This window comes from Brassica napus, chromosome A1, assembly GCF_020379485.1.
Source record: "Brassica napus cultivar Da-Ae chromosome A1, Da-Ae, whole genome shotgun sequence".
NCBI classification, from domain to species: domain Eukaryota; kingdom Viridiplantae; phylum Streptophyta; class Magnoliopsida; order Brassicales; family Brassicaceae; genus Brassica; species Brassica napus.
The window spans coordinates 28397885-28466168 of NC_063434.1; the positions used below are offsets into that span (position 1 = coordinate 28397885).

The 68284-nt window shown below is 32.9% G+C and overlaps 13 protein-coding genes across 15 annotated transcripts in view; 8 read left to right on the forward strand and 5 right to left on the reverse strand.

The window, feature by feature from the left end:
- The first annotated feature begins 11901 nt into the window (after window positions 1-11901).
- LOC125586016 (cytosolic sulfotransferase 11-like) lies at window positions 11902-14580 on the forward strand. Its single transcript, XM_048755799.1, has one exon. The coding sequence runs from the start codon at window positions 12271-12273 to the stop codon at window positions 13258-13260; it is 990 nt and encodes a 329-aa protein (XP_048611756.1). The 5' UTR covers window positions 11902-12270; the 3' UTR covers window positions 13261-14580.
- A 2385-nt stretch (window positions 14581-16965) lies between these two features.
- LOC125586058 (cytosolic sulfotransferase 11-like) lies at window positions 16966-19190 on the forward strand. The gene has a single exon (XM_048755864.1). It carries the CDS (start codon window positions 17770-17772, stop codon window positions 18823-18825), a length of 1056 nt encoding a protein of 351 aa, XP_048611821.1. The 5' UTR covers window positions 16966-17769; the 3' UTR covers window positions 18826-19190.
- Window positions 19191-19319: 129 nt separating this feature from the next.
- Window positions 19320-21808, reverse strand: LOC125586039 (oxysterol-binding protein-related protein 3B-like). Its single transcript, XM_048755830.1, has 9 exons — window positions 21492-21808; window positions 21085-21295; window positions 20941-21013; window positions 20749-20867; window positions 20549-20670; window positions 20285-20461; window positions 20052-20196; window positions 19797-19975; window positions 19320-19717 (listed from the first exon to the last, which is right to left on the reverse strand). Exons 1-9 carry the CDS (start codon window positions 21602-21604, stop codon window positions 19480-19482), a joined length of 1377 nt encoding a protein of 458 aa, XP_048611787.1. The 5' UTR covers window positions 21605-21808; the 3' UTR covers window positions 19320-19479.
- Window positions 21809-22512: 704 nt separating this feature from the next.
- LOC125586084 (transcriptional regulator TAC1-like) lies at window positions 22513-25825 on the reverse strand. The gene has a single exon (XM_048755902.1). The coding sequence runs from the start codon at window positions 23219-23221 to the stop codon at window positions 22700-22702; it is 522 nt and encodes a 173-aa protein (XP_048611859.1). The 5' UTR covers window positions 23222-25825; the 3' UTR covers window positions 22513-22699.
- A 4494-nt stretch (window positions 25826-30319) lies between these two features.
- On the reverse strand, window positions 30320-34768 carry LOC106427890 (DNA replication ATP-dependent helicase/nuclease dna2-like). Of its 2 annotated transcripts, XM_048755938.1 has the most exons (5): window positions 34361-34768; window positions 33656-34285; window positions 31820-32920; window positions 31360-31684; window positions 30320-31155 (listed from the first exon to the last, which is right to left on the reverse strand). In XM_048755938.1, the coding sequence occupies exons 2-5, from the start codon at window positions 34262-34264 to the stop codon at window positions 30665-30667; spliced, it is 2526 nt and encodes an 841-aa protein (XP_048611895.1). In that variant the 5' UTR covers window positions 34265-34285; window positions 34361-34768; the 3' UTR covers window positions 30320-30664. The 2 variants fall into 2 exon arrangements, with proteins under 2 accessions (XP_048611895.1, XP_048611923.1); XM_048755966.1 differs by having other exon boundaries at window positions 33656-34768.
- A 7900-nt stretch (window positions 34769-42668) lies between these two features.
- On the forward strand, window positions 42669-44064 carry LOC125586238 (glutathione S-transferase U8-like). The gene is made up of 2 exons (XM_048756108.1): window positions 42669-43076; window positions 43469-44064. The coding sequence occupies exons 1-2, from the start codon at window positions 42753-42755 to the stop codon at window positions 43823-43825; spliced, it is 681 nt and encodes a 226-aa protein (XP_048612065.1). The 5' UTR covers window positions 42669-42752; the 3' UTR covers window positions 43826-44064.
- Window positions 44065-47296: 3232 nt separating this feature from the next.
- LOC106427892 (beta-glucosidase 23) lies at window positions 47297-50606 on the forward strand. Its single transcript, XM_013868609.3, has 13 exons — window positions 47297-47527; window positions 47982-48051; window positions 48131-48186; window positions 48302-48377; window positions 48490-48567; window positions 48678-48765; window positions 48850-49105; window positions 49197-49312; window positions 49397-49614; window positions 49721-49755; window positions 49843-49945; window positions 50090-50198; window positions 50282-50606. The coding sequence occupies exons 1-13, from the start codon at window positions 47366-47368 to the stop codon at window positions 50487-50489; spliced, it is 1575 nt and encodes a 524-aa protein (XP_013724063.2). The 5' UTR covers window positions 47297-47365; the 3' UTR covers window positions 50490-50606.
- A 796-nt stretch (window positions 50607-51402) lies between these two features.
- Window positions 51403-52942, reverse strand: LOC125586196. Of its 2 annotated transcripts, none has more exons than XM_048756046.1 (3): window positions 52806-52942; window positions 52439-52580; window positions 51403-52189 (listed from the first exon to the last, which is right to left on the reverse strand). In XM_048756046.1, the coding sequence occupies exons 1-3, from the start codon at window positions 52821-52823 to the stop codon at window positions 51633-51635; spliced, it is 717 nt and encodes a 238-aa protein (XP_048612003.1). In that variant the 5' UTR covers window positions 52824-52942; the 3' UTR covers window positions 51403-51632. The 2 variants fall into 2 exon arrangements, with proteins under 2 accessions (XP_048612003.1, XP_048612035.1); XM_048756078.1 differs by having other exon boundaries at window positions 51403-52186; window positions 52806-52941.
- Window positions 52943-55881: 2939 nt separating this feature from the next.
- LOC106404335 (serine/threonine-protein kinase BSK6-like) lies at window positions 55882-60169 on the forward strand. Its single transcript, XM_048756199.1, has 10 exons — window positions 55882-57220; window positions 57309-57529; window positions 57919-58054; window positions 58149-58282; window positions 58361-58466; window positions 58535-58620; window positions 58759-58980; window positions 59066-59212; window positions 59495-59608; window positions 59699-60169. The coding sequence occupies exons 1-10, from the start codon at window positions 57145-57147 to the stop codon at window positions 59927-59929; spliced, it is 1473 nt and encodes a 490-aa protein (XP_048612156.1). The 5' UTR covers window positions 55882-57144; the 3' UTR covers window positions 59930-60169.
- Window positions 60170-60221: 52 nt separating this feature from the next.
- LOC106427870 (transcription factor MYB1) lies at window positions 60222-62603 on the reverse strand. Its single transcript, XM_013868588.3, has 2 exons — window positions 62191-62603; window positions 60222-61222 (listed from the first exon to the last, which is right to left on the reverse strand). The coding sequence occupies exons 1-2, from the start codon at window positions 62501-62503 to the stop codon at window positions 60372-60374; spliced, it is 1164 nt and encodes a 387-aa protein (XP_013724042.2). The 5' UTR covers window positions 62504-62603; the 3' UTR covers window positions 60222-60371.
- Window positions 62604-62877: 274 nt separating this feature from the next.
- LOC125586304 lies at window positions 62878-64227 on the forward strand. The gene is made up of 4 exons (XM_048756265.1): window positions 62878-63312; window positions 63390-63568; window positions 63644-63998; window positions 64082-64227. Exons 1-4 carry the CDS (start codon window positions 62935-62937, stop codon window positions 64163-64165), a joined length of 996 nt encoding a protein of 331 aa, XP_048612222.1. The 5' UTR covers window positions 62878-62934; the 3' UTR covers window positions 64166-64227.
- Window positions 64228-64462: 235 nt separating this feature from the next.
- On the forward strand, window positions 64463-66723 carry LOC106427969 (60S acidic ribosomal protein P0-2). The gene is made up of 5 exons (XM_048756313.1): window positions 64463-64826; window positions 64915-64983; window positions 65807-65905; window positions 65979-66371; window positions 66462-66723. The coding sequence occupies exons 1-5, from the start codon at window positions 64572-64574 to the stop codon at window positions 66615-66617; spliced, it is 972 nt and encodes a 323-aa protein (XP_048612270.1). The 5' UTR covers window positions 64463-64571; the 3' UTR covers window positions 66618-66723.
- Window positions 66724-66980: 257 nt separating this feature from the next.
- The window catches only part of LOC106427958 (protein DEFECTIVE IN EXINE FORMATION 1), a 4672-nt gene continuing 3368 nt past the window's right edge, over window positions 66981-68284 (forward strand). Inside the window, exons 1-5 of the mRNA XM_013868680.3 lie at window positions 66981-67232; window positions 67317-67427; window positions 67711-67793; window positions 67908-68025; window positions 68114-68280. Of these exons, the coding sequence (XP_013724134.2) occupies window positions 67105-67232; window positions 67317-67427; window positions 67711-67793; window positions 67908-68025; window positions 68114-68280 (607 nt within the window). The 5' untranslated portion in view covers window positions 66981-67104. The remainder of the gene's footprint in view (window positions 67233-67316; window positions 67428-67710; window positions 67794-67907; window positions 68026-68113; window positions 68281-68284) is intronic.

A 68284-nucleotide genomic window follows, 5' to 3' on the forward strand; every position in this document is an offset into this window, starting at 1 on the left:
ATAGATTAATAAAAATGTAGAATGTGGTTAGAAATTTTAAAACAACACTAAAGATTATAGGCTTCAGTATATAAATTACTTACGAAAAACTAAATATTTTCGTAGGGGTTAGCGCATAGATTTTGAGAAAATTTCAAAAAATACGACAATATTGTTTTAACGCATAGTTGCATCCTGCACTTACATATAATGATGTTCAAAGTTGTTTGGAGCCTTAGTTTTCTCTATTTTTCAAGAAAATAGTGATTTTATAGTGGTTATTCTATCGATTTAGGGAGTATTATGAAGTTTTGATAAGTTAATTGATAAATAAATTATAATGATTCCCATATATCATGAAAAGAGCTTAAAATACATTAACACAAATATAGAATATGGTTAGAAATTTTAAAACAACACTAAAGATTATAGGCTTCAGTATATAAAGTATTTACAAAAAACTCAATATTTTCGTAGGAGGTAGGACATAGATTTTGAGAAAATTTCAAAAAATACTACAATATTGCATAGTTGCATCCTACACTAACATATGATGATGTTCAAAGAGGTCTGGAGTCTTAATTGTCTATATTTTTCAAAACAATAGTGATTTTATAGTGGTTATTCCATCGATTTAGAGAGTATTATGAAGTTTTACTAAATTAATTGATTAAAACAATTGAACGATGCTCATTTACCATGAAAAATAGTTTAACATACATTAATACAAATGTAGAATATGGTTAGAAATTTTAAAACAACACTAACGATTATAGGCTTCAGTATATAAAGTATTTACCAAAAACACAATATTTTCGTAGGGGTTAACACATAGATTTTGAGAAAATTTCAAAAATTTCAAAAATACGACAATATTTTTTCATGCCTAGTTGCATCCTGCTCTAACATATGATGATGTTCAAAGAGGTTTGGAGCCATTGTTGTCTCCGTTTTTCAAGAAAATAAGGATTTTATAGTTGTTTTCCCAACGATTTAGGGAGTATTATGAAGTTTTAATAAATTAATTGATAAAACAAAATACCGATTCCCATATACCATGAAAAAGAGCTTAAAATACATTAATACAAATGTAGAATGTGGTTAGAAATTTTAAAACAATACTAAAGACTATAGGCTTCAGTATATAAATTACTTACCAAAACTCAATATTTTCGTAGGGAGCGCATAGATTTTGAGAAAATTTCAAAAAATAGGACAATATTGTTTTAACGCATAGTTACATCCTGCACTAATATATGATGATGTTCAAAGATGTTTGGAGTCTTAGTTCTCTATATTTTTCAAGAAAATATTTATTTTATAGTGGTTATTCCATCGATTTAGGGAGTATTATGAAGTTTTATTAAATTAATTGATAAAAACAATTGAACTATGCTCATTTACCATGAAAAAGATTTAACATACATTAATACAAATGTAGAATATGGTTAGAAATTTTAAAACAACACTAAAGATTATAGGCTTCAGTATATAAATTACTTACCAAAAACTCAATATTTTCGTAGGGGTTAACACATAGATTTTGAGAAAATTTCAAAAAGTACGACAATATTGTTTTAATGCCTAGTTGAATCCTGTAGTAACATATGATGATCTTCAAAGAGGTTTGGAGCCTTTGTTGTCTCTATTTTTCAAGAAAATAGTGATTTTATAGTGGTTATTCCCTCGATTTAGGGAGTATTATGAAGTTTTGATAAGTTAATTGATAAATAAATTATAATGACTCCCATATATCATGAAAAGAGCTTAAAAATACATTAATACAAATATAAAATATGGTTAGAAATTTTAAAACAACACAAAAGATTATAGGCTTCAGTATATAAATTATTTACAAAAAGCTCAATATTTTCGTAGGGGTTAGTACATAGATTTTGAGAAAATTTCAAAAAAGACGACAATATTGTTTTAATGCATAGTTGCATCCTACACTAACATATGATGATGTTCAAAGAGGTCTGGAGTCTTAATTGTCTATATTTTTCAAAAAAAAATAGTGATTTTATAGTGGTTATTCCATCGATTTAGAGAGTATTATGAAGTTTTACTAAATTAATTGATAAAAACAATTGAACGATGCTCATTTGCCATGAAAAATAGTTTAACATACATTAATACAAATGTAGAATATGGTTAGAAATTTTAAAACAACACTAAAGATTATAGGCTTCAGTATATAAAGTATTTACCAAAAACACAATATTTTCGTAGAGGTTAACACATAGATTTTGAGAAAATTTCAAAAAATACGATAATATTTTTTTAATGCCTAGTTGCATCCTGCTCTAACATATGATGATGTTCAAAGAGGTTCGGACCCTTTGTTGTCTCCGTTTTTCAAGAAAATAAGGATTTTATAGTGGTTTTCCCAACGATTTAGGGAGTATTATGAAGTTTTAATAAATTAATTGATAAAAAAAATATAACGATTCCCATATACCATGAAAAATAGCTTAAATAGATTAATACAAATGTAGAATGTGGTTAGAAATTTTAAAACAACACTAAAGATTATAGGCTTCAGCATATAAAATACTTACGAAAAACTAAATATTTTCGTAAGGGTTAGCGTATAGATTTTGAGAAAATTTCAAAAAATACGACAATATTGTTTTAACGCATAGTTGCATCCTGCACTTACATATGATGATGTTCAAAGTTGTTTGGAGCCTTAGTTATCTCTATTTTTCAAGAAAATAGTGATTTTATAGTGGTTATTCTATCGATTTAGGGAGTATTATGAAGTTTTGATAAGTTAATTGATAAATAAATTATAATGATTCCCATATATCATGAAAAGAGCTTAAAATACATTAACACAAATATAGAATATGGTTAGAAATTTTAAAACAACACTAAAGATTATAGGCTTCAGTATATAAAGTATTTACAAAAAACTCAATATTTTCGTAGGGGGTAGGACATAGATTTTGAGAAAATTTCAAAAAAATACGACAATATTGTTTTAATGCATAGTTGCATCCTACACTAGCATATGATGATGTTTAAAGAGGTCTGGAGTCTTAATTGTCTATATTTTTCAAAAAATAGTGATTTTATAGTGGTTATTCCATCGATTTAGAGAGTATTATGAAGTTTTACTAAATTAATTGATTAAAACAATTGAACGATGCTCATTTACCATGAAAAATAGTTTAACATACATTAATACAAATGTAGAATATGGTTAGAAATTTTAAAACAACACTAAAGATTATAGGCTTCAGTATATAAAGTATTTACCAAAAACACAATATTTTCGTAGGGGTTAACACATAGATTTTGAGAAAATTTCAAAAAATACGACAATTTTTTTTTAATGCCTAGTTGCATCCTGCTCTAACATATGATGATGTTCAAAGAGGTTTGGAGCCTTTGTTGTCTCCGTTTTTGAAGAAAATTAATATTTTATAGTGGTTTTCCCAACGATTTAGGGAGTATTATGAAGTTTTAATAAATTAATTGATAAAAAAAAAATACCGATTCCCATATACCATGAAAAGAGCTTAAAATACATTAATACAAATGTAGAATGTGGTTAGAAATTTTAAAACAACACTAAAGATTATAGGCCTCAGTATATAAATTACTTACCAAAAACTCAATATTTTCGTAGGGGTTAGCGCATAGATTTTGAGAAAATTTCAAAAAATAGGACAATATTGTTTTAACGCATAGTTGCATCCTGCACTAACATATGATGATGTTCAAAGATGTTTGGAGCCTTAGTTCTCTCTTTTTTCAAGAAAATAGTGATTCTATAGTGGTTATTCCATCGATTTAGAGAGTATTATGAAGTTTTACTAAATTAATTGATAAAAACAATTGAACTATGCTCATTTACCATGAAAAAGATTTAACATACATTAATACAAATGTAGAATATGGTTAGAAATTTTAAAACAACACTGAGGATTATAGGCTTCAGTATATAAATTACTTACCAAAAACTCAATATTTTCGTAGGGGTTAACACATAGATTTTGAGAAAATTTCAAAAAGTACAAAAATATTGTTTTAATTCCTAGTTGCATCCTGTAGTAACATATGATGATCTTCAAAGAGGTTTGGAGTCTTAGTTGTCTCTATTTTTCAAGAAAATAGTGATTTTATAGTGGTTATTCCATCGATTTAGGGAGTATTATGAAGTTTTAATAAATTAATTGATAAAGGCAATTGAATGATGCTCATTTACCATGAAAAAGCGTTTAACATACATTAATAGAAATGTAGAATATGGTTAGAAATTTTAAAACAACACTAAAGATTATAGGCTTCAATATATAAAATATTTACAAAAAAATCAATATTTTCGTAGGGGTTAACATATAGATTTTGAGAAAATTTAAAAAAATACGAAAAATATTGTTTTAATGCATAGTTGCATCCTACACTAACATATGATGATATTCAAAGAGGTTTGGAGTCTTACTTGTCTCTATTTTTCAAGAAAATAGTGATTTTATATTGGTTATTCCATCGATTTAGGGAGTATCATGAAGTTTTACTAAATTAATGGATAAAAACAATTGAACTATGCTCATTTACCATGAAAAAGATTTAACATACATTAATAAAAATGTAGAATATGGTTAGAAATTTTAAAACAACACTAAAGATTATAGGCTTCAGTATATAAAGTATTTACCAAAAACTCAATATTTTCGTAGAGGTTAGGACATAGATTTTGACACAATTTCAAAAAATATGATAATATTGTTTTAATGCATAGTTGCATTCTGCACTAACATATGATGATGTTCAAAGAGGTTTGGAGTCTTACTTGTCTCTATTTTTCAAGAAAATAGTGATTTTATAGTGGTTATTCCATCGATTTAAGGAGTATTATGAAGTTTTACTAAATTAATTGATAAAAACAATTGAACGATGCTCATTTACCATGAAAAATAGTTTAACATACATTAATAGAAATGTAGAATATGGTTAGAAATTTTAAAACAACACTAAAGATTATAAGCTTCCGTATATAAAGTATTTACCAAAAACTCAATATTTTCTTAGGGGTTAACACATAGATTTTGAAAAAATTTCAAAAAATACGACAATATTTTTTTAATGCCTAGTTGCATCCTGATCTAACATATGATGATGTTCAAAGAGGTTTGGAGCCTTTGTTGTCTCCGTTTTTCAAGAAAATAAGGATTTTATAGTGGTTTTCCCAACGATTAGGGAGTATTATGAAGTTTTAATATATTAATTGATAAACAAAATATAACGATTCCCATATACCATGAAAAAGAGCTTAAAATACATTAATACAAATGTAGAATGTGGTTAGAAATTTTAAAACAACACTAAAGATTATAGGCTTCAGTATATAAATTACTTACCAAAAACTCAATATTTTCGTAGGGGTTAGCGCATAGATTTTGAGAAAATTTCAAAAAATACGACAATATTGTTTTAATGCACAGTTGCATCATGCACTAACATATGATGATGTTCAAAGAGGTTTGGAGTCTTAGTTGTCTCTATTTTTCAAGAAAATAGTGATTTTATAGTGGTTATTCCATCGATTTAGGGAGTATTATGAAGTTTTACTAAATTAATTGATAAAAACAATTGAACGATGCTCATTTACCATGAAAAATAGTTTAACATACATTAATACAAATGTAGAATATGGTTAGAAATTTTAAAACAACACTAAAGATTATAGACTTCAGCATATAAAGTATTTACAAAAAACTCAATATTTTCGTAGGGTTAACACATAGATTTTGAAAAAAATTCAAAAAATACGACAATATTTTTTAATTCCTAGTTGCATCATGCAATAACATATGATGATGTTCAAAGAGGTTTGGAGCATTTGTTGTCTCCGTTTTGTTTTTTTATATAGATATTTTATAGTTGTTATTCCATCGATTTAGGGAGTATTATGAAGTTTTACTAAATTAATTGAAAAAAAATTATAATGATTCCCGTATATCATGAAAAAGAGCTTAAAATACATTAATACAAATATAGAATGTGGTTAGAAATTTTAAAACAACACTAAAGATTATATGCTTCAGTATATAAATTACTTACCAAAAACTCAATATTTTCGTAGAGGGAGTTAGCGCATAGATTTTGAGAAAATTTCAAAAAATACGACAATATTGTTTTAATGCATAGTTGCATCCTGCACTAACATATGATGATGTTCAAAGAGGTTTGGAGTCTTAGTTGTCTCTATTTTTCAAGAATATAGTGATTTTATACTGGTTATTCCATCGATTTAGAGAGTATTATGAAGTTTTAATAAATTAAATGATAAAAACAATTGAACGATGCTCATTTACCATGAAAAAGCGTTTAACATACATTAATACAAATGTATAATATGGTTAGAAATTTTAAAACAACGCTAAAGATTATACGCTTCAGTATATAAAGTATTTACAAAAAAATCAATATTTTCGTAGGGACACATAGATTTTGAGAAAATTTCAAAAAATACGAAAATTTTGTTTTAATGCATAGTTGCATCCTACACTAACATATGATGATATTCAAAGAGGTTTGGAGTCTTACTTGTCTCTATTTTTCAAGAAAATAGTGATTTTATAGTGGTTATTCCATCGATTTAGGGAGTATCATGAAGTTTTACTAAATTAATTGATAAAAACAATTGAACTATGCTCATTTACCATGAAAAATATTTAACATACATTAATAAAAATGTAAAATACGGTTAGAAATTTTAAAACAACACAAAATATTATAGGCTTCAGTATATAAAGTATTTACCAAAAACTCAATATTTTCGTAGGGGTTTGGACATAGATTTTGAGACAATTTCAAAAAATATGACAATATTGTTTTAATGCATAGTTGCATCATGCACTAACATATGATGATGTTCAAAGAGGTTTAGAGTCTTAGTTGTCTCTATTTTTCAAGAAAATAGTGATTTTATAGTGGTTATTCCATCAATTTAGGGAGTATTATGAAGTTTTACTAAATTAATTGATAAAAACAATTGAACGATGCTTATTTACCATGAAAAATAGTTTAACATACATTAATAGAAATGTAGAATATGGTTAGAAATTTTAAAACAACACTAAAGATTATAGGCTTCCGTATATAAAGTATTTACGAAAAACTCAATATTTTCTTAGGGTTAACATATAGATTTTGAGAAAATTTTAAAAAATACGACCATATTTTTTTAATGCCTAGTTGCATCCTGCTCAAAACATATGATGATGTTCAAAGAGGTTTGGAGCCTTTGTTGTCTCCATTATTCAAGAAAATAAGGATTTTATTGTGGTTTTCCCAACGATTTAGGGAGTATTATGAAGTTTTAATAAATTAATTGATAAAAAAAATATAACGATTCTCATATACCATGAAAAAGAGCTTAAAATACATTAATACAAATGTAGAATGTGGTTAGAAATTTTAAAACAACACTAAAGATTATAGCGCATAGATTTTGAGAAAATTTCAAAAAATACGACAATATTGTTTTAACGCATAGTTGCATCCTGCACTAACATATGATGATGTTCAAAGATGTTTGGAGCCTTAGTTCTCTCTATTTTTCAAGAAAATAGTGATTTTATAGTGGTTATTCCATCGATTTAGGGAGTATTATGAAGTTTTACTAAATTAATTGATAAAAACAATTGAACTATGCTCATTTACCATGAAAAAGATTTAACATACATTAATACAAATTTAGAATATGGTTAGAAATTTTAAAACAACACTAAAGATTATAGGCTTCAGTATATAAATTACTTACCAAAAACTCAATATTTTCAAAGGGGTTAACACATAGATTTTGAGAAAATTTCAAAAAGTACGACAATATTGTTTTAATGCCTAGTTGCATCCTGTAGTAACATTTGATGATCTTCAAAGAGGTTTGGAGCTTTTGTTGTCTCTATTTTTCAAGAAAATAGTGATTTTATAGTGGTTATTTCATCAATTTATGGAGTATTATGAAGTTTTGATAAGTTAATTGATAAATAAATTATAATGATTCTTATATATCTTGAAAAGAGCTTAAAATACATTAATACAAATATAGAATATGGTTAGAAATTTTAAAACAACACTAAAGATTATAGGCTTCAGTATATAAAGTATTTACAAAAAACTCAATATTTTCCTAGGGGTTAGGACATAGATTTTGAGAAGATTACAAAAAATACGACAATATTTTTTTAATGCATAGTTGCATCCTACACTAACATATGATGATGTTCAAAGAGGTTTGGAGTCTTAGTTGTCTCTACTTTTCAAGAAAATAGTGATTTTATAGTGGTTATTCCATCGATTTAGAGAGTATTATGAAGTTTTACTAAATTAATTGATAAAAACAATTGAACGATGCTCATTTACCATGAAAAATAGTTTAACATACATTAATATAAATGTAGAATATGGTTAGAAATTTTAAAACAACACTAAAGATTATAGGCTTCAGAATATAAATTACTTACCAAAAACTCAATATTTTCGTAGGGGGGTTAGCGCATAGATTTTGAGAAAATATCAAAAAATACGACAATATTGTTTTAATGCATAGTTGCATCCTACACTAAGATATGATGATATTCAAAGAGGTTTGGAGTCTTACTTGTCTCTATTTTTCAAGAAAATAGTGATTTTATAATGGTTATTCCATCGATTTAGGGAGTATCATGAAGTTTTACTAAATTAATTGATAAAAACAATTGAACTATGCTCATTTACCATGAAAAAGATTTAACATACATTAATAAAAATGTAGAATATGGTTAGAAATTTTAAAACAACACTAAAGATTATAGGTTTCAGTATATAAAGTATTTACAAAAAACTCAATATTTTAGTAGGGGTTAGGACATAGATTTTGAGACAATTTCAAAAAAATATGACAATATTGTTTTAATGCATAGTTGCATCATGCACTAACATATGATGATGTTCAAAGAGGTTTGGAGTCTTAGTTGTCACTATTTTTCAAGAAAATAGTGATTTTATAGTGGTTATTCCATCGATTTAAGGAGTATTATGAAGTTTTACTAAATTAATTGATAAAAACAATTGAACGATGCTCATTTACCATGAAAAATAGTTTAACATACATTAATAGAAATGTAGAATATGGTTAGAAATTTTAAAACAACACTAAAGATTATAGGCTTCCGTATATAAAATATTTACCAAAAATTCAATATTTTCTTAGGGGGTTAACACATAGATTTTGAGAAAATTTCAAAAAATACGACAATATTTTTTTAATGCCTAGTTGCATCATGCTCTAACATATGATGATGTTCAAAGAGGTTTGGAGCCTTTGTTGTCTCCGTTTTTCAAGAAAATAAGGATTTTATAGTGGTTTTCCCAACGATTTAGGGAGTATTATGAAGTTTTAATAAATTAATTGATAAAAAAATTATAACGATTCTCATATACCATGAAAAAGAGCTTAAAATACATTAATACAAATGTAGAATGTGGTTTGAAATTTTAAAACAACACTAAAGATTATAGGCTTCAGTATATAAATTAGTTACCAAAAACTCAATATTTTCGTAGGGGTTAGTTAGCACATAGATTTTGAGAAAATTTCAAAAAATACGACAATTTTGTTTTAATGCATAGTTGCATCGTGCACTAACATATGATGATGTTCAAAGAGGTTTGGAGCCTTAGTTGCTCTATTTTTCAAGAAAATAGTGATTTTATAGTGCTTATTCCATCGATTTAGAGAGTATTATGATGTTTTACTAAATTAATTGATAAAAACAATTGAACGATGCTCATTTACCATGAAAAAGAGTTTAACATACATTAATACAAATGTAGAATATGGTTATTAATTTTAAAACAACACAAAAGATTATGGGCTTCAGTATATAAAGTATTTAGCAAAAACTCAATATTTTCGTAGGGGTTGTTAACACATAGATTTTGAGAAAATTTCAAAAATTACGACAATACTTTTTTAATGCCTAGTTGCTTCCTGCACTAACATATGATGATGTTCAAAGAGGTTTGGAGCCTTTGTTGTCTCCGTTTTTCAAAAAAATAAGGATTTTATAGTGGTTTTCCCAACGATTTAGGGAGTATTATGAAGTTTTACTAAATTAATTGATAAAAAATTATAAAAATTCCCATATACCATGAAAAAGAGCTTAAATACATTAATACAAATGTAGAATGTGGTTAGAAATTTTAAAACAACACTAATGATTATAGGCTTTAGTATATAAATTACTTACCAAAAACTCAATATTTTCGTAGGGGTTAGTTAGCACATAGATTTTGAGAAAATTTCAAAAAATACGACAATATTGTTTTAATGCATAGTTGCATCCTGCACTAACATATGATGATGTTCAAAGAGGTTTGGTGCCTTAGTTGTCTCTATTTTTCAAGAAAATAGTGATTTTATAATGGTTATTCCATCGATTTAGGGAGTATTATGAAGTTTTACTAAATTAATTGATAAAAAATTATAACGATGCTCATTTACCATAAAAATAATTTAAAATACATTAATACAAATGTAGATAATGGTTAGAAATTTTAAAACAACAATAAAGATTATAGGCTTCAGTATATAAAGTATTTAGCAAAAACTCAATATTTTCGTAGTGGGGTTAACACATAGATTTTGAGAAAATTTCAAAAAATACGATAATATTCTTTTAATGCATAGTTGCATCTTTCACTAACATATGATGATGTTCAAAGAAGTTTGGACTAGCCACTAGCCAAATCTTCTACCCCAAATTGGTAAAAAAGGTGGATACAGAACTCAATAGGTGATTAGGCTTATATATGCATACCAATTAACAGGTGGAAAGACATCAAACAGTTCTCAGTATAAGTGTTTACATGAAGAGTTATATTGTCCGTAAAGATTTTGATAGCAGATCAGACAATTAAGATCAATCCCTTTAACAATATCAACACCAATCATTTCGAGTATTCATTTGTTCAGAATCTGAAAGAAAAGACATCTGGTAGAGTTAATCTCTTTGTCAATATATATACATAATTCCAAAACTATTTGATTTTCAATTTAAGAAAGCCAAGAAGAAGAATACGGTGCACAAAACGTTGGACCATCCACATCTTAGCACTTTTACATGCATCCTACGATCCCAATAATGTGGACTGGTCTCACCAACTCTCCATTAATAATAGATGTCAAGTTAATATATGGGGAATTTTATAGTTTGTAATGATTTTTTGAGACCAGATCAGACAAAGAAGATCAGAGAGGAAGATGATCAAGCTCTTTACCAACGTCAACACCAATTATTTCAAGTATTCCTTTGTTCAGAATCTGAAAGAAAAGATATCTGTTAGAGTTGATCTCTTTGTCAATTTATATGCATAAGTACTTCCAAAACTATTTGAATTCACCAGCTCATACAATGAAGGTTCCAATGAGACCAATCATACAAGCTCTCGTGTTCCATATCTCAGCCGTGTATGCGAATACCAGAAACGCTGCTTCAAACTTGGGTTCACATTTGTCACTATAATCTTTCCAACAAAATAAAAATACAGAAAACGAGGAATGTGGGAAAAAAGAAGATACATGAGAGTCCTTTATCTGTCTAGAGTTTTTGAAATAATGAAAGCAAATTATTTCGCTAAATTATGATACTTTGTTTATTTCGCTAAATTTTTATCATCTAAAATAAAAACCGAATTAAAAACTGGCGGTATCCAAAACTGCGAGACAGAAAACCAAAAGAGGAAACATAGTTCTAAAAGATGGAGAGACCAACCAAACCTGATGTATGCGATACATTAACACACAAGAAAACCATTACACATAAACAAAGCCTTATAAAACATCAAGAATAATTGAAACGCTAATCTGATTTTTTTCAGTCTAATTTGATGCTCTCCTTTTTTTGTTAAAACGAGTAAATTATAGTCTAGTTTAAAATGATAATGAAAATAAGTATATAATAGCTAGACAGCTGGTTGCAGTATGTATTATAAATCCTCTCTTTCTAACGAACACGTTGAACCATCAACATCTTACACTTTATTTATTCATCTCACTACCCAATAATGTCTGCTCGTCTCACCAAATCTCCATTTCTCTGATTAATTAACAGTTGATGTGAGATGTCTTTATTTTTTATTTATTTTATCTTGTTTTCCTTTAATGTGTGCATTCGTCTGATCCCAAACTAATGTTTACAGGTCTCACCAACTCTCTATAACTCCAACAAATTAATAATACATGTGAAATGTGCTATTGAATTATTATACTTTCTTACCGTTTCTCCTATAATGGATGATGCTTCACAAAATCTTCGAACACCCGCAAATTTCATGAAGGACGATGATGTGAGCCAAGAATGTAAGAATCTGATCTCTTCTTTACCTTCAGAGAAAGATTTCACGGGAAGAAAACTCTACAGCTACCAAGGATCTTGGTACTATCCCAACACACTCCAAGCAATCCTAAACTTCCAAACACATTTCCAAGCGCGAGACAGCGATATCATCCTAGCTTCTTTACCCAAATCAGGAACCACCTGGCTCAAGGCTCTTGCATTCGCCGTCGTCCATAGAAACAAGTATGCTCCTAATCTTGAATCCCATCCTCTCCTCTCCGACAATCCTCACAACCTCGTCCGGTTTCTTGAACTTGATTTATATGTCAAGAATCAATGTCCTGGCCTAGAAGAGCTTCCTTCGCCTCGGATTTTTGCAACCCACATGCCTTTTCAAACCCTTCATGAATCTCTAAGAGATTCTCCTTGCAAGGTTGTTTACGTGTGCAGGGACATAAAAGATGTGTTGGTCTCTCGTTGGCATTTCAGGAGCAAGCTTGTTAGTAACTACTCGCTTGAAGATATAGTTGAGGAGTATATTAAAGGGGTTTGCTTCTTCGGGCCGTTTCAGGAACAAGTATTAAGTTATTGGAAAGAGAGCTTGGTGAATTCGAATCATGTTCTCTTCATGAGGTATGAAGAAATGATAGAGAAGCCTGAGGCTCAAGTTATAAGAGTCGCTGATTTCTTAGGTTGTCCGTTCACTGAAGAAGAAAAGCAAAGTGGAATAGTAGAGAATATCTTGGAGCTGTGTAGTTTTGGTAACTTGAGTAACTTGGAGGCTAACAAGACTGGGACATCTACTTGTGGAATTCCTCACCATGGGTTTTTTGGTAAAGGAGGAGTTGGTGGCTGGAATAATCATCTCACTGATGATATGGCAAGAAAACTCGATGAGATGGTTGAAAAGAAACTAGAAGGTTCAGGGTTGAAGTTTGAGTGATCCAAGTTCATAATAATTTTTATATGTTTGATATTCAATAAGAAAATCGTGTTATGATATATAAAGATTATATGAAAGCTAAGCTCAGTTATCGTTTGCATATCTTTTGGTGTGTTGTTTTAAAAATGTATATATTGGAAAATATGTGTGTTTTCTTTTGTTTTTCTTTGTCATGTACACAATACACCTAAACCGGCTAAAGATGGAGAACTTCTATATGGAGTAGCCACTAGCCAAATCTTTGTAACCCAAAAGTGGTCAAAAAGGTGAAGGAAGTTATGTTGTGGATACAGAACTCAAAAGGTGATTATGCTTATACGTACCAGTTAAAAGATGAGAAGAAATCTTTGTAAGATAACTGAAGGCTCTTATCAGAATAAAGTAGTTTTTTTTTTCTTGAAACTCTGATATAATTAAATAGTTGTCAGCATGAGTTTTTTATACTGAGAGTTCTATAGTTCGTAAGCAGGCTCTTTGTTTCTTGGATTTCATAAGAAAAAAAAAGTTTGTAAAGATTTTTGAAACCAAATTGGACAAAGAAAGCCAGAGAGAAAGATGAAGAGCCCTTTCCAACATGAAAACCAACTATTTAAAGTATTTGTTTGTTCAGAATTTGAAAGAAAAGACACCTGTTAGAGTATTTTTTTATAAAACAAGAGAATGGTTTTTTTTTCTCACCCACAATACATAAATAAATTCATAGTTTATGATTTTTTGTTTCTTAGGCTAATTTTTTATCATCTAAATAAAAATCGGAACTAAAACCGACGGTTCCCAAAACTGCAAAGATACAAAACCAAAAGAGATTTTTTTTTTTAACAAAACAAAAGAGGAAACATATTCTAAAAGATGGAGAGACTAACTATAGGCAATTTCAATGTATTTTACTATTTTTCTTTTAAAACAAATGAGCTCTATAATAAAGAGCAAAATAGAGAAGAATATTAGTTTTCCAAAATAATCATCTCTAAATATATATAACAAATTATAGAAGAATGTTATTTTTTTTTTATAAATAAAAGAAATATAACAATATCTATTTTACAGGAAAAACAGAGTAGAGTTAAATACTATTAAACCTGGTGTATTATGAGCTACAATAACACACAATAAAACCAACAGAAAACTTCGAGAGTAATTGAAATTCTATCGACGAAACTCAAATTTGATCATTTTCAATCTAATTTGATCATTTTTTTCTTGAAAAAACGATTAAATTAGACTCTAGTTTAAAATAAATTTGAAAGGCTTATGAAAATTAGTATAACTAGCTAGACAGGTTATAGTATGTATTATGATCCTCTCTTTTTAAAGACCACTAGGGCTTAATAAAATATCAGTAAATTTTGATTTGATTCGTTTCATTATTCATGTTTATTCGAACAAATATTAGATATATATAACTCCATGAATCAAAGCAAAGATAATATGTAATATTCGTAAAAAAAAATCATAAATACTAATATATTTTTGAACTGATATCTATTCTGTTATATGCATGTACATACATATATTTAAATAATTTTATATATAAGTTATATGTATATATATAGATTTATTTTATTTAAGTTTTACACTATTTTTATTTACTAAATTTATTATATTAGTTATTAGAATTTTAAAAAGTGAATAATTTTATTTTTTATTAATACATTACTATTTTATATTATTTTGATTTTTATTTGTATGTTCAAATTAGATATCTAGTTTTAAAAAATTAAAATATTATATATCCGGAACATCAAATATCTGGATGCCAAGGATACCAAATATGTAGATGCCTAAAAATTAAATCGGATCAAATAATTGATTATCCGAGTGAAATAGATCTGTTCACAAATACTTTATCCGTCCACCCCTAAAGACCATGTTGAACCATCGACATCTTGCGCTTTATTTATTCACTAGGTGATAATCCGCACCATGTGCGGAATAAATTTATTAAAAAAAATTATATTTAGTGATTATAAACTCTACTACACATTTTGTTATACATCTTAATAATAGTTAACAAATGTATAAATACTGAATAAAAACCATTTATCCACATCTTGTGTGTGATGGACCTTGTATATACAAATTATTTTATGTATTATTATTTATTTTACATTTTTATATTGTATAATAACAAATAGGAAATATATAATTAATAATTGAGGAAAATTAATTATTAGCAATATAATTAAATTGGTAGACAAATCATTCTTGTTTATTTACTATCATTTTATGGTAAGTAAATATAAATATCACATTTATCTATTTTGTATATAATTAAATTAAATTGGTAGGCAAAAAATTGACATTACTTTTCTAAACAGCTAAAGGGATTTCATTGACTCATAAGATATACACTGACACATAGACACATTGAATGTTAGACGCTTCTCCAAGTAATCTTAACAATAACAAAAATATTTTAGATGTCGCATATTTATACATAATAAACGACATATACAATTTGTAACACATAAAAAATGACTCCATGAAATGTAATTGAACACGAGTTGTCTTACGGAACTCATATGTTCTTTAACACCAGTTTAAACTTAGACAAATACAGACAGATCTTTTGTTTATTATGACTAAGACAAATCCGAAGTGAGTTTCAGCTGTGTTGTTTATAATAAAGAACATGATGTTCAATACGAACTGAATAACCTTGAACGATTATATTTAGAAAAATATAGACAAAGTATTGTTTACCATGACCAAGACAAACCCGAGTGAGTTTCAGCTATGTAAAATCATAGTTGACAACCTAAGGTTCATTACTAACTGAATAATAATGAGAAATGACAAATTTGATATGGTTCACTACTCTAGGAATAACAACCTGATGGATGTTTCTTAACGATGCATCTTAAATAGCAAACTGAAACATATTTTAAAAAGATACATTTCAAATTTTGACGAATAACTCATCAATCGAGCAGACAAAAATAACTCATCAATAATATGTGTATAGTTAGAAAGGATTACACATCTTGTTTCTTGTGATTTTGAATAATAGTTCTGGCAGATTTAGGTTCATTACTAACTGAATAACAATGAAAATGACAAATATACCACGTTCAAAATAACAATTTGATAATTGATAGTAAGATCAGTCACTTTACCATTAAGAACCTAAGCTATGTTACTACTTACTGTTGCATAGTCTATATGGATGGTTCATGGAGTAAATTACAGTATTCAATTCTGAAAGATGAAGGGAAGACTTATTTACATCAATTTTTTCCATGCAGATTACGTTAAGATATGAAACATGAAGAAGTAACACACAGACTTAACTTCCCTTATATATTATAAGAGAGAATCCGATATGGTGGTTTCTGTCGCTATTCTTCTGGCCATCTATTTTCCAGTAGAGCTTTATTCTACATGTTTCTGTCGCTATTCTTCTGACCATCTATTTGTCAATAATATCATGCATAGCCATTCCAAAAATTAAGACTTTCCAATCATGCATGGCTATCTCTCGATCTCTTAGATGTGCTATGCCAGCTGGCAAAGGGAGGTCATACTGTTCTAGTTAGTTCGCTGCTCCATTATCCACTCACACGATGTCCTAAAACCCCGCCTCTTGGAATGGCACACATCAAAGTAGTTCGCCATGAGTGTCTGATGATGTATTCTCTTAACTTTCAATATTTTTTCGGCTAAGTATGTTCTTCCTATTGTTGCAGACTGTTAATCTCATGCAATGCGAAGTGCTATATGTTATTCTTCCACTCTACACTTTATGAAGTATAGCCTCGTGAAATATCAAAGGAAGGAAACCAACCATGCATGTTTCAGTAGGAGAAGCTTCTTTCGATGTGCTATTTCATCGAGTTCAGCTTGCTTACATACTACTCGTGACAGCACATCGAAGGAGAACAACCATGCTGGTTTCGGTTGGAGAAGCTTATTTCGATTTTTTGTTTCATCAAGTTCATCTCGCTTATATACAGCTCGTGAAAGCTCGAAGGAAGGAGAATAACCATACCGGTTACAAAAAGCTCAACAAATATTCTTCAACTTAGTCAACCAATTCTTCTCACGTTTTTAATCAATGAAAATATTAAAGTTGGAGTTTTAATCGCAAGATAACAGTCATATACCAAAACTATTTTTATGTAGGGACACATGAGATGCAAACTTGGAAACATATTTTGCTAATTAGGCAATTTTAAGCATAATAAAATTGAAATGATTATGAGCATGACATGTGTCAATATAAGTGTGAACACATTTATTGACAATGTTTCTCTTTTAATATATAAGGGATCTCACTACCCAAATGATTCCTCCTCTCACCAACTCTCCATGTCTCTGATTAATTAATAGTGGATGTTAGGTGTGTTCGTTTTATGTGTCCATTTGTCTATCCGCAAATAATGTTTACTGGTCTCACCAACTCTCTGTGACTCCAAGTCTCCAGCAAATTAATAAAACATGTGAAATGTACTTTCAAATTATTTTTAGTATCATGTTACCGTTTTATATGATCGTTCCTCTTATCACCCCATGATTATACAAAGTCAAATTCTTCTTTACTTTCCTACCGTTTCTCCTATTATGGAAGCTTCACAAAATCTTCTTCAAACACCTGCAAATTTCATGAAGGTCGATAGTTTGAGCCAAGAATGTGAAAATCTGATCTCTTCTTTACCTTCAGAGAAAGATTTCATGGGAAAAAACCTCTATAGCTATCAAGGATCTTGGTACTATCCCAGCACACTCCAAGCAATCCTAAACTTCCAAAAACATTTCCGAGCACGAGACAGCGATATCATCCTAGCTTCTTTCCCCAAATCAGGAACCACCTGGCTCAAGGCTCTTGTATTTGCCGTCGTCCATAGAAACAAGTACGCTCCTAATCTTGTATCCCATCCCCTCCTCTCCGACAATCCCCACAACCTCGTTCGGTTTATTGAACTTGATTTATATGTTAAGAACCAACGTCCTGACCTAGAAGAGCTTCCTTCCCCTAGGCTTTTTGCAACCCACATGCCGTTTCAAACGCTTCATGATTCTCTAAGAGATTCTCCATGCAAAGTCGTTTACATGTGCAGGAACATAAAAGATGTGTTGGTCTCTCGTTGGCATTTCAGGAGCAATGTTGTTAGAAAAGAGTTATACAGTAACTATTCACTTGAAGATATGGTTGACGATTTTATCAAAGGGGTTTACTCGTTGGGACCGTTTGATGATCAAGTCTTACGTTATTGGAAAGAGAGCTTGGTGAACTCGAATCCGGTACTCTTCATGAGGTATGAAGAAATGATAGAGAAGCCTGAGGTTCAAGTTATGAGGCTCGCAGATTTCTTGGGTTGTTCGTTTACTGAAGAAGAAAAGCAAAGTGGAACGGTGGAGAAGATCTTGGAACTGTGTAGTTTTGGTAACTTGAGTAACTTGGAGACCAACAAGACTGGGACATCTGTTTGCGGAGTTGCTCCCCATGCGTTTTTTCGTAGAGGAGGAGTTGGTGACTGGAAGAATCATCTCACTCATGAAATGGCAAGAAAACTCGATGAGATGGTTGAGAAGAAATTAGGAGGTTCAGGGTTGAAGTTTGAATGATCCAAGTTCGCTTGATGTTTGATATTCAATAAAAGAAATATTTTATTATAAAAAGATTGTATGAAAGCTAAGGTAGCTTATTAACAGTTTGTGGTTATCTTTTGGTGTGTTGTTTTTTCTTAAAGATAATGGAGAAGATGTGCATTTTGTTGTGTTGTCTCTTAGTCGAATCTTGTACGCCAAAGTGGTCAAGAGGATTGGGACTTTGGAGAATTTCTTTGAACTAGGAGTCATTAGCCTCGAGCTCATATGACTTTTTCTTGGCAAACTATGTTTAAGCTCTTTAAGATATTCTGGCCCATTATGGTGGCCCAATAGGCTAACGGTCACTCTAAACGATGTCGTCTTCCATTCCATGCATAGGTAGTGGAGAGAAAAAGAGTTTTGCTTTAGTACTTGAAGCTTTTAGGCCCCAATGTGCTAATGCTCGATCTCCAAGATGGTTTGGTGAGACTGAGATTAAAGCCTCAAGGAGGAAAACATAACTATGGCAATGAGGTTGAAAGATTGATTTGAATAAAATGAAAAAGAACAATAGAAGTTGTAAACTATAACTAGAGAAAGCAAGAGTTTGTTGAAACTACTAGAGAATTAAGTATTACAACACATGATACCAAAAGTTTTGATCTTCTTTTGTCTTTTGGAGCAGTTCACTTAAGTCGACATGTCTGGGAACTGCCATGGGTTGAATGGGATTGACTTAGGGTCGGTGTTATCTTCAGATTTATCAGCAGCTTCCCGGTGTTCCAAGTACTTTCCGTTGAACTGGTAAACTTCGAGATCGCCCCATGGTGTTGGAGTGACTTCTTCAGTAATATCAAACCACTTGGGGGTAAAGCTTTGGCCTTTCTCTTCGCGGGTTCTCTTTTCAGCTCTCTGTCTCTCTTCCATGCTGTGTAACAAGACGAGAAGGATGAGCGTTAGCTTTACTTTAACTTCAGATCCTAAAGGACAAGTTTTTGTAACCATACCTGCTCTTCTCATAGCCGGATTTGGACATGTCGCCCATCTCTAGTGCGTATCTATCAGGGCGTAACCGTGAATCAGACGGCAAGAGCTTCTTTGGGGCAGTGTCGAAGCTATTGATCTTGTGAGCAAAGTGTGTGTATTGGTACTTGTCATCCTTTGGAGCATCAGCGAGTTTCCAGACCTATGAACACATAAGATAGCATTAGAAATGTCATCAAAGAGAATTAGAGTTAATGACAAAGAGAGAAGTCACCAACCTCCTTTAGTTCAGTACCCGGGAGAGGTTCACCTTCACCATCACACTGCTGATAACTCATGGACTCGTTCCATTTACCGGTCATGAGTATCTTGGGCTCCTCATTGGCGTTATAGACATATCCATCCACTTCATATCGACCAGATCTGTTCAGATCGTGAATGCACATGTCTTAAACTTACTACGGAAATATAAAAATACAGGAAGATGAGGTTGCATTGAAGGTTAACTGACCCGAACCAACCACATGGTTGGAAGTAAAGCACGACTTTGTCACCAGTGGTCATGTTGGTCATGATCATTTCCCCAGGAGAATCAACCCAAGTTCGTCCAAAGATAAGGTTGTGAACTTTGGTTAGAGGAGGTACCAAGTCAAGAACCACTCCATCTCTTTTAAGTGTCACACGTGTCCTGCACCAAAGAATCATCACATTTAAGGTCCAGGATAAAGAATGTTAATTCAGCAGCCCATGCTGTGGTTTTGTTTTGAAGAGTTACCTTCCTACTGGGTAAACGTCAATGGAATTGCCGAGAAACTTTGTTTTCAGTTTCGAAGTACAATCATAAGTGAAATGCTCGTTTTCAGCATGGCCTGCACTCATCGGCGGGTGATGGCTGACCTGAGAAACAAGACTATTGGTGTCAACAATCTGGAAGCTAAAGCGCTAATGTGAGTTCTAAAAAGAAATGGCTGTGACCTGTTCGGATATGAAGTTGACACCATTGTAATTAGCCATCTCATAAGTCTCACCAAGGATTGGATTAAACGGCTTCCAGGTACGTTGGAAAGCAAAGTACACAGATATAGCCCATGAAGCTGTTAAAGGTTACACTATTCAGCCACACATGGACACATAAACTCCAAGAAGGAAGGGAAGAGAAGTGCTTACAAGCATACACCATGCGCATATAAGGATCCTCTGTTTCATCTGCCATGTCTAGTAGATGCGAGTACTCCATCAACTGTCAGAAACAAAGCACATATCATCATCAAACAGAACAAAACATGAGATGTTGTTGTAATGAACACAAACCTCAGCCATTTTCTGGAGCATTGTCATTGGTTCAAAGATAATAACGGGAAGGGTCACCATCGATGTGACATCAGACCCTATGTACTTCTGCATCATCTTCCAATAACCATCTCTATCCTCTTGCTTCCATCTTCCTCTGTTAGCTTCCTCAGCTGCATCCTCTGTACTTCCCTCAGGGTTAATAACTTCAAGTCCCTCATAGCCAACCAAACTGAGAAACCAAAATCAAAACGCTTATTCCGACAAAGATTCAAACTTTAAGCAAACCCAATATGTGAATTGAGCCTCTCATCTAAAAATCAATTCCATTACAAAAATAAAGTTATCGACTTTATACGAAGATCTGAAACAGAGGATACACCAAATCACAACGTTTGTATATAAAAGGGGGATCTCAAAAGCCTTACCCGTTAACTGATTTGGTCATGGCCGATCCCAAACTTGAGATCGAGGAAGCGAGAGAAGCGAAGAAACCGCTCCCTCCGCCGCCGCCGCCGTTTTTGGGATCGTTAGGAGCCATCTCTCCGCCGCGGACCACGAGCTCCGGCGATGAACAAATCGAGAGAGAGAGAGAGAGAGGCGTTGGTGGGAATCTAAAGGGTGTGTGTGTTTATTAAGGAAAAGAGATTCGTCAATAATGGAAGAACAGCGATGGAGACGATGCAGAGGATTTTTTTTGGGATCGTGTGCTGGACCTGCGTTGGCACTTTCTCAATTTTTAACATGATCAAACCGGCTCCGAATCGAAATTAACGTCAAATATAAACCGAACCGGTTCGATTAAAGCCGTCTTTTCGTTGGTTAAGCATAAACGGAGCATATATTTCTATAAACCGGAAATCAAACCGGAAGGTGTTTAAGGGGTAATCGTCATTGATGGCGACACCTACATGCATGCTTCTTCAAATTGAAACACTCTCTATGGTCTCTGCTCGTATATATACATGTTTTTGTATATGTTCCATTGGACTTTTCACAAATCAAAGTCATCACCATCGCATATTAAGCATATAGTTATGTTTATCAAATTATTATCATCATGATCAGCGGAAAGGACCTTTTAGTTTACATAGTATCATGCAGGTTTTGAAATCTTAAGGGTTCAAATGACTTTACCAACTTACGTTTCATATAGTTTTGGCTTTGTGTTAGGTTTTATTTTCTTTTCGGTTATACCGAAACGTAAATTTTGTTTAGTTCCTAACTTCATATAGATGTAATACGATTCAAAAACGTTTTCGGTATGATATCTACCATTGATGTATGGATCAATAATTTTAAATCAAGCTAAAGTTATCCATTTTCCGATAACAATCATCAAGCAAGCACTAAATCTATATTTGTCTACATGTTACATGTATATGTTTGTTTGGACTTTGTATATCATTTACAGAAGTTGGTGAAATAAATCAAAGCAGGGAAAACACACAACAACAATGATAATGGTAATATTTTAGCAAAAAAAAACAATGATAATGGTAGCAACAATAGATATACACATGCATACCTTCAATACATTCCACGAATCCATTTGTAATAGACGGATTCAAGAGTTTGATGTTTCAAGGACTTTGTTCCTTTTCATACAAAGAAACATATGATGATCATTGAGCGATTATGTTGTCTTCTTCTCCCCGGCGCTTTGGCCTAACCGGAGCTCAAGATCCAATCCTTCAATCTCACCATGATGACTCGAACTCGAACCATCTATGCCAACCTCCGTGACTTTTTCATCATCATTAGTAGTATCAATCTTGCTTTCTTGAACCCAAAACCCTAATTTCTTACCAGGACTTATATCTTTTTCCACATCTTGATTTTGATCATCATCTTCACATGTAAAGGCGTCTTGTTGTTGTTGTTTTTCATTAAGGTCTAGAGAGATACCTTCTGATGGATGATCACTCTCCGCTACAACATCATCCTTGTGATCTTCCATAAGCCTTTGTCTGAGATTAGCTCTGTCTCTTCTGTGGATGTTCATATGTCCTCCTAGTGCTTGAGCATTCGAGAAGCCCCTTACGCAGAAACTGCATAAGTAAGATCTTGACAGAGAGTTATCAACGCTTTGATGACTGTTTCTTGAAATGCGATCGGAATCATCATCCACGTTTTTAGGGTTTTTGATGTTTGCCATAGAATATGGGTGTCTTCCGTAGAATAAAGAAAAAATTGTGAAAATTTAGCATTGAGAGAAAGAAAGAACATACAAGAAGAGTGTATGTGTGATTTAACCAGGAAATGAATTCGTCAACTCAAATTATTCGTTTTTTTTTAATTGGTGGAACAATTAAGTAATCAGGGCTTCTAATCAAAATTTACCGTTCCAAGACGACAAAGCAAGAAAAGTGAAACCAACTAGTTTCTGTGTCATTACGTGAATAATTAATTATCAAATTGGGATAGAATAAAATAGAGACACTTCTGGGAAAACATTATCTCAACTAACACTCCGAAAAGAAAATGTTTTAATCTAACAATTTTTGGTATCTTATGACTAAGAATACTTAATTTGGTTTCTACAATTATTTTTCGTTAATACTTTTAGAAGAAATATTTATGCAAGCAAATACGTTTACTACTTTTTATTCAAGCAAATACGTTTACTACTTGTTAGTGTGGTTGTTAAAGAGTGTTTTTGTAGACATGTATATATACAATGTACATGTATTCTATAGGCTTTTCTCTTTCTCGCTGAAACAGTCCAAACGGCTTACAGCTTTCCCAGTATGATTTCATGTATGCTTGTTTCTAAGATGTGATCGACGTGATTAGTTGTATATGGTCGCTAAAGTAAAATGTACAATGCATAGTCAAAATATATATATTACTCAACGTTAACCACTTGTATCATTTCAAGACCACCGGCCTTCAAATATAGCAAAACGACACAAAATTTTACTGCTTACATGTTTTTGATCATTTCAAATTTTTAATGTAGCGAAAGCTTGATTATTGTTGTTTTGTTTTGTTTTGTTTACTCTCTATTAGTTTTGTAATAAATTACAGATACACAGTTGACAAAACAAATGGTCCAACCAAGCAGTTTGGCCTTTTCTTCTTGTCATTGAACAATTAGTAGTTTATACGTTTATACACAACACTAGCGTTGTTTTGTTATATATAAGCATTATTTTAACATGTGCTTTTCCTGAAATAAACAACAATTATCCCAGCAGTATTGGACATCTATATTTGAAGAGTGAAATTAATAAACAGATAGTACTAAAATCCTTCTATTACAAAAGCTACAGTAAAACAAAACAAACAAAAGCTACAGTTTGAGAGAGAAAAAAATACAAGGATTTTACTACAGAAGCACATAATTTTTAGATGAAATACGTTCATTAATTTAGTACTAACGTTTTTATCTCATCCTCCGTTGAATAAATTTTATAATAGAATATTATGGTTAACCTTTTCACAAGAACAGTATATAGTGTTTTGATGGGTATTGATCGTAAATTTTATGTTCTTTTTGTAATGAGTCACCTCGCTAAAAAATAATAAACAGATAGTTTAATCAAATACATAGTCGAACCAAAATGCCAAATCACAACTCCAAATACATATATTTGTTAAAGGAAGTGAATGGCCCCTCGCCTTGAGCAATAGATAAATCTATGCCGTGATTATATAGGTTCACTACTTGTAATTGCATACACTTATAGTTATAGATGAACCTAAATATATTGGTTAAAAGAGTTACAGGTTGATGCATAAATATATAAACTTCATCTCACTATTTCAAAGAGGGACAAGAGTCGTGTCATAGACTCAATTGATTAGACAACTCTACAGTTAATTGTAATCAACTAACCGTTGCCATCAAGCATTCGTGCATTGAGTCACTAATTGAAAATTTCCCACTTAAAAATTAGTTTTTTTTATTATGACACAAGTCACCCTTTTGTTTCAACTAGTACATCATGTGTTAGTTATAATTAAAGGAGTTTTTTTAGCTCAACTTTTATGTCATTCTGAGTTTTCCCGAGTAAGTTTATGATACATAAAAGCTGTATTTGTTGGGTTTAGCCATGATTAACTCTGGTATTTTAATTGAGATTCTTAACTTCGGCTAACAGACGGCTCTTAGCTTTTAACTAACTAAGAAAAACTAAAAACCGTCTTTTAAATAAAAGATATAAGAGACATTTCTTAACCGAAAAATATATAAAAAGTGTTAAATCATGAGTTAATAACCTCAAATAAGAGACTGGAGTTAATCCTGCTCTTAGTTTATATTTAGCATTTTAGTTTTTAAGGTCAAGGAGTTTCAAAAAAAAAAAGTGAGTTTCAATAAAAAAATAATAAAAAAAAGCTTTTGAGGTCAGATTTATTGGGAACACGCCATATACAACCCCAAAATCACATAACTGCTATAATACTTAGGATTGATCTAACGGTATTTCACAGGTTAACTACTAAACAAAGACGTGTAAGAAGCTTCAATTTTTTTTGATATTAGTGATCTAATTCCACAAGAAGAATTTCAGTTTACGAAAGCTGATCTTGTTTTGAATTATAAGAATCTATGTACAGCAATAGTTATGTAAGTACATTCATTGATACGTCATGTATATGCTACGGACAAAATCTATAGTGTTTACTTAAAATATTATGCTAGTTGTTGGTCGGCAATTAAATATTCGACTGTGAATATTTGTTCTATATGATTTTTTTTTTGAACATAAATATTTTTTTCTATATGATTAACATGGAGAAATAACTAGTGTCTCCACCATGTTAATGACTCTTGTCATCTCGTCTCGTGCATGAATCCGGGGTCATAAATAACTAGTGCCAGAAAAATAGTTGTGTTATTTTTGTTTGACATGAAGGTAAGTCATCTATTAGAAGAAACGAAAACAAAGATGAATGAAACTGAATCAAAGCAAAAAAAGCTTGAATCCAGTTGAATCAAAGCGGAAGAACCAAGATCAGATTGGCTCTGATACCATATTAGAGGAATTGAAGTTTAATGGTGAACAGAAACAAAGTTCTAGTGAGGAAGATGAACGAGAGAATCTGAAAATTATAATTGTTTCTGTTAATTGTAAATGACGATGTACAGGAAATTTATATACAAAAGTAAACCATCCGGTACAAACCGGTTCTAGCTAACAAAACCAATATACATACTCTAATGTCATATTAGCGTTCAATGTTCATGAGTAATATGTTGTTCTAATTACGAAAAATAAACTTATTTGTTAAAAGTTTTTTAGTTATATTCGTAAATTGTTATTAGACAAAAAGATTGGGAGTGTAAGTGTGTAACATGTACGTAGTAGTATATAATAATGCATCCATATGCACGTACGTACACATTGAATTTACATATACTTACGGATAAACATGGATACTACCAAGACGTCTTGTCTATCTGACTATATGGAGTATTCGTCTTCAATATCTAGTAGCGATGTTAAGAAGAAAAAAGAAACAACCTCTCATTAACCGTGTAACCGTGTACGTATTGTAAGGAAGAGGTAATCCGCATCCTGAGGTCTAAAAGCTATACTAACACACACAAATATATGCGTACGCATATTTTTGCGTGTACTTAAACCTTAAACCCCAGGATGCAGATTACCCGGTCCTCACCAATACTCGTCATCTGTAGATGCTCCTTGGCTTCTTATCTTGTAAGATCTCGTTTAGTTTAGGAGTTTTATGGTTTGTGGTTTGTTCTTGTTGTTTTTGTAGTAGTTATTGATAAGTTACTAGGAAGATGTGAGAATTTATAGGCCTCGTGAGGCTAAATAGTAACGAGAAGATGCTTATTCGAAAGGTTTAATGCTATGAGAACATATGCTCTAATGGAAAACAAAATCGTTTTGTTCAAGTTTTATTGTGCATTTGTATGTCTTAGTCTTAGCTTTGTTTCACTAAAGGTTACTATGCCCATGGATCAATGTAGATTCGGTACACTAAGCTTTATTTATAAAGAGTATATTTATATTTGATTGCTACGCGAGTTTCTAGATATACTCACAGTTATTTTGAGGCATGCTTTACATTGTGAAGGTGGTGTCCAATTTAGTTACGGAACGTAAACATGAAAGATTGTGTAATGCATTCCTGTGGACTGGTGCTTCAAAAAAACACTTGCATTAGTCTTTAGACTGGCAACTTTTTATGTGTATATAATGTATTTTTTTAAAAATCGTTTTTGATGTCGACCAATCTTACGAAACCACAAATTAGTAAAATACAACCACTTCATTCTCATAGAGTGTTTTCTGCGTAAGCACTATTCATATAAAGCGTGAGAGTAAAGGAGGGAGTGTGAGACATCATATCATTAGAGAAATATTTTTGGTTCTCTATCAGCCAATGATGGGAACTTAGTATTATGCGTTTTATAGACAGAAGATATTCGACTTCTTTTGACTACATTTTCTTGCTTATTTTCATTGTGCTTTGCATACCAAAGAGATCTTCCCTCGAATCATTATTTGAACCTATTCTCTTCACAATCATTGATTTATTAAGTTTATATATATAGAGAGCACCTTTTGGGGTTTAGGGTCAATTATTAGCTCCGAGATGTAGGATAGTGTATTGTTTGTTAATTTTTTTATATAACTCAGGTAATCCGATTCAATGGACTCCCTTCAACCACACTCGAGCTACTAGCATCGGGTCAGCTGGAGAACGGTCCAGAGATCCGACCAACCAAAGGAACAATATAAAACCCCTGTTTCCACACTGTAGTTTTGAAGGAAGTTTGAACTCAAAACGATCCTTGACTACCACTCGACCACGTCCATGTGGGCTATATTTTTTGTTAATGTTTCGCGCTATGTGCCCAACTTCCCTAGTAGTTCAATTTCATTATCAGCTTAATCAAAATTGCTTATCGTAGTTTTGTTTTTTTTTTTTTTTTTTGCTTATCGTAGTTTAGTCTGAGGTTTTGGGCCTCTAAGAGATTTTTAAGTTGTTGGGCGTAGAAATGATGATGGCCTTTTCTAAAAATATCCAGTTGTAAACTTGCTTACGTAATCAATAAGAACGAGTCAGAATGTAAAAATAACTTGATATGAAAGTATTGAATCCGTCAAAAGCTGAAGTCTTGTTGTTTGTATGTTGTCTGTGATTTGTGTTTATTTACGTGTCTTATTATTATATTTTGGTAAACTATTTATGTGTCTTATTTGTTAGAAGTTTCTATTAATTTAGTTGATTTTATTTTAAATGAAATTGTTTTGTAGTATCTAAACCTACAAAAATGCTATTACTTAGTTTCTAATTTTTATAAATTATTTGAGTATTTTAGTCAATTATTTGATTTCACAAATAATTTATTTTAAAAAAATTTATTAAAAGGCCGGATCTAATATTTTATTATGGGACTATAGAGAATGTTAGTGGCTGACCAAAAAAAAAAAAGAGAATGTTTAGTGTGTGGGTGTCAATTTCTGAAGCATATTAAAACGTCAGGAGAAAAGAAACCAGCTGCTCTGTGCAGTCTTTCAAACTTCTTTTTCTATATGAATTTACCCTCCAAATTGTCTATAGAAAATCCAGAGCAATACAACTGAATACTGATTAATACCGGTGATAAATAATTCGGTAATAGGAACCTACTGAACCGGAAGAGAATTTCAACTGAAGTAAGAAATTTTTTCTGACTGAAGCATTCTAGTAAGCATTACAATCTACATTATCTGGTGTTAAACAAACCAAACCAACAACCAGTTAGATCATTAAAATAAGCTTCTGTGATTCTCTTACACAAGCTTTACAATCAAGAAGAATTTAATAAAAATGGTAAAATCCAGCAGTACATATACTGCTTCTTCACTGATTTGCGTCGTGCCTACAAAACTTAATAGCCATCCATATATAGTACCACTTTGATCGCAAGGACCTAAACAAAATCAACACTGTTATATATAGTTTCAATGCAATTGTTCTGCGTCCATGTTTGGAGTTTCAGCCTCTGTTGGCTCACATTGCTTGTTTGACGCATTTTCAGATTCTTGTTCCACATCCATAGGCTTATCGTCTAAATGAATCCGAAGTTGATCAGCATCACAGGTGTCTAAACATGAGTCTCCATCCTGGTTGGTAGATTTAGGCTCAGAGAATTTGCTCTCTGGCGACGCATCAGTGACTTCCTTTAGACTTGGTTTAGTTACTTGAGATGGTTCTTCTGTAGGAGCTGGAACTCTGATTGGCTCGGATGAAGCTGGTTCACCTGATAGAGACGATGGAGGCAACGGAGGATTGCCTTGAGAGCTGCTTTCTGCGACATTGTGGCTGCTACTAGCAATGTCTGTAGTCATTTGACTTGATGGACGTGATTTACGTTTCTTTTACTTTCGCAGACTGTGGTGTCTTGGATCTCTGGGAACATGAGTTGGCGGCTCTGGTATCACAAACGGTGGAATGGTAGTAGAATCTTTACCGTATAAAACTCGTACTGATTGAGCTATAGCTGACACGGTTGGAGGCAAAGTGGGTGGTTCTGGTGACTTTGCAGCGGGAACAGTAACAGCATCCCGTAACCAATGAGGTAACTTGTTCTCTGAGGAGCTACTACATCCCCCCATCTGATTGTGGAGATTCAACACTCGGTTCGGATCAACGAGAGATGGGTTGGTTGATCTTCCCAAGAACAACACATTGTTGCTTGAATCAAGCATTGGAGGTAACTGCATATCTAGATAGTATATTTAGATAGAAGATATCTTTGAAGAAGCTGATCATTGGTTTATGATTAAGGAGATATATCTTCAGGAAAAATCAATAGATTTGGCAAGGAGAAAAAGATAGTATATTTAGATAGAAGATATCCTTTCGGATATTTAACCAATTTCAGTTCAGATTCAGTACTATTTTTTGAATCAGATTCAGTTCAGTTCTTCGGACCATCTCTAATAATTTTTCATTTTGAAGGAAAACTTAGAGAAAACTTTATTCAATTGAGCAACATTTTTTGGAAGAAAAAAAAGTTTATGAATAAACTATTCACATACTCATTTTAGTAATAAGATTTTTTATTATTAAATGAGTCCTTGAATTTTTTTATAATTTTATTTTATATCTAAAACAAAAGAAAAGACATTTATATATATGTGTCTATGTTAAGAGAATATTTTATGAACTTCAAAACCTTGAAGTTGAATTTAAATATTATGAGAATATTAATCTTGTTAGCAAGAAATTATTCTAAATTTCAATTTAATATATGAACTGAAATTAAAAGGACAATATCTGATTTACTTTCTGTTAGAGAATAAAACTATATTTAAGTCAAATTCATTTCTTATGTTACATCATTCTCATTATATGGCTATCTGATACCTATGTAATAATATGTTTAAGAAAATGTGTTTGTTTATTTATTTTTTGTAACTTAAATGTGCTTATTGATGATGTATTTTTAATTTGCTATTAATGAGATCATTTGTCAAAAAATAACACCATTTTAAAAACACCTAGAAGTAGTAAAATAACCACACATAAATAACCAAGTTCACAATCACATAATTATTTTTTTGGACAAAGCACATAAATTTTATTGAGAAAATAATAAATAAACATGGATATGTAAAATGAGTTTACACAACTACCATGCATTTCTTCTACCTTTCCGGATAGAAAGAGATTGAAAACTCGAAAACACATCAGACATGTCGACCTCAAGCAGAGCATCATTCATGACTTCTCTTAGGTTCTTGTCATTAGCAGCATCATGGAAACATCCACGCCTCTTCGAGTCCCTTATCAGCTTTGTCCAAATCGAATCACTCAACGCCAAAGTTGTCTCATTCCCAATCACCCATAAACAGTGCCTTGCACGAGTGAGTGCTACGTTGGCTCTTTGACGGTTACTGAGAAACCCTACTTTTCCGTTATCGTTACTTCTGACGGTGGATATGATAATGACATCTTCCTCTCCTCCTTGAAACCCATCAACCGACCGAACATTCAAAGTAAAAAGCTCATCACCAAATAGAGGAGTGTACTCATCTCCAACTCTCTCTTGGATTGCTCTTATTTGACCTTTATAAGGTGAAATAACCCCAACGCTCATCTTCGTCTTTGTCTCACATGACACTGTTTCAAATAATATGCAAATTACAAAAGAATATAAAACATAGCATCTCTGTACAAATGCGTTTTCATAATATATATATATATATATAAACATAGTATTTCTATACATAGTATCTCACCTAATACATGCAATGCATATTTTTTTGAAAAAAAACACACATACTATGTTATTCTTAATATATTTAATATGATATAGTAAAATACCTTTGAAAAGTTTGGATATGATATCAGAAATAACAGCAACTTCAACTATGTTCTTGGGACTATGTCCATCACCAAACTCCTCCTTCCCAAGTCCCACGTTGATAAACGAGAAAGAACCAAACATGCTTCCTTCAAGAAACCTCTTTTGATAGTTGCTTTCTTTGACATTCGCAGCATCAGAGATCTTCCCATCATAAAACTCTATGTTGGGGAAAACACTTATAGAGGGATGCATACGGTATTGAACGTCAAGCAAATGTTTGTTATGGCCAAGCAAAACCAATCTCTCAAACAGGCTTCTCCCAAATTTGGTCTTCTCACATATCTGCATGGGTAACACAAGACTATCAAACGCTATTTCAACATTTGCATTCTAAAAAAAACATAAAAAATATTTAAAAGTTTCACAGAAACTATATTTAAAATAACAAATATAAACAGTACAAAACAAAAGAGATACCTCGCTTTGCACCATTGCTGGTAGTTGAAGCTCATCTCCTATTAGAACAGCATGGTGCAGGCCTTGAAGTTGCAATGCAGCAGCTGATTCACATTCCTTAAGTTGAGCTGCCTCATCAACTACTAGCAGCTCTACGGATCCTGTCCTCTCCGCGGTCATCTCGGCAGCGCCAGAGGCAGTACAGAAGATGATGTGTGCATTTGTCAGGCAAAATTTCCTTATATCCTCATCTTCCAACAAGGCTTGAACCCCAAAACAGCTGGGAAGCAAACGTAGAGGCTGAAGGAAATCAACACCGACGATTTTGTTGAAGCTATCAAATAAAGAGCTGCCAATCTTAAAATCATCTTTAGAAGAATTCTCCTCCAAGAATTGTTTGACACCAAGAAGAGCATCGCAGCCTTCGACCATTTTCTTCACATGCTCAGACTTAGGCAGATGTGTGTACAAATCCACCATATTAGCCTTCAATTTTTCACTTAACCTTTCAAAAATCTTCTTTATATACTCTCCAAAACTTAAAAAAAAATTTTTTCCCTTTTTGCCTCTTTCCTTCGCCTGTTCTTCACGTTTCAAGAGACATTTCTTGTAAAGAGACTCCGGGTCTTCAAGAAACTCTATGAAAAGCTCCAAACTCTGTTTCCATCCAGTAAGTGGCGATAAAAGTTCCTTCAGTTTACTGATGCGATGGTCAAGAAACACATCAAGGAGATCTTCATTCTTGCTGTCTATCCCCATCCTGCCTCGGTTCCCGGCTAAGACAATATTCCCCAGACCGTAAGTAGAATGTTCAGATGAAGAAGATCCCTTAAACAACACCAAGAGCCTAGATGCAACTTCCGCCACAGCAGTGTTTGTAGGAGCGCACACAACTGTTTTGCAACCTAGGTTGAGAAGGGCGAAGAGAAGAGTAGCAACCGTCTTTGTTTTGCCAGTACCAGGTGGTCCCCATATTAGTTTCACACAAGTCTTGTCACGTAGATTCCTTGTCTCAAGGCAACTTGAAACTGCAGATTCCTGACTAGAGTTCAAGTTGGCTGAACGTATCATATCCAAAACATCTTTTCCCCAATCCCTAGAAGGAACAGAGTTCTCTGTTTCCTGAAAATAGAAGAATAACCACAATCATTCCCCATTAGCCGCATGTTTTGTCTTTAGAGCATGTATTGCATAGTTTCTTAATTTTGGGGCTTTCACAACAAACAAACAAAAATGTATTTAAATGAATGGGGATCTCAAAAGTTGAGATATTCAACTCAATCTCAACATTAAAAACCTATGCAATAAGCTTGTTCTTATAAAATTTAGTTGGCTCAAGAAAAATAGCATAAAATACATATTATACAAATATAACAAAAACAAAAATTTACAATAAAAAAAAAATTATAATCATATATGTTCTTTTTATTTACTTACATAGCCTCATGTTTTGTCTAGAGATTTAGAGAATATTCTATTGCATATTTCTTAATTTTGGGGTTTTCACAATAAACAAAAAAAAATATTTAAATGAATGGGGATCTCAAAAGTTGAGATATTCAACTCAAAGTATTAACATTAATAACCTATGCAATAAGCTTGTTCTTATAAAATACTATAGTTATAGGCTCAAGAAAAATAGCATAAAAATACATATTATACGAATATAACAAACACAAAAACATAGAATTAAAAAAAATAAATTATAATCATATATGTTCCTTAATATACTATAAGCTTGTTCTTATAAAATACTATAGTTCTAGGCTCAAGAATAAAAAGCAAAAAAAAATACATATTATACGAATATAACAAACACAACAATTTATGATAAAAATAATATTTTTATTAACTTACCGCAGTATTAGCCTGAAGGACACTGTTGATGAGACTCAAATTGCCACATCCGTGCAAAGCGTTCCAGATACGAGTGTTTGTGGTTAAAGTCATTAGATAGACACAAGAACTAAATGGAAATCCCTCATCGATGGATATGGATGTAGACGTAGACAAATGAACAGAGAAACCTAGTTCATCTTCAACAGAGAATACATATGCAAGAACCAGAGGGTCCAAGTCGTAGACGCGTCTTGGCCCTGATATATTCGTAAGAGCAATGAGATCACCACATTTCGGCTCGTACGTTGTTCTGCTTCCCTCTGCATTAAATTTCATCAGTGATACAAGGAAACTGTTTGATGTTTTACTCGGAAATTCTATTTTCGTTGGCTGGGCAGAGCTTATGCGAGAGACAGGAGATTTTGACAGAGATCCCAAGCTTGAGGACAACTCTGTCCGTGTTTCCTCTAGTAGATGAGGAACAAAGCACTTAAGGTACTCATCAACGGACCTAAACGTGTCTGGTATCGTCCTTATATTGGTTTTGAAGATGTCTTTGTTGAGAATATCTTCAATTGACCAAGAGAAGACTTTGTTAACCAGACTAGTCTTCTCTTCCCAATTCATGTTACTAGAAATTTCTGCAACCTAATAACAGAGAAAAATGTTAGTACTGTTCGTACTTAATTAATTAGTAGAACATAGCTACATAGCTTGTCTTACAAGGCAAAGCAAAACGAATGGTACCAAGAAAGCAACTCCACAGAAGCACGGATACAGAAGATGAAAAGCCAAACGAAGATGAAGAGGCAAGAATAATTTTTCTACTCAGTTTGATCTACTTATAAGGAGGATGAAGCCGAAAGGTCAAACATAATTGGGAAGTGATGTGTAGTTTCAACAATTTCCAAGAAATATCCTGTTTTTTTTTTAACAATTTCCAAAAAAAATGTCTTAATATTTCGATTTTTCTTTTATTTTTTTTAGTGATTACGAAGCGAGAATAGCACTTTGCATGCATAAATAATTTTTGGTTTTTTATGTTTTGGTTTACGATAAATTAATTCACAAAACGAAGAAGAAAGGTCGGGAACATGTAGAACAAAGCATTCATGGTGGACACAGGACACCATTTGCCTACTATCAATTTATCTAGGTTCCCCAAAAAAACAAGGGGTTTTTGCCAAAACTAACCCACAACTTGATTTTAATTCCAAACCTATACCCAAACTTGAATCAAATGTAAAACTAACCTAAAAGCCTAGTGAAATTACAGCTCAGCCCCTTGTGACCAAACAAAAAAACAGAAGCTATTTTTACGAATATAGCCCCAGTAAATCGTCTGAGTCGTCTGAGATGTTGGAAGTCGTCTGGACGACTGAAGTGTAAGTCGTCTGGACGACTGAAGTGTAAGTCGTCTGGACGACTGAAGTGTAAGTCGTCTGGACGACTGAAGTGTAAGTCGTCTGGTACCAGTTTATTTTAAAAATAATTTATAAATCTTGTAAAAAAATATTTTGATGCGTAAAAAATAAAAATCAAGTAATTATAAACAGTTTTAACTGATATAAATTAAGATATGATAAAATTGATTTGTTTTGAAGATATATGAGTGGAAGTAGTGAATCATGAAATACATTGGTTTAGGAGTTTGGCAAACATATGTTGTAGTATTGTATGTATTGTTAGGGTTAGATTTTGGAAAACTAAAATGTTTTTTTCAAAAATTAGTTTTCACCTATATGTGTTTATTTCTGTGTATAGTAAACACTTTTCAAGTTTGATTTGGTTTTATGAAGTGTTTAATTAGATAATTAAGTTTAGGGGTTATGTTTAGGGTGTGGACGACTTATATTTCAGTCGTCTGTTAAATAATTTACCCGGACGACGTATATTTCAGTCGTCCAGACGACTTACTTGTAAGTCGTCTGGAAAGTCTTCTATTTTAGTTTCCCGCTAAAAATATTTAATTTCCCGCTAAAAATATTAAACTCTTCTGGACGACTTACATGTAAGTCGTCTGTTTTAATTTCTTCACCAGACGACTGAAATGTAAGTCGTCCAGGAAGTCGTCTGAGTCAAAAATATTTAATCTAATTGAATTTTTGTCTCCCTATATAAAGAAAAATTTACACATTCTCTCTCCTCCTCTCAAATGGCTGCAACAAAAATGTAATGTTCATCATTCTAAAACTCTCCAACCTCTCTCTAATCTCTTTGACTTGAAAACACCAAACTTTATATGAATTTTTCAGTTTTGTCTCATGTATTTCTTACTAATCTATCTCTTTTGCAGATTTTTAATCAAATGGTACTCATCTTCCACTAATTTAGAGGTAGATCTATTAATTTTAGATATGTATTTTTGTGTGTTCTATAAATGTAGATTTATCTAATCTTCCACTCATTTTCTCTATTTTTAAGTCATTTGAACGTTTTTGAATATGCAGGTTTTTCAGATCTGGTTGATGTGCAGGTTTTTCAGATCTGGAAGACTTCTGGGACGACTTACCTGTTAGTCGTCTGGAAGTCGTCTGGAAGTCGTCTGGAAGTCTTCTGACAAAATCGTCTGGACTTCCAGGAAGTCGTCTGGACTTCCTGGAAGTCGTCTGGACTTCTAGGAAGTCGTCTGGACTTCCAGGAAGTCGTCTGGACTTCCAGGAAGTCGTCTGGACTTCTAGGAAGTCGTCTGGATTTTTCTGAGCGATTTGGTAAGTTCTTATGTCTGATTTTTCTTCATTTGGTAACTTCTTGTTGTATAAAGTTCTTACTTTTTTCCCAAACTAAAACTCTCCAAACCCACTCTAATCTCTTTGACTTGAAAACACCAAACTTTATATGAATTTTTCAATTTTGTCTCATGTCTTTGTTACTAATCTATTTTTTTTTTGCAGGTTTTTAATTATTTGGTACTCATCTTCCACTAATTTAAAGGTAGATCTATTATTTTTAGATATGTATTTTTGTGTGTTCTGTAAAGGTAGATTTATATAATCTTCCACTCATTTTTTCTGTTTTTAAGCCATTTGAACGTTTTTGAATATGCAGGTTTTTCAGATCTGGATTTAATATGCAGGTTTTTCAGATCTGGAAAACTTCTGGGACGACTTACTTGTTAGTCGTCTGGAAGTCATCTGGAAGTCGTCTGGAAGTCGTCTGGACTTCCTAAAAGTCGTCTGGACTTCCTGTAAAGTCGTCTGGACTTCCTGTAAAGTCGTCTGGAAGTCGTCTGAACTTCCTAAAAGTCTTCTGGCAAAGTCGTCTGAACTTCCTGGAAGTCGTCTGGACTTCTTAGAAGTCGTCTGAACTTCTTAAAAGTTGTCTGGTCTTGTCTACTCAAGTGGAATCCAAGCTTGTCTTTGTAGATGAATGATCTATAATAGTTTTGTTTGTGATCTGTTTTATGAATTGCATGTATACTCTTTTAGTTGTGAATTTTTTGTAAAATCAGTAATAATGTTTTCCAAGATGTATTAAATGTGCTAACAATGTGTTTACACATTTACAAATCAATGAAATAATAGACTTCAGTAGCCTTTTTCTTATCTTTGGATCTCTCATATGCAATAATAAACTCCAATGGCCTTTTTCTCATCTTAATAAACAAGAATGTTGGTAAGAGATGGAAACAAACAATAGTAACTAGTCAAAGCATATCATATTTTTTATAAGTTTGCATTGAAAAACTTAGTCAAATTTAGTAAAACTAAGGGAGAGAACATATTTTGTAAATATGAGTTTTACATATCTTGAAGTTACTTATCACTCTTAAAAATACAAGTTATTCAAAAACTAACGTAGAAGACTTAAAAACTAGTGGAGAAGACGCGGACGACTTCAATCTAAGTTGTCTAGACGACTAAACTATATGTCGTCTGGTCAACGCAGAGGTTATTTTTGCAATTGACTTTGAAATCTGTTATTTCGGACGACTGAAAGTTAAGTCATCTACTATTGTTTGGTTAAAAAAAAAACTCCAAAAAAGCTAGACGACTTACATTTCAGTCGTCAGAGGTTAGTTTTGCATTTGACTGGATTATTTCAGAAGTTTGACTTTTTGGACGACTTACGTTTCAGTCGTCTAGTGAAAATTAAAATAATAATATTTTTTTAAAAGTAGACGACTTAAAGTTAAGTCGTCATAGGTTAGTTTTGCAATTGAAAAAAAAAACTTCAAGATTTAATTATATACAGACGACTTATAATTCAGTCGTCCACGAGACGACTGAAATGTAAGTCGTCCAGGATTTACGAGGTTTGACCAGAATCTCGGAAAAAAATCCTGGACGACTTACAATTAAGTCGTCTGGTGGACGACTGAATTATAAGTCGTCTGTGTATAATTAAATCTTAAAGTTTTTTTTTTCAATTGCAAAACTAACCTATGACTACTTAATTGTAAGTCGTTTACTTTAAAAAAAATATTATTATTTTAATTTTCGCCAGACGACTGAAATGTAAGTCGTCTGGGGAAGTCAAACTTCTGAAATTATCCAGTCAAATACAAAACTAACCTATGACGACTGAAATGTAAGTCGTCTAGGTTCTTTGGAATTTTTTTTGAAACCAAACAATAGTAGACGACTTAACTTTCAGTCGTCTCAGGTTACAGATTTCAAAGTCAATTGCAAAAATAACCTCTGCGTTGACCAGACGACTTCCAGGTAAGTCGTCTACAGCCAGACGACTGAAAGGTAAGTCGTCTACAGCCAGACGACTTCCCAAGTAAGTCGTCTGACGAACAGATCTGGAAAAAAACTCGATGTCATACCTTAAATTAGTGAGATAAGTTCCTTAGCATACATAAGGCTTCTCCAAGCACACAGAATCACAAACGGAAGTCACCCACCCATAATCGTTAGCTTCTATGACTCTATGAACCATAAAAATTTTAGAATCAAAATCTTGAGTTTTTTTAGCTCATTGTGGAGAGAAAGTGAGAGATATGTTGTGTTTAGGTCACAAGAATGGAAAAAGAAGAAGGGTAAATCGATTTTAGGAGCATTAAGAGCTTCAAATTGGTTGTTCATGGTGGTTGTGGTATTGATGACAATGGCAATCTTGTAATTACTTGAAGATGATGAGGGTGAGAGAGTAAAAATGTCATTTTCGAAAAAAAAAATAAAAAAAAATGGATGGCATTTTCGTAAATTATATGAACTTGTGGGGTGAATAGGGCAAAACCAATTTTCAAAAAAAAAGGAGGTTAGTTTTGTGTTTGACTTTAAGTTATAGGTCAATTTTGCAAAAATCCCAAAAAACAATCACTTTATTAACAAGTTAATGTTTAATACACTAGATTTTGATCCGCGCTTAAGAAGCGCGGGTATTTTTTTTGTGACCGTAAACTCAAATATTAAATGAATTTATATTTATTATTAGATATCTAAAATATTTAAAAGCTGTTCTATTATTATTATTTCGGTCCGGTATAATATTTTCATTGAGTTTTCATATCCGAATCAGACTTGTGGTCAAATCGTAAGATCTAGTAACTCGTTAATGTTTAATACATAATGAATCTCTATAGTCATGAAATTATCAATTTCAAAATAAATTACTGTTAGAAAAATAGTATTCCATCTGTTTAATAAAGAACTAGATATTAACCCGCACATCCGTGCGGACATATTTATATTTTTAATTAATATTTAAAATATAAAATATGTTATAAAGATATATATCTAATATCAATTTTATGTATATAATTTTTATTTTGAAATTTTATATTTGTTGAAATTTGTTTGATGATATTGTACAAATCATATTTTAATGAAGTATTTTTGTTTATTTATTTAAAATGCAACATCAATATTAATAACTCAATTTTAAACATTATTTTTATATGAATTAATTAAAAAAATTATTAGCTTCTTTTTTTATAAATTTTTATTCACAAATTTTTTTTATGTGAATAAATTAAATTATTTTTGTTATATTATAAAATATTATTTTAGTTTAATGTTTTTATTTTTACTAAAAATATCAACATAAAATGTTACAACCAATAAAATATTATTTATTTTGTTTTATATAAAAATTTAGTTTGATAATTTAAAAAAATTGGGCTATACTATTTAATTTCAAAATTAGTTACTGAAATATATAAAATATGGTCTATATTAAACATGATAAACAGTCAAATGATAATTACTTAATGACAATATATTTATGTTTTCTTAGAAATATTATTGTTTAGATGTATATTGTTTTTGTTAGAAAAATATCATATATGAGTAATTTTAGGATATTTAATTAAATTTTTAATGAATGGTCTAACATAGACTTGTGTATGGTAGATAAAAAAATAGTACTCTATTTTAATAGAGTACTAGATTTTCACCTGTGCTTGAAAAGCGCAGGTTTGTTTTTGTAATTAAATATATTTTAAACAAATTTCTATATAAGATAATGTATAAGTTTGAGCACATTTATCCAAAAACACAGACCAATCCGTACTAAACTGAAAAACCAAAATTGAACTGAATTGCATAAATAATAGAGCAAACCATATATCTATGACTGAAAAAATGAAACCAAACCGAAAACCAAATGAGTACCTGAATTTTCAAATAAAAATTATATATTTAAAAATATTAATTACATTCAATTTTAAATAACCAAATATCATAAAAGTTCTATTTATAAACCGGATAACCCGAAAACTTGAATTACCTGAATATTTTTATTTGGTTGATAAATAATTTAGTTAACCAAAAGTATAAATTATGTATATAATTATTTATTTAAAATATATATATAACTATGTTTAATATAACACATAGTATCAAAACTATTTTCAAAATAATATTATGTTTTAAAATAAGTAAATTTTGTTCTAAAACACAATTCTACTGCTAACCTATTTTAAAGTATCGATATAGTGTTAACACATAACTATGTGTTTTCAAAGTTTTTAGAAGTTATCACTAACCGATTTATAATTAGTTAGACTAAATATTTAACAGAACCAAAGATAAATAGCCATTTTCTGAAAATATAGCAGATGGAAAGATTGAACCGGGTTTATGTAGACCATAATCATATATATGAATTCGTATAAGAACTGGTTTGGTATTAAATAATACAACCAATTTGGAATATTAAGTTGTGACAAACATCTTTTAGTTTGTGAATGATAATGCTGAAGTGTTCATATATATAACATGGTTAATGAGATGAGTTTAGTTAATAAGGTTGGTATAAAATAATGGTTGATCTCTGTAAAAGATGTAAATTTTTTTACAGTCGATATTGTATTATGTTTATAGTCTCTAAAGATATTTACTATTAAATAAATCACAAGTAACCATTACAAATATAGGGTGGACATTATTTAATAATAACACAAAATAATTATGATGGAATAATGTGTATATAGTAAATGTATATGTAGAGAATTAGGTTAGTATCATTTTTTATGACTAATTTGTCTTTAGTGAAGAATAATGAAGTTAGTAGTATGAGAAATAATAGGAATTCTAGTTAAATGAAATGGTCCAACTATGACTTGTTATAAGTAGATTTTTATGACTCCTTCCCTTTTAATAGTATTGATATGTCATTTTAATACGTTTTCTTATTACATAGTAAGAAACCACAACTTAGTAAAAATATTTGTAACTTAACCACAACTTAGTAGATTACAACCACTACATTCGCATGGAGTGTTTTCTACGTAAGCACTCATATAAAGCGTGAAATGAAAGCAGGGAAGTACGAGACATCAGATCATTAGAGAAAAGATTATTTGTTCTCTATGAGCCAATGCTGGGAGTACTTAGTATTATGCGTTTTATAGACTTATGATATTCGACTTCTTTTGACTTCATTTTCGCTTATTATCATTGTGTTTGCATACTAAAGAGATCTTCCCTCGAATCATTATGTGAACCGATTCTCTCCACGATCATTGATTTATTTAATTGTTTTTATATAGAGAGCACCTTTGTGGGGGTTTAGCCGTTTAGGGTTGGTTAATATTAGCTGATACTGTATGGTTTGTTATGCATGATCAATTGATCATGCATATAGATTTATAGTATCAACGACAGAAAATCAGGTGGAAGTTCCCAACGGGTAAATTCAGCTTTCCAAATGTTGATAGATTAGATTTTCTTATGTCCAAAATAGTATTTTTAAAAAGAAAAAAACTGACAAGATATTTTAATCTGCATGTATTTGTATATTTTTATTTTCTATATAACTGGTAGCAGAAAAAGCTGAAAAACGAAAATTCAAGTATCAATTGAAACAATAGCTTATAAAACAAACTTCACATTTGAGCACATCCAAAGCCAAAGTGTTCGATAGATAATTTGATACGGTTAACCAACATGTTAACTAATTGATGTTATAAAAATAATGAATTTTTCTTGAATTATGTGAATTTGATTTTCTAATCAAACAATGAAACTGTGTACACAATAATAAATCATTCTCAAACCAAAACAGTGGCAAACTTCGCTAGTAGGTTTGTTTTAGGCCTTTCTCAGAGACTTGTAATTTAAAGATGTTACCTTCATAAGTTAAAAGGTTGGTCCCAGAAATGATGATGGCCTTTTCTAAATAATCCAGTTAGACAATAAGGACCCGTTTCTTCAAAATCTACGAACGTAATCGCTTACGTAATCAATAGGAACGAGTCAGACTGAAAAATAACTTAATAAGAAAGTATTGAATCCGTCAAAAACTGAGGGTACCGATCTTTTATTTCAATCACGTATCGATCAAGGAGCAAAGCTTATAACTTTGAAAATTCTGAAGGTACTAACATAGATGTTCATACTTCATAGTTTCACATCGAAGGTCAGGATGACAAAAATTTACAATAAAACGTTATGTACTAGCACTTTAAATTGTGTGACATTTTACACAACTATATGTAGTAGTTAAATCACAATACATACAATACATGCTCAACCACTACCCTACATGAAAGTCAAAATCTTAGCCAACAAGCATTTTGTTGGCATCATCGTTAGCAATAATTCATTTATCCTTCATTTAACCAAATCCTAAATTGCTATAAATAGCTGCTCACCACCATTTCTCAAAACACAGACACACACAAAGAAGAAAACCAAACCAAATTATTTGTTTCTAAGCGGGAAAGATGAACCAAGAAGAACAAGTACAGGTTTTGGGGTTATGGGGAAGTCCTTTCAGCAAAAGAGTAGAAATGGTCCTGAAACTTAAGGGCATACCGTATGAATACATCGAAGAAGATGTTTATGTTCAGAAGAGCCCTATGCTTCTCAAATTAAACCCTATACACAAGAAAGTCCCTGTCCTCGTCCACCAAGGCAAATCGATAGCTGAGTCTCTGGTGATTGTCGAATACATTGAAGATACTTGGAAGACAAGTTACCCTCTGTTGCCTCACGATCCTTATGAACGCTCTATGGCCCGTTTTTGGGCTAAGTATGTGGATGATAAGGTACACACATGTTGATATATATGAGATTTTATAGTGAAAACATTCATTTTTGTCCACTTAAACCGCAAATTGATCATAATCGAAGGCATTTTTCGAAAACATTTTTTTAAAAGCTGTTTATATAGCGTCTTATTAATTACCGTGTCTACCGCTTTTTTGAACATTGCATTTTTGTAATATCACATGTTATCAAAACACACATTTATCACTAAATATGCATGTTTGAAAAGCGTTAATTTGATACAATTTTGATTACATCACATAGCTTTTTTCTTAGGAGAGTGTTGTTAAATCTATTTACAAATTAGAGAATAGTTATGCAAAAAACTGATTGGATTTATCGTCTAGTTACAACTTACAAGCAAACACCAACATTGTTCTGTATGTTTTAGGTAATGTTAACATTGTGGAAGGCTTGTTGGGGACCTGAAAGCGAAAGAGAGAAGATGGTAGAAGAAGCCTATGACGGTTTGAAATACCTCGAAGAAGATCTTGGAGATAAACAGTTTTTCGGAGGAGAGACAATTGGTTTTGTTGATATAGCAGCTGATTTCATAGCATATTGGTTTGGAATTGCGCAAGAAGCTTCAGGTGTGATGATCATGACCGCAGAGAGGTTTCCAAAACTTCAACGTTGGTCGCAGAATTTCGTTCGGAATAATATTATTAAGGAAGTCTTGCCGCCTAAGGAGAAGCTCATGGCTCTTTTCAAAGCCCAATTTGGAAATAACGCATCCAATGAAGCGTAGTAAGACAAAGACTCTCTTACTTTATGAAAAGTATGTATGTTATATCTAGAAAAGTCTGCTGTTTGTTTGCACACAAAAAAAGCTGTTTGTATGTTGTTTTTGTTTTTATTACGTGTATTATTTGTTAAAACTTCTGTAACTTTCTATAATGGTTATAGTCTCTAGAAGGAACATTCAAACAAAATATGAAGTTGGACAATTTATTGAAAATTTAGTGGAAACGTGTTTAGCAGAAGTAAGTTTAGTAGAGCAAGAAGATTGTATTCACCCGGTTGGTGTTTCACCCAAAAGAAAAAAATTCACCCGGCTGGTAAGCATTACCCAAACATACACTCAAAAACACAAACATCAGAAATATACTCACCACTTCATGGGCTTATATTTGTCAAAAGGGTTTTCCTATTAAGAAGAGAAAAAGCTTTACAAATGACCCAGCCCAGCCCACAATTTTTATTAAAATCTAGAGGCCATTGTTAATATATTTTTAGGTCGTTACTCGTTAGTTATTTTTTTTCTTTAAATTAGCCTTTTTACATTATTGGAAAATTTTGTAAAAACAAGGATGGATAAACGAACAATATTAGTTTATTTATATAACTCTTATTTATGCCTGCAAAAATAGAGAGAAGGGAGCCAAGACATGGCCAATTGTCATGTAGAATTGGCATAGACGACTACCACCAATTTTATAGAAAATGAAAATAGTTCCAATCAATCTCAGCCTTCGTGATTCTTTAGTATATCTAACTTCCACCATCCTCAAAACTAGCATCCCATTATTGTGCTAACACATTTATAAAAACAAAATTATAATTATAAGCATATATAAGAAGCCTAAATAAACTAATTTACCCATGTTAGTCTTGAATCGATTCCCTCTAAAACTTAAATTATTACTAATTAGTCAGTTTGTGCTTAGATTCCAGTCCAGATAGTTTATATAGTGGATCGTTGGCGACCGGTTCACCTTCTGGCAATAGTCAAAAAATATTTACACTCGGATCATACAATGTAGTACGCTTTCGAGCTAATCCATTATATAACATTAAATGTGTTCTTCCAAGGCTGACCAGATAGCCAATAGAATTTATCCAAAAAAAAAACTAATTTGCTTCAATAATTTATCTCTTGTGTTTTACGCTTTAACGAATCTATCCAGCCTTTTCTTACTCGTGATCTCACAATACATTTATCAAAGACTAATTTGATTGTATCAGGTCTATTAGAAGACTAATTAGTTGACTCATTTTCCTCGTTCTCTTCTTGTTATTATTTTCTAATAGAAGACAAACTAAACTACTCGTCAAATATATTTTTTCCTACACCTCTTGCTACTTTTTATTGCATTTTTTTTTAATTATAAAAAGATATCTTGGTTCACAGAAGTAGTCCAAAATAATTACGTGTTGCTACGTGTCGTTCCCATGTTCCTGATGATGCCAAAATGTTAATTCTCCAGTGATGGGACCGGACCTTGGTGGTTTCACTATATTGGACTTTTGCCCTCGAGTTTTTCGTTTTGTTCATGTATTTAAAACTTAAAAACCATTGGTATTCTGTTCTCTGAAACTCCTTTTATTAACGAAGATCATGTCTCTCATGTCACGTGGAGATTTTATTATTTTAAATTTTCGAGGAGATTTTATTTGGCTTTGGTAGCTATGACTCTTAACAATTTGGATTTCCACTGAAGACGAGGCTGAAATGTTGCCATGTTGGTAGATCCAAATGAGAATTCATTTCGTAAGTATTTGGCTCCGTGAACAATTCACTAGTTACTTTTGGCAAAAAAACAATTCGCTAGTTACTATCATTCAATTTTGTATTTTTGAAAGCCTACCACTGGATATATCGGTGGACATATATACAAGGAATATCGAGTTTTTGACATGAATTTTCTGCTTTCGTTTTGAAAAGCATATAAAAGAAAAACTAGTTTCAGAAATTAAAAAAAAAATCAATTCTTCTGTCTATTTTTCTCTTTATTCATAACACAACCGTTATCTTTTAATTTTCATAGATAATTAATAAACAATTTAAATAAACCTAATCCTAAAACTCTGATTGTTGACACTCCCTCATGCAGTCTGAACAAAATTTTGGAGATTCTTCAAATCCTGAAGCATGTGACCATCGAATCAGATCCTTGCGTACATGGTTCCTTGAGTAAGATGAAGAGTTCACAATTAGATAAATCAGTTGGCACGGACCAACGTATTTCCACTTTTCCATTGATTAGGTTTATTCACCACTCTTGATATGAATGCGGGCTGGTTTAAGATATGGTAGTTACATTATGTGTTGTAATTGAGCTTAGCACTGGGTGTAGGCTGCCCCCAAAAAAAGGAAGATAAACGTAAAACTAGGCTAACTAGCGTTTTAGGTGTGCGTTTATTTTGTAGAAAGCCCTTTTGATAAGAAAACAGATGGAAACTTAAATTTTTCGAGTTCCAAACCAAAATGATTCATCCATTATTATTTATTACATTTTAATATTTTGCTCGTTAAACACGAGAAATATAATATGCTTTCAAATTATTTGAAAACAGATATGTTAAATAAAATAAAGGTAGAGAACCCATCGTCTATATTATTGATCTATCGTATAAAATATTCGTGTCTTATTGAAAGCAGGTGCACCCTTGGCCTTATTCCATGTGAACTAAATGGTTTTAAGGAAGGTTCATTATTTTTGGAGTAACAGGACGACTTATTCTAGTCAATGTCATATTTTAATATGTTGCTCGTTTGCCACGCGGAATATAATATGTTCCAAAATTTTAGTAATAACAATAATGCAACGGTAAATATGATTCCATGAATTAATTAAGCTTCAATAATAATCGATCTTACTAAACTTCTGCTACGTATTATTTGACAAGTACAAAGTGAAAACATCTTTAATTTGTAAACAGTTAAGATCATATGTCACTTACAATAGCTTATTATTACCATTTTAATTATTAACTGAACAAAAGCTATAATATGTTCCAAAATTTTAGAAATAATAATGCAGCGAGAAATACCATTCTAGGTATTAAGCTTTATAAATAATTTTATTAAGCTTCTGCTATATATTATTTGACAAGTATAAATGAAAATATCTTCAATTTGCAAACATTTAGATCATAAATCACCTACAATTAGTCTCTATTTTTCAATTTAATCATTACCCGAATAAAAGCCTTTGTTTAAAAAAAATATCACTGAACACCAGTTTTAAGTAGACCATGCAATGAATCATCCTGTATCCAATTACGCACTAATATTTTAGTGGGGAAAAAGAAGAAGATAGCAACTGGTTTAAGTCAATGACAATTAAGTATTCAGAGTTGGTCGAAAATATTATCTTGGTTGATAAAGTAGCTAATAGAAAAAATGATCCACGAGCCCTGGTGGTAGTTGGCATAGTAAACAAAACAAAATAAAAGTAGAGATCAATCAGTGAATGTAAATCGCTATATAAAGGACTAGGCTGTATAGTTAACGCCATACCAAAACATATTCTTGAAGAAAAGTAAAACAAACTACAAACCAAAAATGGCTTTGCATAAGTTTCCTCTCATGGGGCTGCTTTTGCTCCTAACCATCGTCGTCTCTCCGGCAACAGCCGATGGACCTGTTTGCCCACCGACGACAAAACTAAGCCGGGCAAGTTTCCCCGAAGGTTTCCTATTTGGCACGGCTACTGCAGCATATCAGGTACATAAGTTCTTCTGAATCTTTTTTTTTTTTGAAAAATATATTATGAATATGCATATACTAGTTTACACGAAACAATCTTGTAGACGGAACTGTTGAATTCATATTTGTCATTTTTAAAAATCGTGTTTCGTTGAATATCATAGAATAGAAAACTCTTATTAATTTATATGTTAGTGCTTCATGAACTATAAAGTTTAGACAATGCTCTATACGTCAAACACATATAATAGAAAACTAAATAATAAATATAACTTTGTCACTATGGTCTTTCTATCTTTCTTCGCTAGTAGCTAGAAAAAAATATTCATAATAAACGCTACTTAGTAACCATTTAAGTATGTTTTTTTTTTGTAAAAAAAAAAAAATTCATTTTAAGTATGTTATATCTAGAGAATTCACATATGCTTTGTATATCATTTCTAAACACAAACTATTTTCGTTATATCATTAGGTTGAAGGCGCAGTGAATGAAACCTGTCGTGGACCGTCCTTATGGGATATCTACTGCAAGAGATTTCCATGTTAGTGCCTACTTATTTTTTAACTACTGTGCCTAGACTTTTTTCGCTAACTACTATCAAAAACCATTTTTAATTACAGCCAGATGCAACTACGATAACGGCGATGTGGCCGTTGATTTCTTCCACCGTTATAAGGTATAGAAATAGTACTATGGATTGAATAAATTAATTATACGTATATCTTACTAAATATTTCATACTGACCCTATTACGTGCTGATAATTGTCTCGTCTTAAATAATGTTTTATAGGAAGATATCCAACTAATGAAGAATCTAAACACAGATGCCTTCAGAATGTCTATCGCATGGCCCAGAATATTTCCTCGTAAGTATATGTACTAATTTAATCTTGTGTTAACAATATTTGGTGTGCATATAATATATAGTTTACATGATTGTTAGAAACATATTAAGAAACAAAAAAAATGTTTTATCAGATGGGAGAAAGGAGAAAGGAGTGAGTCAAGCTGGTGTGCAATTTTACCACGACCTCATCGACGAGCTCAAAAGAAATGGTATAATGGATATATATAAACATATAAATTTAAGTAACAAAACTACATACATATCACGGTTGCTACCCATAATTGTATTCTCTAATAAAAAACATTATTATTGTGATTAGGTATTACTCCGTTCGTGACAGTCTTTCACTGGGACACTCCACAAGATCTAGAGGACGAATATGGCGGCTTTTTAAGTGAAAGGATTGTGTAAGTTTTTTATAAAACGAATGCTAATTTGTATATATATCATATATTAGCAACTAATAACGTGACGTATTAATTAAATTGCAGGAAAGATTTCCGGGAGTATGCAGATTTTGTTTTCCAAGAGTATGGAGGAAAAGTGAAACATTGGATCACTTTCAACGAACCATGGGTGTTCTCCCACGCCGGTTATGATGTAGGAAAGAAAGCACCAGGACGTTGCTCAAAGTATGTCAAGGAAGAATGTCAGGAAGGACGATCAGGATTCGAGGCTTACCTCGTCACTCACAATCTCCTTAACTCTCACGCAGAAGCCGTTGAAGCTTTCCGACAATGCGAAAAGGTAGCTAGCTAGATCATAAACTAAATCGTAGTTAATTATTTTCTTTCAGATCTGAAAATAGTTTGTTTTGTGTTATTTTTTATGACCACAGTGTAAAGGTGGTAAGATCGGTATCGCACATAGTCCGGCTTGGTTTGAACCACATGACCTTGCTGATTCACAGGACGGTGCATCCATAGACCGAGCACTTGACTTTATTTTGGGATGGTAAGTGGTTAATATCGGATGTGATATTAAATACTTAATTATACTGTTATTTTGTTTATGATATATATTTGACTAATTTTATAGGCATCTGGACACAACTATGTATGGAGATTATCCACAGATCATGAAAGATATTGTTGGACATAGATTGCCTAAATTTACCGATGCACAGAAAGCAAAACTGAAAAACTCAGCCGATTTCGTCGGGCTCAACTACTATACTTCAGTGTTTTCAAACCATCTGGAGAAGCCAGATCCTTCTAAACCAAGATGGATGCAAGATTCTCTTATTAACTGGGAAAGTAAGCCTTTTTTTTATTGCCCTTACTTGAACCGATGCCAGCAAATCAAACGCAAAATCTTAATTTGTATTTGGTGCTAATTAAAATGTATTTTAATTATTTTCAGCTAAAAACGCGTACAATTACAGCATCGGTAGCAAGGTACACATTTGAATTTGAAATTAGAAATCTGAGACATTAATTTGTTACTAGCAAATTGATAACACATTCACCTATGTCGCGTTTCAGCCTATCACCGGTGCACTTCCCGTTTTTGCGAGAGGCTTTAGAAGTCTTTTGAAGTACATCAAGGATAAGTATGGCAACCCAGAAATTATGATCATGGAAAACGGTAACTAACTAAAAATTCTATAATTTATTTCTCAAAGTTTGGAATAGCATAATTAATTAGAAAATACAAGAGATAGTTATTATTTTTAGCTAGTATTATTTATTTTAGGATGAATCTAAAACATATTCATCTTGATCCTCTTAGGATATGGAGAAGAACTTGGGGCTACAGATTCAGTTGCAGTAGGTACAGCTGATCAAAACAGGAAATATTATCTTCAGAGGCATCTTTTGAGCATGAATGAAGCTATTTGGTAAGTTACATTTCACTTTTATATGATATACTAACAGTTGTCTTGGAGAATCTAATTAAAAAAAAAATGTATAATCTATGCAGCATCGACAAGGTGAATGTTACAGGATACTTTGTATGGTCTTTGTTGGATAACTTTGAGTGGCAAGATGGTTACAAGAACAGATTTGGACTCTACTACATTGATTTCAAAAATAACCTCACACGATATGAGAAAGAGTCGGGCAAGTATTACAAAGAGTTCCTAAGTCAAGGTGTTCGTCCATCTATGATCAACAGGGATGAGCTTTGAGCTGTCTTTTGAGAATTTGTTTTCATCTTTTAATGTCTCTCTCTCCTTGTATCCCTTTGTGATTGACCAAGATCGATGAGGTCTTGGTTATAATAATAAAGAATTGTCTTTTTACTTCTTCAGTGTTCACGTGATTTGACAAGATCTAGGCGGCTTTGAACCTTGGTTATAATAATTAATAAAGACTAAAATATAACAATAAAAAAGAATTACATATGAAAGCGATGACAAAACAATTAGCAAACATTCAAATGAACTTTACAACGTTTGAACGTTTCTACAAGTTTCTACAAGTTTCGTTTAAATGCGATGACAAAGCAATTAGCAATCATTCAATAACATTTTATCTTTTTACGTAGACATAGTTTATCAAATGAACTTTACAACGTTTACAGAAGCTTACATCTAATGTTCCATCTTCTTGTAACTACTAGCTAGATATTTGACGAATGGTTCTACATATTTACACTTATGGTAACAGGACTCTCCGCAACACTCGGATATAAGAATGGCTTTACATCATTACATGCATCGATATAAAATATCCGATTAACTTTGTACATAAAACTTTATTCATAAGTTGTACTTTTTAGGAATCGAACCTTTTGGTGTAAAAGTCTTTGAACTTTTAACCACTAGATTAAGGAGTTTGCACCCACTGACTTATTTAAAATTAGACTAGAATTTAAAAATTAGAGGATAAAAGTAAACTATCTAAAATTTGAAATTGATTAACTGGCATGAAACATGTATTTTTAGATTTTACAATAAGCTTCATGTTATGTTCACCATTAGCTTTGTGATCTTCTTAACTGCTCATGTCTATTCTTTGTGACCTTTAATTATTATCTATAATTAATTTGAGTTTGATGTCATTCTTCATAACTATTATATTCCTTATAATATAGTCAAGTTAGAAATTTAGAATGTTAGATAAAAAAATTGTTGCGCCTACAAGAAAATAGACTTCATACAGATTCCAAAGACAACAACATCAAACGTCAGAACTTATGCCTCTTGTTTCCCTCTAATGCTTAATGCTTTGGTCCCAATCACCAACCACAAGATATAAACAGAACAGCCCTTCATCTCCCTTAAGCAACCGCCAATCTATATCCCACGGCCATTTCTCTGGTTCGTGGATCAAATATCAACAGGAGAAGCATGGTGAATGCATATAAACCATTCCCCACCGATCTTTTCAAACACATTAGACACAAACTGAGCTCCCCAGCTACTACTCCCTTTCGTCTTCACAAACTCCATACACGTTACATAACCTACTTCCCCTCGGACATGAACCTCAACATCTTTCAACTCAATAAGTAACGGAAACTCGTAGTTCATCCACACAACTTCCCAGCTTTCCATCACATCATCGTACCCCGTTATGCCTTTAGCTCCTGGATGGACACAGCAGGGCTTTCCGGTTTTTGACCATAGAGACTCCATCGCAGCCAAATCCCCGTTTCTGAAAGCTTGGTAGAACCGAGTGTTGGCAGACAAAACAGAGGCTTTGTTGTCTTCTTGAAGCTCTTTTAGTCTATCCCGGATTCTAGCTGCCTCCACATAGTTTTCTTCCTGGACTGCAGTCTCGAGATCTTGCTTCAACGTGTCCTCATCCACTGATACGCTTTCAACATCTGTGGTTTGGCTATTCTCTTCCCGTTTAACTCGACATGGCCTTAGACGAGAACCTACTTCAAAAAAAAAAAAACAAGACTAAGAAACAGGTTTTGCCTAAACTATATCAAGATGCTCGAAGTAAAATCAAGTCGATAATAGCCAGAGCCGGTCCTGGACAAAGCCGAATGAAACATTCGCCTATGCCATAAACCCCTAAATTTGAAGAATTTTTTTATTTATTTAAAATATTTACTAAATCACCTCCAGCCACCAAAATCTCAGGGATAATAATAAAAGCTTGTAAGAATAAAACTCAGACGAACCTTTGTTGTGTAGCTTGAGAGGACCTAACCCCAATGTACTACTTGGTGAAACCATGTTGCAGTGAATGGGATAAGACTTAGGCAAGTGAAGCAGCCTCGTCGAACCACCAAGCAGAGAAGTGCTTGCTACTGTGTTCGAAACCTATCAGAGAGCAAAAGATTTTAAAAGTGAGACCAGCACAGCAAAGATAGAGCCCATCAAACGAATACATTCATCAAAGACAGCTAAAGTGGGAAACTGATGAGTAACGAAAAAGTTCGGAACTTTACGACAGCGAGTTGCAAATTCAAACACTTTACGATCGAAAACAAGATTATAACTCTGCCCACGAACATAAATCGAATGAAGAAATGGAAAGATTCTTACTTTGCAATGAAGCGCCATGGAAAGAATGAATCGAAGATGAGAATTAGGGATTCGAATCGATGATCGATCAATCAGGATGAAGCTCAAGAGTCTTTAGATATCTGGATAAAATAATGGGCTTTGCTACATAGCCCAGTTTATAATTTATACTTAGGCCCAAATATTTTACCCAATAAGAGAGTAAAAGATCACCCCATTTATGGGTTTATATATGGTTTATGCTAGATTGTGAATCATTATTGTTTGCTTCTTGCTTAATCTATTTCCTCCATTTTTTGTTTATCTTTTTCTTAAAAGTAACTACTTAGCTCAGATGTGATCTGATTCAGAGTTTATGTTTCGTGTTAAGCATTGGATAATTTAATAGGTTATATTGGACTCCGAAGTCTTGGACCATTTCTAATGGTACATTATTTCAAAGAAAAACATCAAAATAAAGAAAACTTTTTTCATTGGTATATCATTTTAGGAAAAAATAAAATCTAAATAATAGTTTATCAAATTTAAAAGAATACAATTCAAAAACTAATTTTGAAATATTTTGTTTAATTACAAATTAATCATTAAGTTTTTAACTGGTTTTGTTTATATCTAAAAAATATACATTTAGACTTTAAAAAAATATTAATATTTCCATTAATACAATTATAAATTCATATAAATTATTGTATATTCTATTAAAAACTATACATAATTAAAATTTAGTAAAAATAAAATTATAGGTTAAAATTATAAGTTTTTAAAATAAAAAGCATTATAAAAATTTAACAAGAAATATTAATAAAAATATATTTGAAATATTATTTTTGAGAAGAAAAATGATATGAACCATTATATCAAAACATAAACTCATATGGAATTACATCACTTTGAAGGAGTTATTAGAGATGCCACTTATTAAATCGACTAAAATATTATTCGTTTCTCGGTTCAGTTTCGATTCGATTTTTTTGGTTTTTGTTTTTTCAGTTCTAGAGGTTTAGGATTCGTTCAAATGTTTGGAAAGTTTGGTTCGGTTTTAGTTCGATTGTTTTGATTCTTGGTTTGGTTCGAGTAACAAAATTGTTAAAATAATATCATAATATTAGAACTTAGTTTCAATACATTCCAGTACATATCTAGAAAACAAATTATTATTATAACTTAGTTTCAATCTTTCATTTTTAACTTAGCTTTAATCTTTGAATGAGAAAATCTAAGAATATATACTATTAAAAACATCATTTCTTAAAAATAATAATTTTTTGGTGTTAATAACCTTCTTTTGAGAACCAATCCAATCAGAAGCGGTCTCACTTTGAGAAGAGATGTGGCACGTGCCACATACTAATTAATATAAATTTCTTGTGAAATGCTTGTACAAATAAAGATGAGTATTTTTTGGATTTAAATGGCTGCATTGTGTCCCACCCAAAACCAAGTTTAACTCGGTTTAGCTATCTTTTTATTCTTTGTGTGTTTACACTCTTTTAATTACTTTTAATTAAAAAATAATTCCTTAATTTTAACTACCTAAAAATATTTTTTGCTTTCTCAATTTTCTACACACTTAATTACCATTTCATAAATATTTTTCATTTTTCTCTTATTTTAACTACATAAATCTATTCTTCTTTGTTGATAATCTTTTTGCTTTAGAAAACAAGGCTCCTAGAACCATTTTTTGGACTGTAGCTTTAAAAACTAGTTAAAACATGATTGCTAATTTATATGATTGTAGATAGAAATTAAAGATAAAACCACTTGATAAAACCCAAACAATAACCCTCATTAACAATCACGTCCTTGCTTTCTTGAACTTCATACTATCCAATCTATAATATAACATTAAATTAAATTAATTAAATAACTTACACCTATTCAATAAACACAAATTTAAATAAGTTCAGAGAAAAACTCATTTTTTCTACAGTTTTTATGTTATCATCAACTAGAAATGTGATCCGGTTTTGTTTGCATGAGATTGTACACCACCAACAGGTTGTAGCCTTTGCCTCGGAAATTATTGAATAGGTGTAAGTTTTTTAATTAATTTAATGTTACGTTATAAATTGGAGCATGAAGTTCAAGAAAGCAAAGACTTGATATGTTATATTATATTGGGTTAACTGGTTGAGCTTTATCAAATGTTTTAGATTTTTTTTTATCTACAACCATATAAATTAACAATCATACTTTAATTAGTTTTTAAATCTAAAGCCAAAAAAAGACTGTAGGAACCTTGTTTTTAAAGTAAAAGAATATTGTAGTAGGAATTTTATTTATTTTTATGTAGAAAGATTTAAAACAAGTTCGACCCCGTTACTATCTTTCTTGTCTTTGTTTCTACACTCTTTTAATCACTTTTTAATAATTGTTTTTTCCTTTTTCCTTTATTTTTCCTACCTAAAATTATATTTTTTCCTCAAATTTGTACACACTTACTTAACATTTCATAAAATATTTTTCACTTTTCTCTTATTTTTTCTAAATAAAACTATTCCTCTTTCTTCATAATCTTTTTTAATTAATAAATTTTCCATAACAAAAACTATAATTTTTCTAGTTTCGCTCTTAACAAATATTTCTATTATTTTAAAATTTTAAATATTTAGATTAATAAAACTAAAAGTAATAAAGGTTTTTAATTATTATATGCAGTAATTTATAATATTACTTAAAATGAAGGTTTATTATTATGAAAAACAACTATCAAAAAGTTATGAAAAAATATTATTTCTTCATATTGTTCATTAAAAAAACAAGATGTAAAATTTTAGTGATTGGTATAATTTTTATAAATTGAATAAATTCCAATTCGCTAAATTATTTAATATTTTAATATATTATTTATTTGTGGGGCCATCCATTAAATAATTTTCTAGATCCGCTCATGTTTCTTAGCCCTGGGCAAAAAAAAAAAACAGAACCGAACCAATAATATTGCTCTTATATGTGGTTGAATGATGCTAGATTGTGAATCATTATTGTTTGGTTAGTCTATTTTCTCCATTTTTTGTTTAATTATTAGCTTAGATATGATCAGATTCAGAGTTTATGTTTCGTGTGTAAGCTATAGCGTGGTGCATGTAAATGTTTGAGGTTTGGATCATCTATATGTCCGTGACTACTAAGTATACGTGCATGCATTGGTATCATATAATAATATGACATTTAGACTTAATACATGTAGATATTATAGGGGGTGAAAGTTCTTACTGAGAGATTTTGAGCCTAACCAAAATCATTGTTTACAACTTTACATCCTCTTACTAGGTTCTGACTTTCGGTTTAACTAGTTCTTTTTGCGGAAAGCGGTAAGTGTGGATTGGCAAAGACCTCTGGTTTAGAGCTTTTGCTTGTTGTGTCTGTTTCGGCTTAGGCTAGATTGAATCGTTGGTTAACTTTATTTTTTTTTCGTTCGCTTCTTGTTTCCATTGTAATTCTGTCAAAATTTTGAAAATTTGGTAATAATATCTTTATATTTTTACCCAAAAAAAATCTTTACATCCTCTTTGGAATATTAGAATGAAGGGTTTATTTATTTATAAGAATTTCATGTTTGTACTATTGAACAGTATTTGTATGAAATTTACAAAACAAATTGTCTTATGGAATTTCAAGTATATAAGTCAGCTCGTAGAGTTTGTGAGAGTTTTTGTTTAAGGACTAGAGGCTAGATTCATGTAGGTTTTTTGTTTTAATATGTGCGTAGGATTATTTTCTATGTCTATATGCAATGATTTATATATATATATACCAAAACGAGCGCCCCATTATACATACTAGAGTTTCTAGAGGGTCTTTGGCCAGCAATGAGAAAAATATATCAAACGATTTGATGACGATATATGTTTATAAGAGTCACAGCATAGAGGTTGGAGGATGACATATGATTTTATGAGCTGGGATTATTAAGATGGGTATTACACTTCCAATAGTAATAAAATAAATTCTCATGAAAATAGTTTTAGGCTAAAACTAAATGCATCTAAGATGATCCATTGAAAATAGACTCTACTGTTAGGCTAAATTGAAGAAAAAAACTCAAAAAATATATTATGTTTTGTTTCTGAAAAAAAAACATGTAAGGTTTCATGTTCAAATGAAGAAATCAAATGTAACAAGCAAACTAAATTCATTATAATATATCAACTTCCTGTTGACATTTTACGTATTTAAATAATATAAATCCACGTTGATTGTTTCAGAAGTATTATATTGTTAATCAACTATTTAATTACAAAATATTGAAGTTATTTATTTTTAAAAATATATAATTGTTCCTCGACGCGGGAGTTCCACCAAGAACTTCAAAGTTTAAGTCAACCAAAGAAAAAAACCAATCTCGTTGCCGGCGATGGGCTGCATTTGCTTCAAGCCTTTTCGCCGCTCGCCTTCTCCGTCGATTAAATCCTCAATCATCAAACAAATAAGTAAAAAATTCAAGCCAGTTACTCCTCTTATGCGTTTTAAGAAGACGATGATCGAGAAACTAACCTCCTTGTCGTTTTTTCTATGCAGATAACAACGAAGATGAGGACGGAAGCTCATGTCCGAGTTTCCGAGAGTTTAGTTTGGAACAGCTGAAGGTCGCTACCAACGGATTCTCCGCCAACAACATCGTGTCGGAACACAACGAGAAGGTTCCTAACATCGTCTACAAAGGGAGCTTCAACGACGGTCGAATGATCGCTGTTAAGCGGTTTCAGAGGCTTTCATGGCCTAATCCTTCCGAATTCATCGTTAGTGGTCTTTACTCTTACTGATTAAAAAAAAAAAAAGGAACAACTTATTATCTAAATATTGTATTTGGATGCAAATACTAACTACAAAAATGTTTCGTTTGGATGATATGTATTACAAAAACGAACATGACCTAAATATATATTTGATTTATTCATGTGAAACATCTAACTCGTGTTCATTGTCTTTGACTTGGTTGGTTGAGATTTTCCATGAAACTTTCTCTTGAATGTGGTTTATGTTCAAGATTATGATCTGTTACAGATGTTAATTTCTTGTTGACTTGGTAAACAAATACAATGCATATTAACGTGCTAGCATGATCAGTTGCACATAGAAAACTTCTTGAATATGGCTTTGTGTTTTTTGTTTTTGTTTTTGTTTTCAGGAAGAAGCACAAGCAGTGGGGAGGTGTAGGAGTGAGGATATGGCTAATTTGATCGGCTGTTGTTCAGAAGGTCACGAGAGGCTTCTTGTTGCTGAGTACATGCCTAATGGAACACTAGCAAAGCATCTCTTCCACTGTAAGAGAGAGTCAACTTTTTATTACACTTTTTGATAATCTCATGCCTGTGATCTCCTTGGCATCATTTGAGTCTAACAAATGATTTTTTTCAGGGGAGAAACGACCAATGAAATGGGAGATGAGGTTGAGAGTTGCGTTGCATACTGCGACAGCCTTGGAGTATTGTAATGATAGGGGAATAGATTTGTACCATGACCTTAACACCTACAGAATATTGTTTGATAAGGTTACAAAATTTTCATTTCTCTGGTTTGATAAATTGTAATCATTTACCATAACTTAACTAATTAAAGTGTTCAAACAGGTTGGGAATCCAAGGCTGTCTTGCTTCGGTCTCATGAAGTGTAGCAGAGAGGGAAAGAGTTACAGCACCAATTTAGCATTTGCTCCTCCTGAATATTTGCGTCTAGGTATGTTCCTTTTCTCAAGAGTAAACTTCTTAAGAATATTCTTTAACTTTATAATGTAACTTTGCTAGGTACTGTGGTACCAGAGAGTGTCATATTCAGCTTTGGTACCTTGTTACTGGATCTTATGAGTGGCAGACATATTCCACCAAACCATGTAACTTTCTTTCTTCTCACCGAGCTTAATGTCATCAAGAAGTGAATTGATTCTTAGTTAAGTAGAATGTGATTAGTACATTCTGAGGCATCATTTTATTACTATACATAATGTATCTTGGCTTATATGTCATTATAGGCACTTGATCTGTTCCGTGGCAAAAACTATTTGGTGCTAATGGATTCAGCTCTGGATGGTCAGTTCTCTGATGAGGATAGGACAGAACTAATCCACCTAGCTTCACGCTGTCTGCGTCCTGAACCAGACAAGAGGCCAAACATAAAGTTTCTTTTGTCGGCTCTTTCAAGACTTGAGAAACGAGCCGAGTCGTGGCCAAATGTCAAAGGAGAAAACATCCCTGTAAGTCATGACCTAACCACATTGATTTTCCAAGGTTTTCAGTTTTTTTTTTTGCATATGTGTTCATGTGAGTTAACAATGACAGGCTCCATTATACACTAAACCTTCAACAAAGAAGTCTCTGCGCTTGAGCCCTCTCGCAGAAGCATGCTGGAGAGTGGATCTATGTAGCATACATGAACTTCTAGAAAAACTTGGATATGGAGAGGATGATGTTGCTGTCACAAATGAGGTATTGTATATATGTTTGTGAGAAGCATAATCTTTTGCAATGTTCGAGAAACCGTTGGACATTTATATGAGATTATTGATTAGGCGGGTGCCAATACCGATGCTATACGGTAATTAGGTGTTTATATGAGATTATTGATTAGGCGGGTGCCAATGCCAATTTTTTAAATGCCTAGACAATTAAAAAAATATAGCTCTAGAAAAATCGTTTCGTTTATACCAACTTTTATAACACTGATATCTTGGTAATATCCACCCTGAGGTTGCCAAAAATATGTTGCAGTTCTCATTCCAAATGTGGACGGGTCGAATGCAAGAGAATATTGATTACAAGAAGCATGGAGATGCTGCATTTCGTGCTAAGGATTATGAAACCGCAATAGAATTCTACACAGAGGTATCACACTATAAATCATCAAGAAACCTTGTCTTTCCCCACAAAAATGTATACATTATTTATAAAGATAAGCTATTCTTTTATGAACAGTTCATGAGTGGAGCACCAGTGGTATCACCAACAGTACTAACAAGACGGTGTCTATGTTACCTAATGAACGATATGTTCAGCGAGGCTCTAAGCGATGCGATGCAAGCTCAGGTTGCATCTCCAGAGTGTTCAACCGCTCTCTACTTACAAGCGGCTTGTCTCTTAAAGCTTGAGATGGAAGCTGAAGCTAAAGAAGCACTTAGACATGGCTCTTCTCTTGAAGCATTTTAGAGTTCAACCAACAACAACAAAACTAAGATTTGTACAGCTTTTTTCTCTCTGTACGTATATGTATACGTATTTAGAAAATGTCAATACACACATAGCATATATACTTGTTTGAATGTTTGGCTGTGTTTGCTAAAACCAGATTTTTTTTTTGCCTGTTTTGTCTTTGATATTAACTGGATTGTGTTTCTCCTTTTCTTACATGTTCACACTAATTAGTAGTGTCTTGATAATAAGAATCATTGTAGGGTTGTTGTGAAGTCATGTTACAAAGTACTATACAAGTCACATGGAATTTTGAAAAGACTCAAATCTCATAGCTATAGAAACTATTTCTACTAAATTACATCACAACTTCAATTACAAGTGAAACTCAATCTCTCTGACATCAAGAGATGAAAAAACAAAAACAAAAAAAAGGTGAAATCTGAAGAAAATGCCATTTTTATGTAGACAGGACATTGGTTCTGCTCTTTCCTTGTTCAGACACAAGACAATGATCTCGATGTCCTCTTGTCCCCTGAGGCCTTAACCGACCAGCTGCTTCCTCCATCGTCCTCACGCTGCTGCTCTCCAAACCGCTTCTCAACCAAGCCAGGCTGCTTATATCAGTCGCTATAGCAGCTAGTTCATAACTAGGAAACGTTGGTGGGTCTAAGTAGTCCACAAACTCTGGGCCCAACAATGAGTCTTTCTGAGAAACGCTGCAACACCCACTTCCGCATTTCTGAGGCACAAACCGCTCGCTGTAAGCTCCTTCAAGCAATCTCAGCATTGCTGTGTCTTGTTTACATGACTGGAACTTGTTTTGGTTTAGTGTATGTGGAGTGGAAGACCCTTCCATGTGATTGTAAGGGTTAAAAGAACTGAGTTTGGCTACTGGCCGGAATAGCGTTGGAGGATCATTATTACATTCTTGCCTAGAAATGTCTTCCTCGTTTGCTTTGTCTGCGCATTGTTCTTCGGATATTTCCATGGAGGTGGCTTCTTTGCCGTCTGAAGATACAAGTGGAGTAGTTACATGGCCGCCGCCACCACCACCACCGCCTGATGATAAAGTTTCTTCAGATGATGCGAAGGTGTTCATCGTTCTGTCGAGTCTAGAATCATGCAGGACTAAGTTTCTAGTCGCTGTGTTTGTTGTCGGCGTTTCAAAGTCTGTGCATCGACGTCTTAGAGTGGCGTTCCAGTGGTTCTTGATAGCGTTGTCCGTTCTTCCTGGGAGGAGCTTAGCGATAATAGACCATTTGTTTCCGTGGATGGCATGTGCTGTGATGATAGCCTCATCCTCTACCTCTTTATAAACCCAAAAATAAAAAGACAAAGAAGTGTTTGATTTAGTGTTACTGATGAAATGCTAATGAACCATAGAATAAAGTTGACACAAAAATAACGCAAAACTTGAGAATACACACCACTGGAAGCCAGAACCACACAACACTAAACACAAACAACAACAACAACTGTAGCCAGGTTAGTATCCTCAAATAAACCTTACTCTGTTCTTATGGGATTTAAGTAGAATTTCACAAATCACAATCCATAACAATCTAAAATCTCTCTTTTTTTTTGAATGAATGTTAAATTATATTAATTAAAAAACATGTTTTTACATCAAGTGCAACTTTAAATCAAATTCAGTCTTAGACATAAGCTTTGTACTTACAACCTCGTGCAACAATCTAAAATCTCAATCTCAGAAACACAGATCAAAAGGTTACTCATTTCAAGGTTATTTCTCAGTCCACACTGAAAATTACTAGTGATTCCGCAGCTAAGATCACAATCTAATTGCATTTCACAAGCATACAAGCAACCACAAGAATAAAAAAATTTACTCCTTTTCAAACTCAGAAATACAGATCCAAAGGGTACTCTTTTCCAAGTTAATCCTCAGTTCACGCTGAAATGGATCACAATTCACAAGCATACAAGCAACCACAAGAATCAAAAAGATTACTCGTTTTCAAAATTAGAAAACACAGATCCAAAGGTTAATCCTTTTTCAATTTTCTTTTTAGTTTAATTGAAACCAACGAGTATTTTCACTGGTAAGAACCAGGCAAAGCTCACATATCAACCGTTAAGTTCACAATTCAATTCCATTTCACAGACAATCATCACCGATCAATAGTAACAATTCAATCCCAATTCACAACGGATGATTCAAACCTCAAAAGGGCATCATGATCACATGAACAATCCGATCATAAAATCAAAACCCCCCAATTGAAAAATCAAACACTCGAAAAGGGAGACTATACCAGTGAAAGGGTTGCGTTTAAGAGATGGATCGAGCTGATTACACCACCTAAGACGACAAGACTTGCCCGACCGACCAGGAATACTCCGCGCCATCAAACTCCAATTCCTCGGTCCGAACTTCTCCACGAGCTCACTCAACATAACGTCTTCCTCCCGAGACCACGTCCCTTTGATTCTCTTTTTCCTTCTCCTTCCGCTCGTCCCTTCTCCAACGAACATCGCCACACCACCATCGTGTTCATCTCTTCTTCCACCCGCCACCGCCTCCTCTATCCCTCCAATCCCCGATCGTCCCCACATCTCTCCCTCCATACGTTTCCTCTCTCTCTCTCCGACCGGACTTAACTGTTAAAGCGTTGGGCTCGTAATCTCGTTGGTGTCGCGTGAAGACACGCTCGTAGGGTATAAGTGTTTCGGTGTCTGCTTATCTTTATTTATTATCTCTCGCCCCCTCCGATCACATTTACAATATTACCCTTACCGTTAGTTCATTGTCTTATCTTTAACGAGGATATTTAAGTAAACTTCATAAAACGGAAGAGATCCGGAAGTTGGTCGCTTTCCGGTATGGCGGGAAGTTACGTCGTCTTATTGGGCCTATTTAGGCCTTTTACTGATTTAACCCGTCGTAATTTTACTCCGGTTTAGTTTCATATCGGTATTGGGATTAACCGGTTCGTTACAAAACATTATCCGATAAGTGAGGATTTTATCTTTAACTGAGTTCTGTCGGAAAAGAGACGATGATGAAGCTGCAAGGAGGACTTCTCCAATGGAGTCCAAGCAGCTTAATTCCCTCGGCGATCAGAACAACGCGTCTTTCTATCTCCGCATGCGTTGTTGAGCGGAAGCACGAGCTGACGGCGAGGGAGAGGCGGCAGCTCCGGAACGAGAGGCGGGAGAGCAAATCGGGGTACAGCTGGAGAGAAGAAGTCGAAGAGCGTCTGATCAAGAAACCGAAGAAACGGTACGCGTCGTGGACGGAGGAGCTGAATCTTGACACTCTGGCTGATGCGGGTCAGCAGTGGTGGGTGGTTAGAGTCTCGAGAGTGAGGGGTCACGAGACCGCTCAGGTCCTGGCTCGAGCTCTCGCTCGTCAGTTCCCTGAGATGGAATTCACGGTAAACTTCATTTTACTGCGTTTTTTGAGAAAGTTACTGAGCAAATCTTTGAGAAAGTTGATTACTTGGCTTTTCAGGTGTATGCTCCGGCTGTTCAGGTGAAGAGGAAGCTGAAGAACGGTTCTATATCTGTTAAACCGAGACCGGTGTTCCCGGGTTGTATTTTCATCAGGTGTGTATTGAACAAAGAGATTCATGACGCCATAAGAGAAGTTGAGGGTGTTGGAGGTTTCATAGGTTCAAAAGTTGGAAACACGTTAGTATTCTCACTCTTCATTCTCTATGTGTGTTATGGTTTTGTGAATTGATTTGTGTCTGCGTTTTTTTGCAGCAAGAGACAGATTAATAAGCCTAGACCTGTGGATGATAGTGATTTGGAAGCTATTTTCAAACAAGCGAAAGAAGAGCAAGAGAAAGCAGACAGTGAGTTTGATGAGGGAGAACGAGCTGAGGAAGAAGCTAGTTTAGCATTGCAGAAAGCTCTTGCATCTAATTCAGATGGTACTGAAACAGTAGAATCTCTCGCTGAAACTAAACCGAAAAGAGCTCCAAGGAAAGCTGCTCTTGCCACTGAAACAAAGGGAAAGAAGAAGAAACTTGCTGCTGGCTCTACAGTTCGAGTGCTATCAGGGACATTTGCTGAGTTTGTTGGCAACCTAAAGAAATTAAACCGCAAAACAGCAAAGGTATTAGCTTATTGTGTGAATACAAATAAAAAGCTCTCAAATGTGTGTTGCTTAGATGCTTTTTTCTATTGTGTTGTTTGCAGGCAACAGTGGGGTTTACTTTGTTTGGGAAGGAGACACTAGTGGAGATTGACATCAATGAACTTGTTCCTGAGATTCAGACTTAAACATTTGTTCACAACATGTGATTTTTATTATTTAGTTTGCAAAGAAAATGCATTACCCTCCAGATGCCTTGGGCAATGATTTTGTATCTTAGAAAAATAAGTTCAGAAAAATCAAACATCTTGCTGTGTTTAACAAACTCTTCTGAACTGCGTGCCGTTTTAATATCTCAATATCAGAACGCGTGGTGCTGTTTCCTAGTTGGAATCGGTAAAATAATGTATTGGGCCCGGAGAAAAAGCCCAACAACATTAAAATAAAAAAGAGCCGTCCAAATAAGTAAACAGTTATTAACCGTTAGATTCATATCGTAAAGAAGAAGCCCTAGATTCATTTTATAAAAACGAAAACCCTAGCTGTTTCCGTCACTCTCTGAACAGAAGAAGAAGGACTCGAGTCTTAGCAACAATGGTGAAGGCAACAAAGGCCGAGAAGAAGATCGCTTACGACGCGAAGCTATGCCAGCTCATCGACGAGTTCACACAGATCTTGGTCGTCGCCGCGGACAACGTGGGATCGACTCAGCTACAGAACATCAGGAAGGGACTTCGCGGAGACTCGGTGGTGCTCATGGGGAAGAACACTATGATGAAGCGTTCTGTTAAGATTCACGCTGAGAATACTGGAAACACTGGAATCCTCAATCTCATGCCCCTCCTTCAGGTTCGATTTTACATTTTTAGATTTTCTAAAAGTTTTTTTTTTAAATCGTAAAATTTGATCTTTTATGGTTATGTGTTTTTGTGTTTAGGGAAATGTTGGTTTGATCTTCACCAAGGGTGACCTTAAGGAAGTGAGTGAGGAAGTTGCCAAGTACAAGGTTTGTAATATAGCTTTGAAATGGTTTCTTATTCTGTTTAATTATCAGTTTAGTTCCACATTTTTGCTGTCGGATCGAGTCCCTAACCTTGTTCTTAATCAGATACTGTCTTCTGCTTCGACATGTTCATGACAATCTGTAGCTCTGTTCTTAATATGTCTTGCCTTGTAATCTTGTTTGCAAGTGTTGCCAAGTACTAGGTTGGTTTCATCTGTCATGTCTTGTTTTTGTCTGTTAATAGCTTTGAATCTTGTGTTTTGTATCAGTTTAGTTCTGAATTTTAGCTGTCGGGGGGATCGTGACGAATCCTAAAACATTGTTCTTAATAGCTACTGTCCTCTGGTTCAATTTTTTCATGACAATTTGTAACTCTGTTCTTAATGTCTGCCTTGTAATCTTGTTTGCAAGTGTGTGTATATATAGCTTAGAATCTTGTAGACATGAATGGTTTCTTACATAACTATATGTTTATATCAGTTTTGTTCCGCATATTAGGTGTTCGTTTATGACTAATCCATAGCTCATGTGTACCTAAAGTACTGTCTAAGTCTGTTATTAATGTCTGCCTTGTAATCTTGTTGGCATGCGTTTGTATATAGCTTTGAATCGTATAGACATGAATGGCTTCTTACATAACTATCTGTTTATATCAGTTTAGTTTCTCATATTAGCTCTTCGTTTTTGACGAAACCGTAACTCATGTGTATCTGAAAAATATAAATGTTCTTTACATTTGTAGTGGATTTCGTAAATATTTGATTCTTTCACAATGTGGTTAGATTGAGATTTAACTCTCTAATATATGTCTGTGTTATATGAACAGGTTGGTGCTCCTGCTCGTGTGGGTTTGGTTGCCCCAATTGATGTTGTTGTCCAGCCTGGCAACACCGGTCTCGATCCATCCCAAACATCTTTCTTCCAGGTTTGTTTAATCATGTTTTGTAATACCCTTGACTTGTTTAAGTTTTTATTAATTTGTTTTTGGGATTTTGTAGGTTCTTAACATCCCAACTAAGATTAACAAAGGAACAGTGGAAATCATCACCCCTGTTGAACTCATCAAGCAAGGTGACAAGGTCGGTTCTTCCGAAGCCGCCCTTCTAGCCAAGCTAGGGATCAGACCGTTCTCTTACGGTCTTGTCGTCCAGTCGGTTTATGACAACGGCTCTGTCTTCAGCCCAGAGGTTCTTGATCTTACGGAAGATGACCTTGTCCAGAAGTTTGCCGCTGGTATCTCAATGGTCACTTCATTGGCTCTAGCTATCTCTTTCCCTACCCTTGCTGCTGCGCCACATATGTTCATCAATGCCTACAAGAATGCGTTAGCTATCTCTGTTGCCACAGAGTACACTTTCCCCCAAGCAGAGAAGGTCAAAGAGTTCTTGAAGGTTAGTCATCAGATTGAGCAACTTTTGAAGCGTTGATTATTGTATTGTTTTTGTATTGATGTTGATTTTCTGGTCTAATCTTGAATACAGGATCCGAGCAAGTTTGCTGTTGCTGTAGCGGCAGTGTCTGCTGATGCTGGTGGTGGTGCCTCAGCTGGAGCTGCCAAGGTAGAGGAGAAGAAGGAAGTTGTTGAGGAATCAGATGAAGAAGACTATGGTGGTTTCGACATGTTCGGTGATGAATAGATTAATATATCTATCAATGTTTCCTTTTTTTTTGTCGATGCTATAAGTGTTACTTCGTTTGTAGTATGATGTTTTTCAATTTTATTGATCTTGGCCAGTTCAAATTTATGCAATTGTTTTTAAGTTTGAAAATGTTTCATTCTATAGTAGTCTTTGGTAATTTTCTTCTTTCTTCTCTCTCTAATTAAAAACATCTACTCAGTAGAGAGAGATTATTTATCAAAGTTTTATAGATATATTATATATATATGATCTCTCATATTTGTAATCAAACAGCGTGTTGTTTATGTTTTGGCGATTTTTTAAAATCAACAGCGTGTTGTTATTTTTCATTTGTGCTTAGATAAAAACGGCAAGTAGTTACTCTTTCCTGCATCATTCAATTAGCTAACGATATTACTTAGTCCAAATTTGATTGGGTTTTGCAAAATCTCACCCTTATAATTGCATTCAGTTCTTCGTAGCTGAATCTGGAGCCTGATTCACCATGAAATCCCGTGGGCGTCGGTGTCTACTGAGATTCTTCCTCTTCCTCATCTTATCGAATCCCTCCTACGGAGAAAACAAGTTCAGGGAGCGTAAAGCCACCGATGACGAGCTGAGCTACCCAGAAATGTAAGGCAACGCGTCAATTTCGATACACTCGTGCGTATTTATGTTAGTAATTGATCCGAATTTGAGTTTTTGGGTTGTGTGCAGTGACGAAGATGCTTTGATGAATACGCAGTGCCCGAGAAACTTGGAGCTGAGGTGGCAAACTGAAGTCACTTCTAGCGTTTATGCCACACCCTTGATTGCTGATATTAACAGGTTTCGATGTTTTTTTTTCTTCTCACTAGTTTTATGTGGTGGAATCTAATTCAAAGTGAGATAATTGTGTTCTGAATTTGAGTTTTTTGTTGAGGATAATGAGTGCTGGCTCAGTTTTTTTGTTTCTTGAAACCTTTATTTGTGTTTTTTACCACCAATTTTATGTTGATTATGTGCTTGAGTCGTATCTGTGTTCTGAGTTTGAGTTTTTGGTTGAGGATCATGAGTGCTGGCTCAATTTATTTTTGTTTCTTGAAGAGAAGTATGTGTTTCTTGGTTACAGTGATGGAAAGCTTGACATTGTTGTTCCATCTTTTGTTCACTACCTTGAAGTTCTTGAAGGCTCTGATGGAGACAAGATGCCAGGTACTGGGTTATCTTATCTTCTTATCTGACTTTTTTTGCCCTGGGCTTGTTCATCTAATGATGTAGAATATCGAGGACATTGGTAATGTTACTGATGCACTAATGGGATGCTAGGGTGGCCTGCTTTTCATCAGTCAAACGTTCATGCAAGTCCTCTTCTTTTTGATATCGACAAAGATGGTGTTAGAGAAATTGCTCTGGCCACCTACAATGGCGAGGTGCTCTTTTTCAGGTAATTATTGATAGATACTTTATATCTGTTTTTATCATGATACCTTGGATTTTTGTGGGTTTTTATATGAAGCTTTTTTTTTTTTCAGGGTGTCGGGCTTTTTGATGTCAGATAAGCTAGTAGTGCCACGTAGGAAGGTGCACAAGAACTGGCATGTGGGACTGAACCCTGACCCTGTTGACCGTTCACATCCTGATGTCCATGATGAACTGCTTGTGCATGAAGCTGAGGAAATGAAGGCATCGATGACCACTCGTAA

What these genes read in the sequence shown, in the direction of transcription:
- LOC125586016 (XM_048755799.1), top strand. Translation starts at nt 12,271, where the DNA reads ATGGATGATGCTTCACAAAATCTTCGAACACCCGCAAATTTCATGAAG.
- LOC125586058 (XM_048755864.1), top strand. Translation starts at nt 17,770, where the DNA reads ATGATTATACAAAGTCAAATTCTTCTTTACTTTCCTACCGTTTCTCCT.
- LOC125586039 (XM_048755830.1), bottom strand. Translation starts at nt 21,604, where the DNA reads ATGGCTCCTAACGATCCCAAAAACGGCGGCGGCGGCGGAGGGAGCGGT. An exon ending in TGCTCCAGAAAATGGCTGAG is followed by an intron (nt 21,014 to 21,084) that starts GTTTGTGTTCAT and finishes TGTTTCTGACAG; the next exon opens with TTGATGGAGTACTCGCATCT. An exon ending in GACGTTTACCCAGTAGGAAG is followed by an intron (nt 20,462 to 20,548) that starts GTAACTCTTCAA and finishes TCTTTGGTGCAG; the next exon opens with GACACGTGTGACACTTAAAA.
- LOC125586084 (XM_048755902.1), bottom strand. Translation starts at nt 23,221, where the DNA reads ATGGCAAACATCAAAAACCCTAAAAACGTGGATGATGATTCCGATCGC.
- LOC106427890 (XM_048755938.1), bottom strand. Translation starts at nt 34,264, where the DNA reads ATGAATTGGGAAGAGAAGACTAGTCTGGTTAACAAAGTCTTCTCTTGG. An exon ending in TCCTTCAGGCTAATACTGCG is followed by an intron (nt 32,921 to 33,655) that starts GTAAGTTAATAA and finishes TTCTATTTTCAG; the next exon opens with GAAACAGAGAACTCTGTTCC. An exon ending in CAGCAATGGTGCAAAGCGAG is followed by an intron (nt 31,685 to 31,819) that starts GTATCTCTTTTG and finishes TTACCCATGCAG; the next exon opens with ATATGTGAGAAGACCAAATT.
- LOC125586238 (XM_048756108.1), top strand. Translation starts at nt 42,753, where the DNA reads ATGAACCAAGAAGAACAAGTACAGGTTTTGGGGTTATGGGGAAGTCCT. An exon ending in CTAAGTATGTGGATGATAAG is followed by an intron (nt 43,077 to 43,468) that starts GTACACACATGT and finishes TGTATGTTTTAG; the next exon opens with GTAATGTTAACATTGTGGAA.
- LOC106427892 (XM_013868609.3), top strand. Translation starts at nt 47,366, where the DNA reads ATGGCTTTGCATAAGTTTCCTCTCATGGGGCTGCTTTTGCTCCTAACC. An exon ending in CTTGACTTTATTTTGGGATG is followed by an intron (nt 49,313 to 49,396) that starts GTAAGTGGTTAA and finishes CTAATTTTATAG; the next exon opens with GCATCTGGACACAACTATGT. An exon ending in AGCATGAATGAAGCTATTTG is followed by an intron (nt 50,199 to 50,281) that starts GTAAGTTACATT and finishes TAATCTATGCAG; the next exon opens with CATCGACAAGGTGAATGTTA.
- LOC125586196 (XM_048756046.1), bottom strand. An exon ending in TCTCAAGCTACACAACAAAG is followed by an intron (nt 52,190 to 52,438) that starts GTTCGTCTGAGT and finishes TTTTTTTTGAAG; the next exon opens with TAGGTTCTCGTCTAAGGCCA.
- LOC106404335 (XM_048756199.1), top strand. Translation starts at nt 57,145, where the DNA reads ATGGGCTGCATTTGCTTCAAGCCTTTTCGCCGCTCGCCTTCTCCGTCG. An exon ending in AGCAAAGCATCTCTTCCACT is followed by an intron (nt 58,055 to 58,148) that starts GTAAGAGAGAGT and finishes GATTTTTTTCAG; the next exon opens with GGGAGAAACGACCAATGAAA. An exon ending in ACAGAATATTGTTTGATAAG is followed by an intron (nt 58,283 to 58,360) that starts GTTACAAAATTT and finishes GTGTTCAAACAG; the next exon opens with GTTGGGAATCCAAGGCTGTC.
- LOC106427870 (XM_013868588.3), bottom strand. Translation starts at nt 62,503, where the DNA reads ATGGAGGGAGAGATGTGGGGACGATCGGGGATTGGAGGGATAGAGGAG. An exon ending in TAAACGCAACCCTTTCACTG is followed by an intron (nt 61,223 to 62,190) that starts GTATAGTCTCCC and finishes GGGTTTATAAAG; the next exon opens with AGGTAGAGGATGAGGCTATC.
- LOC125586304 (XM_048756265.1), top strand. Translation starts at nt 62,935, where the DNA reads ATGATGAAGCTGCAAGGAGGACTTCTCCAATGGAGTCCAAGCAGCTTA. An exon ending in TCCCTGAGATGGAATTCACG is followed by an intron (nt 63,313 to 63,389) that starts GTAAACTTCATT and finishes TTGGCTTTTCAG; the next exon opens with GTGTATGCTCCGGCTGTTCA. An exon ending in GGTTCAAAAGTTGGAAACAC is followed by an intron (nt 63,569 to 63,643) that starts GTTAGTATTCTC and finishes GTTTTTTTGCAG; the next exon opens with CAAGAGACAGATTAATAAGC.
- LOC106427969 (XM_048756313.1), top strand. Translation starts at nt 64,572, where the DNA reads ATGGTGAAGGCAACAAAGGCCGAGAAGAAGATCGCTTACGACGCGAAG. An exon ending in AGGAAGTTGCCAAGTACAAG is followed by an intron (nt 64,984 to 65,806) that starts GTTTGTAATATA and finishes TTATATGAACAG; the next exon opens with GTTGGTGCTCCTGCTCGTGT. An exon ending in CCCAAACATCTTTCTTCCAG is followed by an intron (nt 65,906 to 65,978) that starts GTTTGTTTAATC and finishes GGGATTTTGTAG; the next exon opens with GTTCTTAACATCCCAACTAA.